Raw genomic sequence first — 72,089 nt, 5'->3', positions numbered from 1 at the left:
AAACACTGATGTAGCAGCTACCTTCGCCCAGCATCAGGCAGCCCTACACCACTTTTAGAGGCGGAACTAAGCCCACCACGGGTCCTCACACTACGACGGGGTGGGGAAGTGGGGGAGACACTTATTGGGGTGCTGGAGACACTGCTGAGGGTTGAGGTAGTGCCACCTCCCACATTGCCTTCCTGCTGCTGCTGTATTTGTGCCTGCATAGCTAGGAGGGCATTGGTCTGCGCTGTGCATGTGTGGGTTAGGGCTGTAAGACTTTGTGCCAGGCTCCCAATATGGCTATTCTGCTCACGTATTGCAGAAGTTAGTTCTGCAAAACGGCTGTCAAGACTGTTGGCAATGCGCACTTGAGTGCCTACAGCTACCCTTACACTACGGGCCATTTTGCGCAACTGCAGGAAGGTGTCACGCATGTACCCCTGTATATTTCCCATTTGGAGGCTTTGGGAGGCCATGAATTCAAGCTGCTTGTCCTTGAAATTCACCAAGGAGTTAGCTACTTGGGAAGCAGTAGCTGGTGTATGGGGTTGCTGGGTGGTTGGGGGTGGGTTGGGAGGCACCCCACTTGGGGGAAGATCACTCTGGGACGAGCCCGGCATTTCTTCCTCTGCCGCAAAGGTGTCGACCGGATCAAGAATGATGTCCATTTCGTCTAGCACCAGTATTGAAGAATCTGTTTGGTTTGACCCTAGTTGTATAGCACCTGTGGAAACAGAGAAGAGGTAAGTACTCATGCATATATAGGCCACACTGTCCTCTATACTGTTTTACATAGGCCTATAGATGGCTGACGCCCATACCTAGGGGTGTTATGCACTTACACATGTACCCCGATACTGCATGCAACAATGACATTATTAATATGTCACATGCCTAGCTCAGATTACACTCATTTCCGTTGCAATGTAGCAGCAGGAGCAGAATGTAGTGTGAGATATTGTTGATGTGACATGGGTGTGTGTACTGTATGTGTAATGGGGTGTTGTTTAGTCATTTACCTGCTTCCACAGATTCTGCAGCAACGGGCCTTCTTCTCTTAGATGCTGCAGCACTTCAATACGGACAATCTGTACAAGGAAAGATGGCCAGGCATTATGGACCTTGCAATGGATATGCATTTTCAGAAAACATGCAGTGAATTCACAATAATGGACAATACCCAATAGAAAAGGGCAGCATTATATCTGGACCACCCTTTGTTTAGTTTTCGGGCAAATCTTTCATTTCAGACTTAGTAGTAAACTAGTGTACACATGACAACTATAGGATATAGTAAGGCATGCAAGCTATAACCAACTACAAGATCTCTCAAACCCCCTCCACCATGCACCAGAAACTAGTGAACGAGCTGAACGATTTCTACTGCAGGTTCGAGAAGGAAGCTACCTGCATCAGTCCTACCCCTGACCGGGGCAAAATGGCTTGCCCACCCTCCTTCCAAAACTGCCACCCCCAGACTCTCCAGGTGGACCAAACAGAGGTAGAAGGAATGTTCAAGAGGGTCAACCCTAGGAAAGCTGGAGGCCCAGACGGAGTGTCTCCATCTGCCCTCAAGACCTGTGCAACACAGCTCGCCCCTATCTTTACCAGGATTTTCAACACTTCACTAGAAATGTGCAAGGTCCCCACCTGCTTCAAAGCCTCAATTATCGTCCCGGTTCCCAAGAGCTCAACTGCGAAAGACCTTAATGACTACAGGCCGATTGCACTAACATCAGTGGTCATGAAAGTGCTTGAACGTATGGTGCTGAACCACCTGAGAGTTGTCACAAATGCTCACCTCGACCCCCTGCAGTTTGCCTACCGAGCAAACAGAAGTGTCGAGGATGCAGTCAACCTAGGGCTGCACCACATTCTACAGCACCTGGACAGTCCAGGCACCTATGCAAGGATACTATTTGTTGATTTCAGCTCGGCATTCAACACTATCATCCCTCACATCCTGGAGCCAAAACTCCGTTCACTAGGAGTCCCAGAACCTACATGCTCCTGGATCACTGACTTCCTGACTGAAAGGAAACAGGCGGTGAAAGCAAGCGCATTCATTTCAAACACATGCACAATTAGCACCGGTGCCCCTCAAGGATGTGTCCTCTCCCCCCTGCTCTTCTCCCTCTACACAAACGACTGCACCTCAGCAGAACAGCCAGTAAAAATTATAAAATTTGCAGACGACACAACGGTTATCGGCCTAATCATGGATGGAAACGAGTCGGCATACAGACGGGAGGTGGATCGGCTAACTAAATGGTGTAGCGGAAACAACCTTGACCTCAACCCCCTCAAAACGGTGGAGATGGTGGTGGACTTCAGAAGGAAACCAAATGCCATGCACCCACTCATAATATCTGACAGAGTAGTGTCGAGGGTCGACTCCTTCAAATTCCTAGGAACAAAGATTTCCTGCGACCTCAAATGGGGTCCCAACATCATTACAACTGTCAAGAAGGCTCAGCAGCGGTTGTTCTTCCTGAGGCAACTCAAGAAATTCAACATCCCGCAGGAGCTGCTGCTCATCTTCTACACTGCCATAGTAGAGTCTGTCCTTTGCTCCTCGATCACAATCTGGTTCGGAGGAGCAAACGAGAATGACAGACGAAAGTTGCAAAGAGTGGTGAGGATGGCAGAAAAGATCATTGGGGCGGAGCTCCCCACTGTCCAAGAACTATACCTAGCCAGGGTCAATAAGCGTGCAGGAAAGATCTTGGCGGACAAGCTACACCCTGGCCACAACCTGTTTGAACCCCTTCCATCAGGCAGACGTTTTAGGTCCATCCCAGCAAAGACGACAAGAACTACAAAAGGCTTCTTCCCAGTAGCTGTCCACCAACTAAACCGTATTGAACATACCAAATACTAACTCGAACTTTTCTAGATACATGTGAAATGTATGTGATGTATGTTTATGCCTTTCTTCCCACCCCCTTTGTGTTCCCTGATTGATGCTGCACTGTTACCACAAAAAATTCCAAGCATACGCAAGTATACCTGGCCAATAAAGATGATTCTGATTCTGATTCTGATTCTGATATTCGGTGGTATGTAGGCATGCCAGCTAAACCTCCATTACACCACAGGGTTTTTGTACACATACATGTTAGTCTGCTGCAAAGAATGGTACACTGTTAATCAATCAGATTAGTTGTGGAACAACAAGGGCCAGCATTATCACCAATTTCAAAGCAGGAGCAGCCATTTTCTTGTGCATGACCTTGCTGGGCTATGTAGTTCCACAGCAGCACTTTACAAAGCATAACAATACAAGTGCACATTACAGGTATAATACATTGGCATGTATGTTACAGTTTGCATGGGGTCACACTTACCAGCTCGCGGTGGCGTTTGGGCCCTGTCGGTATCCGCCACATGCATCCCAGGCAGGACCTCAGGGGGGATGATACGCTTCAGCTTCACCTCATATGCATTGTAGCTGACAGTGGTGGTGCTTCCTCCTCCAGTCCTGGTGGCCTCCTCCATCTCCAGGGCCATTTTATGCTTCAACTGGGGTTTGATATCGTTGAAGCGCTTCTTCACATTGCGCACCAGGCGCTTGTGATTACTCACAGCGTTCACCGCCTGGGTGATGTCCTTCCATATAGCGCGCTTGCACTGGGCAGTGGTCTTGTAGTTGGTTTTGCCAAGCAGCCTCTCGTACACTGGCATGATAGCCCTCACAAGTGCCACATTTTCCTCATAGGAAAACCTGACCATGCGGCCACTTTTGGTGCGACCAGCTACCACCTCCTCCTCCTCCTCCTCATTTTCTGCACCAGCCATGTCACCCTCCTCCTCCTCCATGGCAGTGTCTTCCTCCTCCTCACCAGCATCTTCCTCCACCTCTGACATGTGGCCCTCCTGCAGCTGGTGTGGGGTATGGTCTAGGGCTTGGCTGTAGGATGGGGATGCCAGCGGATCCTCCACCTCCTCCTGCTGGGGCTGGACGGCCAGGGTCTGAGCTGAGGCTGGCCTTGCTGTGGCCATGCTGCCTGCCACACTGCTGCCTCTCCCACTTGTCTGGCTGCTGCCACTGCTCCCTCTGCCAGTGCTCCCTCTGCCAGTGCTCCCTCTGCCAGTGCTCCCTCTGCCACTGGTTCCTCTGCCAGTGCTCCCTCTGCCACTGGTTCCTCTGCCACCAACTCCTCTTCCTGCACAAACGCTTCCACTGCTCCTCTCCATGCTCCTTACTTCCTATCAAAGAGTGAAATGGCGCCAATGCCCCTTTATATAGGGGGTGTGATGCATAATGGAGGGGACATAGGTGGGCCAATAGGTTTGGGGGTTCTTAGTCATGCGGAGACAGGTTTGTAAATCGCACTCCGGTTGGTCCAAAACTCGCACATGACCAGCGGAAGAAATGGCGCGTTTTTCTGACTAAAAATCGCACTTTTTTCATACTAAAAATCGCACTTTTTTATGACTAAAATTCAACGCAAATCGCAACTCTTCGCACTTTTCAGCCTCAAATGCGCATCACATTAAATAATCGAATTTGGACTGAACAGTGCGAGTTAGAAAAATGCGATTTGCGGCGATATAGTGTGCGAATTAAACATGCGCATTTAGCGCATAGCATAGAATGTCACCCTCTATCTATTATAAATAATAACGGTGATAACGGGTAGTGGGGTCCCGCTAGGTGAGGATTCTTATCCTTTTTAAAAATCACTATTTGTTGTCTTATGTGTTGTCCAGTCCTTTTTATATCTTCGCAACTATTTTAAATGAACTCAATAAAAGTGATGTTTTACTAAGTATTATTTCTCTAGGTGCACCAAGAAAAGGCACTCTTTTCTGTTCTCCTTAAAACACTCCGTCCGAATGCGGTCAGCCGCTGACCGCATGGAGCACGAGTGGATTTCTCATGTATACACCTCCTCCATCTCTGGGAACCTCCCCCATCATTCGATGGTCGCAGACCATCGAATGCAGGACCAAGTGGTCAGGCAGCTCCCGCCAGCTCAGACCACTCGGGCATTTCTCCGTGCAAAAGCAGGGATCTGGGCGGGTAGCTGACATCCGGCAATGTCATATGTCCGCCCCCTACACGTGCGTCACGGCCGCATTACCATACGTACGCCCAGCGTTTTCATGGGAACGCCCATGAAACGCGGGGCGTATGCATATGTTAATGAGGCCAAACAGCCCTTCACGCCCCTCTCCTCCCCCTGTTCGTAGTGTAAACAATTCATGCGGAATTTGGACGTATTTCCCTTTCGCACATGCGCAGACATGCCTCTGCACATGCGCAAACACAAAACATCGGCGGAACGAACGCACGCGGACATATCTGCACCAACCAGAATAAGGGCCCGTGTTCCAAATACTGGGTCGGATCCAGAATTTTGGTGTAAAAGAGGTATTAGTGAATTTGATATGATAACAATTATTTAGTACATGAATAAGTGTAAACTAACTAATTATAATGAGTTCTATAATGAGACAAAAGTAAAATCAACTTTAGATTTTTGGGTACTCTTTACCTAGAACGGCGCCCGCGATTGGCATCGCGGGCGTCGGGGGTAAAAAATCGCGGGCATGGCGGGTACATAAAAAACGGGTGCGACGCGATGCCCGCGATTTTCCCATAGGGATCAATGTTAAAACTGTGATTGGACGCGATTTTACTGTTAAATGCCTCAATGCCCGCGATTTGGCCATAGGAAACAATGTTAAATGGGCCACAGAGCCCTAATAGTGCCCTTGAACTGTGAAATGGCCCCCACAATTGTTAACGCCACCCCACGATCAACGTCAACCCGAAGCGTGGCGAGCGCAGCGAGCCAGCGAGGGGCGGCGGTACGCGTCCTCCGACCTTTTCATACCCCCACTATCCACGTCGGCGTGGAGTTGAGAATAGAATAGTGTGGCGAGCGCAGCGAGCCACCGAGCCCGAAGCGTGGCGAGCACAGCGAGCCCCGCGAGGGCACGCGGATACCTTCACAGGTAAACGCGTCCCTTCGCGGGCTTCACAGGTGTCCGCGTCGCCATGGACACCTGGGAAGCCCGCGAGGGGACGCGTATAACTGTGAAGGTATCCGCGTCCGCTCGCCACGCTTCGGGCTCGGTGGCTCGCTGCGCTCGCCACACTATTCTATTCTCAACTCCACGCCGACGTGGATAGTGGGGGTATGAAAAGGTCGGAGGACGCGTACCGCCGCCCCTCGCGGGCTCGCTGCGCTCGCCACGCTTCGGGTTGACGTTGATCGTGGGGTGGCGTTAACAATTGTGGGGGCCATTTCAGACTTCACAGTGACTATTTGGGCTCTGTGGCCCATTTAACATTGTTTCCTATGTAAAAATCGCGGGCATTGAGTCATTGAACACTAAAATCGCGTCCAATCTCACTTTTAACATTGGTCCCTATGGGAAATCGCGGCCATCGCGGGCATCGCATCGCACCCGTTTTTTAGTGCATTCGATGGTCGCGATGGGCGCCGTTCTAGGTAAAGAGTACCGATTTTTTTTAACATGCTTAATAAGTTTAGTTTAATATGTATTATAAATGCTAGGAAGATATATGTGTATACCCATTATTCTATTTTGTGTAAATGATTTTTTTTTTAAAATCTATATTTGGTACTGCTTTCCTAGCACGGCGCCCACGATAAGCATCACATTAATCGCAAGCATCGCATGCATCGTATGTGTTTCTGCACCATAAGATGCATGCGATGCTTGCGATTAATGCGACTACAGTGATTTTTTCATTGTATCCATTTTTATCACATGCATCGCATCGGTCGTACTGTTTTAATGTCATAAGATGCATGCGATGCTTGCGATTGATGCGATGAAAGAATTTTTTTATCTTGGGCATTGTAAATCGCATGCATTGTATACTCTTAAACATACATACATTGTATGCGATGGACGCGATTTACGCAATTTCATACATTTGGCGCTCACTGGCCCGTGATTACAATGTTAAATACACCCCCACGCCACACCCCCCCCCACCACCACTATAAACGTCAACCCGAAGCGTGGCGAGCGCAGCGAGCCCACGAGGGGCGGCGGTACGCGTCCTACGACCTTTTCATACCCCCACTATCCACGTCGGCGTGGAGTTGAGAATAGAAAGTGTGGCGAGCGCAGCGAGCCATCGAGCCCGAAGCGTGGCGAGCGCAGCGAGCGCCGCGGCGAGCGCAGCGAGCCCCGTGCGCTCGCCACGCTTCGGGTTCACGTTTATAGTGGGGGGTTGGCGTGGGGCTGCATTTAACATCGTAAGCACCCATTTGGGCGCATAAAAGCACCCTTTAGGGTGATTATACAATTTTTAATCGTATAGGGCAGGCATTCCCAACCACGGTCTTCAAGGCACACCAACAGTGCAGGTTTTGTAGATATCCATCCTTGAGCACAGGTGACTTAATTAGTATCTGAGGGATTCTGATTAAACCATCTGTGCTGAAGCCTGGATATCACTAAAACCTGCACTGTCGGTGTGCCTTGAGGACCGTAGATGGGAATGCCTGGTATAGGGGGCATACATACACCATAGTATATGCACTTTAGTATTTTGCATCGCACCCATTGCATTCATTGTACATATAAAACTACATACAATCCATACAATTGACTCGACATACAATCATCGCACGCATCGCGTACATCGTACATCGCACATGAATAAACGATGAGTGTGATGCATGCAATTTAAATGCATACATTGCAGTCATCGCAGTCATCGCAGCGCACGCATAGTAGCTTAATATACTACTGTTTTTCATACGATACATGCGATTTAAAAAACGAAATCGCACGTATCGCACAGATTGTATGCCATATAAAAATGTACACGATTAATGCGATGGGCGCCGTGCTAGGAAAGCAGTACCCTATTTTTTAATTTTTCCATTGTTTGCCAGGTAAAAGAAAAAGGGAGTCACCTAAAGTATGTGGGTCTTTATGTAAGACTCATGTAATGCAGTTGATGGAACAGGGATATGCAAAATAGGACTAATCCATCCCCCCATCCCTGCTCCATTATAAATTGCCTGGTACTCTGTACCTGTGTCCCTTTCCTGCATTCAGAGCAGTAGCTTATTTGTGAGTATCTGTCTCCCCTCCTTACAGAAGATGGATAAGAGTGAAGATGACACTAATGTCCGAAAGCCTTTACCATGTTATCTGTGTGTACTTACTGTAGTCAGTGTGCCAAAGAAGTGGTTTTAGATTCTGCTGCATTAACCATAATGGTACACTTGTATTTACATGTTCGCATTACAAAAAATGATCATAAGTAGTTCATTAGGATATATTTGTATAAGTTGTATATGACTAGATAAATAGAGTGTTAGCATAAGGATGAGAGATCTATTATTACGGGACATGGTTGCAATTGTATGTATCACGAGGGACGTTTTCATTTTTAATGACAGAATCCCACTATGTGTTAAACGTGACTCCTGTGCATATCTGAGGGGTCTTTCACAGGTTTGAAAGAAACTGCATTTGCACACTAGCAGTTTCAAGAGCCAAATGTACAGAGGCTGTAGTCCCTTTCTCTAAAGGTGCCCATACACAGTGTGATGTACGGGTGCGATGAGATGCGCGCTCCCACGCACATCCCATTGCGCAGCACATAAAGTATATGCTGCCCATACTTTTTTAACTAGATTGCATCGCATATAGAAGGTTATTCTGGATCTTTTACTACTGCTATGTGCTTACGCATTTCTGCACATGTGCATACGCTTGGTGCGAGTGGGCACTGCGAACTGCAAGTTCACCATCCTTTTTGCAACTAACAGTGTGGGCAGTGGGCATGGGGCGGCGGCAAGTGTTCCCAAGAAGCTGCAGGCAACGTTAAAACCACATGCAGCGCTGTGAAATTCACAGCACTGTTTGTGGACTGGAATAAGGTTCATAGTTCAAAACGCATGGTGCTTTAGCACATCACATGCGATTTAAACCAGATGCAATGTGATGCACATTGCGGTTTGACCCATTGAAGTCAACGGGGGACAGCTGATCGGCTGAGATTCGTGAAAGATGGCTCTCTCAGCCAATCAATGACAGCCCATTGATGTCAATGACACCACTCTCTGTCCCCTGCCTGCCACTGCCTGTTTCTCGCCACTCCACTGCACCAATTTTGGGTGGGGTGGGATACCCCATTCCATCTTTTCATCGCTGAACATACGCAGGGACAGTGCAGAGCGCACCCTGCCGTTTGCAGGGAGTGTCAAGAAAAAGCACATGCATGTCCAGCCATTATCAGGGAGGACCTCTGATGTCAGCTCCAGCCCCGTTTAGCCAGTTTCTTTACAGGCGCAGAGTAAGTCCTGAAATACTCAGCCACTTTACACACGGTATCAATCATTCGATGGTGAGTGATTGCGAATGGATTAGCAGATTTCCGCAAGATTGCTATGCCATTCGCAGCCTTGGACTTTGGCAGGATTTCACACTGGTGGAGCAATGGCTAAGTGATCGCAGGGCTCTGCTTTATAGCAGCCCTGTTATCGGATCTGAAATCGGGCCCATTGTGGGAAACATACAATTATGAATAAAATATTGATAAATAGGCCCCTAATTCTGTTTCACTTAAATAGTTATTATCTAAACAAGCTCTTCTTTACTAAATGTATCCTAGTACTCTACTCGTGATCATTTTGTGTTGTTTTACTAACTAATGCAACACGTACAGTATAGTCTGAAAAAAAATGTTTAATTCTCTAGTGCCCTTTGTACTCTCGCAATTACTACACAGTAGAGTGGTGAAAGGACCTAAGAAGATTTAAATGACAGGCAATGCCAACACTGATTACTGTCTCAACTGCAAAGCACCTACACTTCGCTCTGTGACAGCAACTGACAAATCAAGGGTGCTCTGCATTCCATTGATTTGCTGACATCAACTAACATTATCATCTGGGATACTAAGGACAGCTAAGACTCAATATGAAAAGCATTGCAAGACTGTAAGCGATTGTCCTTTGAAACACATAAATCTTCAGAAAGCAATACAATAATATCTTTAAACCTTACCTACAGTACTTTTTTATGTTTCAATCGGTTGAAATGGAAACTCTGATAAACTACCCTTATACAATGAATGCATGATTGTACTGTCTTGCCACTTTTTTTTTTTGCTGCATTTTGTATTTCTGTGACTAGTAGAACATTGCTATTAACCTTTATTAGACTTTTACAATAATGCATATACAATTATATAACATAACATTTAGATACATAAACAGAAATGTATTTATTAATTATTTATTTACTTACAGTTTCTTATATAGCGCAGCATATTCTGTTGCACTTTACAATTGAAAACAACAGTGATTAAACAAGCTGCATTCAAAATAGATTGTAGTGTTCAGAGTCTGTTCTTGGGAAGACCGGTAAGGAGGCTATTGCAATAATCAATGCGTGATATAATGAGTGCATGGATTAGAGTTTTTGCAGTGTCTTGTGTAAGGTACAGGTGAATTTTGGATATGTTTTTTAGATGCATGTAACATGATTTAGAGACAGATTGAATGTGAGGAATAAAGGACAGTTCAGAGTCGAGGATGACCCCTAGGTAGCGAGCTTGTGGAGTAGGATTGATTGTTGTACTCTCAACAGTGATAGAGATATCAGGTTGGTAATTACTCTTGGCTGGTGGATATATAATTAATTCTGTTTTGGATATGTTGAGTTTGAGGTGGCGAGATGACATCCATGATTGATAATTTGCCTACGGCATGATATTATCATTGACTGAGAGTAATACAGATGAATAGAAGGAACTGCTCAAGGTGTCTGTGGTCTCTTCCCTACCCCAGGTGTGGATGGGATAGATTAGTGGTTCTTAAACTGTGGCCTGTGACTCCATGTTGCTAACCATCTGGTTGATTACTACTCTGATCTCTCAGTCAGGGATCTAAGGAGTCTGAAAAAATGATTTTTTTTGTAACTTCAGACTCCTTGAATGGGAGTGCCTTTACCACACTGCTCTGCTTCTCATGTCCAACCCAGAAGCCATTGCTGCAGTGGTGGGATTCATTTAAAGTAACAACAGGTTCTATGATCTAATGAACATTTTTAGTATGCCAAAATATATACCAAAAGGAAGTGCTTCCCGCCGCGCAAACCAACTGCAGAGGAGTAGTGTGTAGTTGTTATGCCTGGAGCAGGCGCATGCTATGTGCCCTCCACCTTAAGTGTGCATATGGGGTTAAATTAAAGGGGAACAATGACAAATAACAGGGGCAGTATGCCCGTATCAAACTGGTGCTAGATATTCTAGGGGTAGAGGCCCACATGGGGAGGCGAGGTGGCAGAGGCACATATGGGGAGGGGGAGGTGGCAAAGTCACACATGGGGTGGGGAAGGTGGCAGAGGCACACATGGGGTGGGGAAGGTGGCAGAGGCACACATGGGGTGGGGAAGGTGGCAGAGGCACACATGGGGTGGGGAAGGTGGCAGAGGCACACAAATGGGGTGGGGAAGGTGACAGAGGCACATATGGGGTGGGGAAGGTGGCAGATGGCACACATGGGGTGGGGAAGGTGGCAGAGGCACAGATGGGGTGGGAAAGGTGGCAGAGGCACACAAATGGGGTGGGGAAGGTGGCAGAGGCACACATGGGGTGGGGAAGGTGTCAGAGGCACATATGGGGAGGGGAAGGTGGCGGAGGCACACATGGGGTGGGGAAGGTGGCAGAGGCATACTTGGGTTGGGGAAGGTAGCAGGGGCACACATGGGGTGGGGAAAGTGGAAGGGGCACACATGAGGTGGCAGAGGCGCACATGGGGTGAGACATAGAAGGGTGTGAGATGGCTCTGAGTAGCCCAGCCAGGGTGAGCAAGGGATAATGAAGAAGTTGTGGCAGACATGGGGATGGTGCAACACATGGAGTCAACAGGAAGCTGAACTACTACAAGTCCGTTCCCTGGGAGGGGGCACACATCCACTATGCCACCTTCTTAAACCTGAAAGACTGACAGAGGAATCCACTGATGCTGATGATCCCAGCCCAAAGCTGTTTTTTCTACTCACACTTGTACAGGCAGACATCTGCCTGTGAGTGAGAATCAGTGAGTCCCCTCTCGTCCGTTTCTTTATCAGTGCAGCGGCCACCTGTCAGTGACAGAGCAGCACAGCACACCAAAGCTAGTGTACGACATGCCAGACTTACCGCCGCAGGGACAGCATGAGACAAACGGGGGGGGGGGGGGGGGGAGCGGAGCGGTCGAGGAGAGGAGCTGTCAGATGAACTAGTGACCGTCACCTAAAGCTGGCCATACATCAGAAAGATCGATCTTAAGATCGATTGCGCTCATGATTGTGTACAATTTCCCTTGAAATCCCCGGCAGTCCTTGGTGGTTTTTGGACACACAATATACACACAATCCATCATACAATCAGTCATACAATCCATCTGCTGCATGATTGTGTATGCAAGATGTGCACACAATCTGCATACACAATCATACAATCAGTCATACAATCCATCTGCTGCATGATTGTGTACACAAGATGTGCACACAATCTGCATACAATCCATCATACAATCAGTCATACAATCCATCTGCTGATGGATTGTATGATTGTGTACACAAGATGTGCACACAATCTGCATACAATCCATCTTACAATCAATTGAGATTGTATGATTGGGTACAATATCTTTCTGATGTATGGCCACCTTAAGTAGTGCAAACTGCCATTACAAGCTGTACTCATGGATCCCTCATCTACATGGAGATATCTCACTCTGGGCCAGATGCACTAAGCTTCAAAAGTGATAACATGGAGAGTGATAAACAGCCAGCCAATCAGTTCCTCCCTGACATTTTTCAAACACAGTATGTAACATGGCAGGTAGAAGCTTAGTACATCTGGCCCATTGGCATTCCCATGTCTCCCCCTGGTATCACCCATTGCCTCTTCCTAGTCACGTCTGCATCTTCCTGCTAGCCACTGCTGCAACCTTTCTCCTACTGCCACCTTCTGTCTCTGCTTAGCACCCTCACCTTTCCCTGACATCCACTGCCTACCAAGTCCCTGCCACCCTGTGCCTCCCCATCACCCTCTGCCAATCACTGACTCTTCTGTCAACTACTGCCTCCTCCCTGTCACTCGCTTCCTCACTGTTACCCACTGCCTTTCTCTATCACTTGCTGCCTTGCTCAAAGCCTTCAAAGCAGGTATAAACTTAACATGCATGAATATATAATTAAACATATGTGGGGAAGGGATTTTGAAAGAAGCTTGTCCCTGCAATTGTGTAAGAAATTAAATAATTGCATTAGCAGTCACTTCAGTTGTGTGCCTCCACTATGCTACTGTGCATGTGGGGGCTGCTAACCACATTGTGTGGTAACTAGCTGAGGTTGTGTATTAATTGTCAGATGGGTCCCAGAGCAAACTAGTTTGAGAATAGAGAATATATTGAGATAGTGGAAAGCAAAAATATTCAGTTTTGTGGTGGATGTCTTCCCGGAACAGTTATGACCTACAGGAGCATCTAACTCAAAACTCCATCTCCTGTATTGAAATTGAAACAGCTGAGAGAAGCTCTTATATTTATGACTGTCTGTTAACTCTAGCTGATCAGTTTAGCACAGGAGTGATGATGTAATGCTAGCTGCTATTTATATTACCCTCTTATGAGATTTGGGGGTAGATATCAATGAATCATTGATATAGAGGAGAAGCAGCATCATCGCCATTATCTGCATTAATACCACATCTCCATGTATGAAGGAAAAGCATGCTCAGTGACTGGGGAGCTAGGCTTCACTGTCATTATCGGCACTACTACTATCTACAAGATAGCATGCCTAAAGCAGGGGGAGATGTATGAACTGACAGTTCTGACACCTATCTCTATCATTGCCCATAAACCTCAGCAGGGACAGAGGTGTCCCCGGCTGCAGCATCAGCTGGTTTTGGAAAGGAACAGCAGATCTTGCGTAAGTAGTGAGATCTTGCACATGCCCAGTGACCTGGCCGGTGGAGTCACATAGGGCATCAGCACTAGGGGGATGACATGTTGTGGGCCTGGTAATATTAATACATCTCAGCGCTGCAGCTTCCTGAAATTCCTCAGAAAATAGGCAAAACAGGAAACATTCTATCTGGATGATACATGTGGATATAATTTGTTTACCCCTCAGTTGTGTATCATGCAACTGGTCATTGGATCTTTGTAGTATAGAGATTCAGAGGATGCATTAAAAAACATCAGGCACCAGCGGCTATGTACAGTTCTGTCAGACTATTTTGTCGCTTTCCGGGGGAGGGAGGCAGGGATGGCCGTATAAACGCGAGCTCCCATCCATCGAAGCTTCCATCTCGGGCCCCGGCCGTGAGAAGGGAAGCATCGCGGACGGGAGGACTCAAGGAAGAGGGGAGAGATGGAGGGCACAGGAGCAGTAACGGAGGGCGCAGGAGCGCCAGGACCGTCCCCTGGCATGACCCCTGGGCGCGGCGATGAAGAGCCACAGAGGGTGCAGGAGAGCAAAGGTAGTGCCGCGTGTCTCAGGCTACGCCTCAGCCGCTGCCCCCCGGTATGCCCCCCCGGCACATCCCTTCAGGTGAACCCCCCCTTAAGCCCCAAGGTGGAGGTATGGCTTCAGTATCGGGGGGGGGGGGGCAGGGGACCTTGACCAATTGAGGGCCCAACTCCGGCCCTAGTCCTCACTGACTCTCCAACATCCCCACTCGGTCTCACTGACTCTCTTCCCCTCCACACATGCTGACTCTCTGCTCCCTCCAGCCGTGGCTCTGAACGTGAGCAGCATAGTCAAGATGGTGCCACAATATGACTGCCTAGGAATTGTGCCACTCAGCCATATGTACCCCATGTCTCCCCTGTCTTGTACACTGTGCAGCAACCTAAAACTGTACTGTCCATGCTTAACTGTTACCTACCTGGCTGTTGCAATGACCAGTGGCGCCGCTGATGGCTGCCTAGGTTCTGTTCAGCTCAGCGCATATGAGTTCCCTGTGTGATAACTGTACTGTCTCTGCTTATATTGTTACCTGCCTGGCTGCTGCAACAACCAGTGGCGCCGGTGATGGCTGCCTACAGTAGGTGTTGTGCAGCTCGGCAGGTATATGATATGATCCCGGTGTGAACTGTACTGTATCTGTATTGTTGCCTGCCAGGCTGCTGCGGTGACCAGTGCCTCAGCTGATGGCTGCCTAGGCGCTGTGCAGCTCAGTGAATACATGTTCCCTGTGTGATAACTGTACTGTCTCTGCTTATATTGTTACCTACCTGGCTGCTGCGGCAACCAGAGGTGCCACTTATGACTGCCTAGGCGCTGTGCAGCTCGGCGGGTATGTGTTCCCTGCGTCTTTAATCCCCAGGGTACATGTACCCTATACCTGTATGTTATGAATATCTGTAATGTCACTGTTTTACGGTTACCCAACCGGCTGTTGCACAGCCATCCAAATCAAATTCCTAGTATACGTACTGTAGGTATACCTGTCCAATAAAGCTGATTCTGATTAGAAAGTTGATGTATGTAGAGTACACTTATGAGCAGGGATTGGGCTCTGTAATATGATGTAATCACCAGGGAACAGTAGTATCAGGATCAGTACACCACCCAATCATTACATACTAGACACAGAAATGGACTAGGGGCTGAATTCAGTCCTGATCACTGGGCTGCTAATTCTTGGATCCTGTCACATAAATACCACCCCCCTGGGCAAGCCTGCAAATTGCTTAGCAGAAAATATCATGGCCAGAGCTGATGCCACGCAACTTCCCTTCAAACACCGGGACACGCCTGCATTTTCACTGTTACTCACAGAAAATGGCCAGGTACTACCCCCAAATGTGTCAATAAACTTGCCAATGGCCAACAATAAAAAAAAAGTAGTATTTTATCGCAGGATGGCATTATGCATGTGCAGTCTATTTATATTTGCAGCCATGCAATCAGGCCTGAATTAGGGCCAAGGTCTCTACACTCTTACTAAGGGTGTGCATCAAGAAATGCTGAATTTTCTTACTTTTTGTATTGACAAATGATACAATTAAGTGTTTCTGCGTGTAAGAGAAAGTGGGCATGTCATGCTGATAGAGCAATTACTATAAAACCTTTTAAAAGTGATGTACTTTCATGAGTAGTGTTTTTGATCTCACATGCGATGCGACCGACGCGATTACCGATTTTACATAGGGAACAATGTTAAATGGCCCAATTGACCCGATTTTACATAGGGAACAATGTTAAATGGCCCACAGACCCCAAATAGCCACCCTGAAGTGTGAAATGGCCCCCCCAATTGTTAACGCCACCCCACGATCAACGTCAACCCGAAGCGTGGCGAGCGCAGCGAGCCCGCGAGGGGCGGCGGTACGTGTCCTTCGACCTTTTCATACCCCCACTATCCACGTCGGCGTGGAGTTGAGAATAGAAAGTGTGGCGAGCGCAGCGAGCCACCGAGCCCGAAGCGTGGCGAGCGGATGCGGAATACGAGCCCGAAGCGTGGCGAGGGGACGCGGAATACATGTTAAGTAATTCGTGTGCGCTCGCCACGCTTCGGGAGCGTGTTCCGCGTCCGCTCGCTACGCTTCGGGCTCGGTGGCTCGCTGTGCTCGCCACACTTTCTATTCTCAACTCCACACCGACATGGATAGTGGGGGTATGAAAAGGTTGGAGGACGCGTATCGCCGCCCCTCGCAGGCTCGCCACGCTTCGGGTTGACGTTGATCGTGGGGTGGCATTAACAATTGGGGGGGGGGGCATTTCACACTTCAGGGTGGGTATTTGGGGTCTGTGGGCCATTTAACATTGTTCCCTATGTGAAATTGGGTCAATTGGGCCATTTAACATTGTTCCCTATGTAAAATCGCGGTAATCGCATCGGTCACATCGCATGCGATTTCTTGGCCGCATGCGATTCGGCCGATGTGATTTTTTTCCCTTGCGATGCCTAGGATCAAAATCGTGGGTGCCGTTCTAGGAAACAAGTACCCACATTTTATTATCATTTATGTATAATATCATATTTCTATAGACATAGGGTGAGATTTAATAGGATGAGAGATTCAGAAAGTGAGAGATTTGGTGAGAAATCTCCATTTTTTTTTAAAGCGGCAATCATTTACACTGCAAAATCAAACTGGTTTTGCAGTGTAAATGATTGCCGCTTTAAAAAAACTGGAGATTTCTCACCAAATCTCTTACTTTCTGAATCTCTCATCCTATTAAATCTCAACCATAGTGTTTAATAGAAAGATAATATATACAGGTTGAGTATCCCGTATCCAAAATGCTCGGGACCAGGAGAATTTTGGATAACGGATTATTCCGTATTTCGGAATATTTTAATATTTCAATGATGTATCTTGCATTTATGCTGTATAAACACATATTATACACACAAATATATTTTATTACCACATAAAATACACACAAACATATTTTAATTGTTCAAAAAACAAGGTTTCAAAACGTGAAACAAAATGTGTGTACTATCTCAGCACTGAATTTGAATGCCAAGCAATCATTGTCTTGCACATATATAGTGCCAGTTACATATCATGTCCCCAGTGATGCTGTTACAAATGTCCCCAGTGAGTTTTTAGCAAAAAAAAAATTTTTTTTCACTTTCTGGAATGTCCGTATTTCGGAATAATTCGGATAACGGATATTCGGATACGGGATACTCAACCTGTATAGTATAAAAATAGGATCTTTTGCTTTTAATGATTCCATATTACTATTAACATTTGCACTTGTAGTCTAGAGAAACTTGCTCTATTTCCCTTTATTTTCACATGTGTATACATTGGGGTCTATATTGTGTCCCCCCACTGACCTCACATGCAAGCTTTTGGAATGCTCAATCTAGTCATGCATGTAATCACCCTTGACGAAGTATAACTGAGTTCTCACGCTCACAAAGACGCAATTTATTTCTGGTAGATGTAAAAAAAAAAAAAGAAAGAAAGAAAACAATGAAAATGTGTAAATTATATTTGGAATATGCATTTTAAATGAAAATAGAAAACTAAAAATATTATTATGGTTTATAGCGTACAAGAGATGTACATAATAAAACTGATGTTCTCACATTCAATATGAGGTTTGTATAGTATGGCGTTGTACAACCTGATGCATGAAAAGTATATAAATTGTATTATAGAACATTTAAGGATTTAAGGGTATATGTGTGTGTTTCGGGGGGGCATCAATATATATCTTCAGTGTTCATTTTAGCACCCGCTATCTTTGAAAATCCATGCAGTTCATCTTCCCTGCCTGAGGTGTCGCTGTCTGCTGTGGCAGTAGAGGACTCTATTGCCTCCCAGCGTTCTGCCTCTGGATGTTAAACACCAAGGGTCACGCACACATACACATTCTCCTTGGACCTTATTCTGGTCCACACGCCCGCTTGCGAATTCGCATGCGAGCGCAATGTTTTTTAAATGCGCATGTGCATGTGGTCACGGTGGAGAGAGTGTTCGTCGGACGCATGCACCCAAGATTGCGCAGGGGCGCATGGTGCAGCAGGCCAGGGTATTCACCCATGAAAACGCCCAGCGTTTCATGGGTGTTCCAATGAAAACACTGAGCGTTCCCATTGAAATCACCTTGTGAAGCTGATGTGGGGTGGTGACAGCTGTCATCATCGGATGTCAGCTGCCCGCCCAGTTCCTGTCAAGAGTGCACTTAAATCTAAGGGACCTGTGAGTCACTTAGATATGCGTGCACCTTCACATAATTTGATGGTCATCATTCCTGGTGATTTCGGTACTTCCTCATCTTTGCGGCCACAGCTTAAGCCAGTTACGTTAGCAGCTTTCAGAATACCACCATTGTCCCCACGCTTCCAGCTTGGTGTCTCGATTCGCTCCACTGCTCTCACTACAACTTTACTAAAGGTATAGATTGTGGCATGGACACAGGAGGTTGGTGTGAACCAAGGGAGGTGCGGATTAAGCTACGTAAATTCCATAGTATAAGCTTTGTCCGCAAAGATGAGGAAGTACCAAGATTTCTCCTAAAATTTGCAAATTAAGAAAAATCAGACTCAATTTCTGTCCCTTAATTAAATAGCGAAACCTAGCAGCTGCAGTACAAATTCCACAACTGACACAAGAACCCATAAAAATCATTGGGACCATCTAGTCTGCCCCTTTTAGATATGTTTTTGTCACGGATAATATAAAAAAAATAAAAAACTATGCTTTCCTCCCAACATGACCCTTTCCAGGAGGGACACAATGCTCTGCTTCTGGACTTTCTTCTTAATGTATGATTGCCTTCAGCTCTGTGTTGAACAGGTTCATTGATAATGCCGCCCATAAACGCGTCGATACGGGCATGCGTTCCGTGCTTAACAAGCACGCATCACATTGCATTGCATTGCCTGTGCATGCGTTGTGCATGCAATGCGATGCAATGCGATGAAAACTAAGTACAAAAAGTATGTGCAAGCACATACTTTTTGTACTGTGCGATGAGGTGCCGCAGGAGCGCGCACCTCAAAGCACACAACGGACAGCCCGCATCGCAGCGCGTATGGGCTGCTTAAGAAAGGTGCTTCAACACAGGTGATGGCAATCATACATTAAGAGGGACGTACAGGAACAGAGAAAAGTGTCCCTCCTGGAGAGGGTCACGTTGGGAGGTATGATGATATGCTGATGCCCAGGGCCGCCGAGAGGCAGGGGGAGAGGGTACAGTTCACCTGGGCCCGGCCGGCCAGGGGGGCCCGGACACACACATACCCTGTTTTATTTTGCGGTGGGGCCACAGGCGGGGTAGCCGAGTCTGACGGAGAGCGGTGTCAGCTTACCATAGAGGCGACGGCACTGCGTGACAGTTATCAGGACGGGAGTTCGGGACACAGCCAGCAGTCCTCCACCGCTGCGGAGCTGTGCTGACCCTCTTGCGAGTCTGTGATTGCAGCTGCAGCAGCATGTGTCCCGACTCCTGTCCAGACAACTGTGTCACGCAATGCCGCTGCTAAGCGGCCGGGAGACTGACTGAATGCACACAAGGAGGAAGAGGACAGATACAAGGGGTGGCAAAGGGAGCGATGGGGGGGGGGGGAGGAGGCAGCAGGCGCGGGGGTGCGGGACGGGTGCGCAGGCTGCAGCAGCGCTGGCAGCAGGATCCCCTCACCTGCTCGTCCCCTCTCTCATGCACTTGGCTGCCCCTGTCACTGTCAGGCAGCTAGCTACAGTCAGGCAGCGTCCCGACCCTAACTCCCCGTGTGTTCCTGGCTTCCTGAGCTAAACAGGAAGTCACATGATGCACACGATGTGCACTGGAGGAGCCCTGCTGCTCAGCCAGCATCAGCCCAGCAGTAAGAAGAAGAGCTGCAGCAGCCACCCATAAGAGCAGAGACCAGGCAAGTTCTGCTCAATATAATCGGGGGTGGGGGGTGCCACATTAAGGATTGGGGAGGGGGGAGAGTGACATTAAGGTTTGGGGGGGAGGGGGAGAGTGTCACACTAAGGTTTAGAGTGTGGGGGGGGGGGGCACATTAAGGTTTAGGGGGAGGGAGGGGGGAGAGTGCACATTAAGGTTTGGGGGGAGTGGGGCACATTAAGGTTTGTGAGGAAAGAGTCACAGTAATATATGGGGGGGGGAGTGTCAAAGTAATGTGCCCCATATATATACTATAGCCCTGTCCTCAGCACCACTGGTAACCCTGCTCTAGCACCATATATATATATACTATAGCCCGGGGCTCGACAAATTTCTTTAAAATCTAGGAGCCAGGATGAAAATGTAGGAGCCAGATATACTAATAACAGGGAAAGTGCACGCACCAAAAATTTGCAGACACCATAATGTCCATTACATTACATGTACACATGCCATAATGGCCATTACATATACCACATGTTGTAATGTCCATTACACAATATGTATGTATATATGAGAGTGGCAGGGTGTATGTATGTATGAGAGCGGCAGGGTGTATGTATGTGTGAGAGCGGCAGGGTGTATGTATGTATGTATGTATGAGAGCTGCAGGGTGTATGTATGTATGTATGTATGAGAGCGGCAGGGTGTATGTATGTATGGAGCTGCAGGGTGTATGTATGTATGTATGTATGAGAGCTGCAGGGTGTATGTATGTTTGTATGAGAGCGGCAGTGTATAAGTATGAATGAGAGTGGCAGGGTATATGTATGTATAAGAGCGACAGGGTGTATGTATGTATGTCGGCAGGGACCATAAATGTATGAGAGTGGCACGGACCGGGTGTATGTATGTATGAGAGCGGCAGGGTGTATGTACTGTATGAGAGCGGCAGGGACCATGAATGTATGAGAGTGGCACGGACCGGGTGTATGTATGTATGTATGAGAGCGGCAGGGTGTATGTACTGTATGAGAGCGGCAGGGACCATGAATGTATGAGAGTGGCACGGACCGGGTGTATGTATGTATGAGAGCGGCAGGGTGTATGTACTGTATGAGAGCGGCAGGGACCATGAATGTATGAGAGTGGCATGGACCGGGTGTATGTATGTATGTATGAGAGCGGCAGGGTGTGTGTATGTATGTATGTATGAGAGCAGCAGGGTTTATGTATGTATGTATGCATGTATGTATGAGAGCGGCAGGGTGTATGTATGAGCGGCAGGGACCATGTACATATGTATGAGAGCGGCAGGGACCATGTATGTATGAATGTATGTATGTATGAGAGCGTCAGGGACTGGGTGTATGTAAGTATGTATGTATGAGAGCGGCAGGGTGTATGTATGTATGAGAGTTGCAGGGACGGGTGTATGTATGAGAGCGGCCATAATTGATTTGTTGCCGCCCACATGAGGCCACTGCCAGAAATTTTCCAGGGCCACTTTTAGTCTCTAATCCTCCCCTGAGGTCAGCTGTATAGCAGCGGTGCTTGGCTGCGTGCAGAACACTTTTAACACACTTTTTAACAGGGGGACTAGCCGTTCCCCTGCTGTCCCTTGCAGCCAGTATGACCTGCACGGTGCTAACACATCCACAACCCCCACTGGCATGCTCCCCGACCCAGACTCCCCACAGCTACCATCCCCCATGCCCCCGGATTCCCAGACTCTGCTGCCACGACAACAAGCAGTGCTCAGGGGCCCACTCCAGCGCGACTCCGCACAGCTCCCCCCCCCCCATCCCCCGAGTGTCCTGGTGGAAACACTTGTGGCTAAGCTATGCCACCCGGCCTCCTCACATCTCCCTCACCGACAGTCCGGCCTCCACAATCAAGCCAAGCTTCTGTACTCCCTTTGGACTCGGGAGTAAACATACATATCAGCGCTACAGTGAGTAGGTGAGAGCCTGGACTGGCCCAATTGTTTTTTTGTGGGGAGTTTTTGATAATTCTATTTCTTGCCCAGTCCCCTAGGTTTGCCTTGGTATAATTATAAGGAACCATGTGGGACTACATATCCTAGCATGGACCAACCCCCCCCTGTGATTTATAGCTCCACGACAGCTGGGGCGGGGCACAGGTTACCTCATTTTTTGTGGTATGATGGTCAGTATACAGACCAGTACTCCGACAGGGGTGGAGTGGAAAAAAGCCCCCTTGCCCTGTTGGTCGGGATCCTGACTGTTGGAGCTGTTGAACAGTTGGGATTTCGGCGTCAGTAAATTGAGTCACCCAGCTCCGACTTTTCAAAAAAGGTTGATGCAAATACACTTGCGGTCCTGCCCACCTCCTTCTATTGAGGTGGTACTATCCAATCCATGGTCTCAGGCCTGTTAAGGCAAATGTCTGAGACCGTTTAGGCTCAATTTAACTCTCCTCCATGAGGGGGACTAATGAATTAAGGGTACTTGTGAGTTATCTGGGCTGCCGATTTTTTGATTGTATGCCTTAAGTTAAGGCATACAATCAGATGCGATGCGATGCGATATCGCATCGCATCGCATGCGATCATCGGATGCGATGACCCGATTTTTCCATAGGAATCAATGTTAAAATGGACTGAGTCCATTTTAACATGGAATTCAATGGGAAAAAGGGGTCCTTTTCATACCCCTACTATCCAAGTGGGCATGGAGTTGGATATAAACCTGTGGCGAGCGTAGCGAGCCACCGAGCCCGAAGCATGGCGAGCGAAGCGGGCCCCGCGAGGGGACGGTATTCTGTGTCCCATCGCGGGGCTCGCTACGCTCGCCACGCTTCGGGCTCGGTGGCTCGCTACGCTCGCCACAGGTTTATATCCAACTCCATGCCCACTTGGATAGTAGGGGTATGAAAAGGACCCCTTTTTCCCATTGAATTCCATGTTAAAATGGACTCAGTCCATTTTAACATTGATTCCTATGGAAAAATCGGGTCATCGCATCGCATCGCATCCGATGGTCGCATGCGATGCGATGCGATGTGCCCGATCCGACCCGATTTAGAAATCGGCAGCCCGGATAACTCACAAGTACCGAATTAAGTGAATTTTCTCTCTGTGAGGTTCAGATTACTTCCCTCTGTGAGGGGTAACAGCCAACACATACATTATTGCATTTTAAGCATATTTATTATTACAACAGCATGTTGTAAATCAATTATAACTCTTTGATGGTATCACATAATCCCTGGCAATGAGCATATAGGGACGTGGCACTTGTGTGGTATAATATGTAATTTGCATTACGGTGTGTGGTATAATGGGCCTCATTTTGGTTCACTCTTAGAGGCAAAATCCTTCTTAGATGGGTAAAACCATGTGCACTGCAGGTGGGGCAGATATAACATGTGCAGATAGAATTAGATTTGGGTGGGGTTTTTCTTCAAAGTGAGATATATATTGCAGTGTAGAAATAGAGCAGCCAGTATTTTCCCTGCACAGAAACAAAATACTCACCCAAATCTAATTCTCTCTGCACATGTTACATTTGCCCCCCTGCAGCGCACATGGTTTTACCCATCTAAGAAGGAATTTGCCTCTAAGAGTGAACCAAAATAAGGCCCAATGTGTAATAGGCATTACGGCATGTGGAAGTATGTAATCGGTATTGTTATGGCATGTGGCATAATTATGAAAGGGGCATTACGGTCTCTGGTATGTGTAACAGGCATAATGGTGTGTGGTACAATGTGTAATGTGTCGTAAAATGTGTAATAGGCCTTATGGTGTAATAGTAATTGACATTATGGTGTGTGGTATAATGTGTAATAGGCATTACGGTGTGTGGCATAATTTGAAATGGCCATTGCGGTGTAAATTTTTGCTATGTGACTTTGGAAGACAGAGACTGGACTATGGAACCTAATCTGGTTGATTCGCAACCAGAATACGTTTGCTACCCGGGTGAGGTTTGGTGGACTCACAACGCTGTGAATTTGCAGCCTTACGAGTCAACCAGAATAACCCCCTATGTATGTGGTGTGCATGTGCTGAAAGCATACACCATCCATACTCTCAGGAATTAGGTGGCACTCTCCGGATTTTTTACAAATTGTATTATTGCTATACAAACATAGGTGGGCCGATGTTTCAGCACCACGTAGGGCATTTGACTCTTTGTGAACATAGAGCATTGAGAAAAACGCCCTAGAGTCTTGAGAAAAACGCCCTCCAGGGGGGCCCCGGGAAATGGTTGTACCGGGGCCCAGGTTTTCTCTTGGCAGCCCTGCTGATGCCAAGAACAGTTTGCTTGTAGTATCTGCATGGTGTGACACGAGACACATTACTCGTTGCAAGATTACTGCTGACAGAGCAGTTCTGCGCACACTGCAGCCTCTAGCGCCATCTAGCGGCGATGTCTGTCCTTACATGTATATATCTATATACAGCACATGCATGTGTATTTGCAATCATTAATGTTTTTAATGTATATTTGCATTGCAAGTAAATGCTGAACGATGATGTTAGCGCAGATAAGTAAATGTAACCTAGTGTACAGCACTATATATGTGGGAAGTATCATGCATATTTAATAATAAGAACAAATTGTACTGCTACATTTGATTTGCATTATACAACCTAATGTGGAATGTTGTTAGCATTCCAATAAGATCGATGTGAAGATGTGAAGTGCGTGCCCGGCATATATTCTCTTTTTATGATCGGCTCAGTTATTCCAGTAACAAAGATGGCTGCCCCGCCATCGCTGATCTCCAATCATTAGAGCTTAGTGATGATGTCATTAAATGCGCGAGTCACTGCCTAGTGTGAGACTGCTGCCTGGGCTCCTCCATGCCCATCCCTCCATCATATGCTGTGTGTGAGCCGGCAGAGTCCTTTTGCAGGATCCGGTTGTGAGTATACTGCACGCTGAGTATTGTTGCATGCTGATTTTCCCAGGTTTTCCCAGCACACTATAGAGGTCTAGGTGCTAGAGGATTTCTAGTGTGTTGATAATAGTCTGACTTGAAGTTCTGCCTATCACCCCCTTTCTGGTATCATGTATCATCCACTGCCTTTAACTAGGAATGGCCATTGGTTGCAGCCAGGGCTATTTTTGTGCAGGCTGCAGCAGGAACTGTGGCCCTTATTCTAGTTCACTCTTTCTGACAAAATATTTCTTAGATGGACAAAACCATTTGCACTGCAGGTGAGGCAGGTGTAAAACCCCACCCAAATCTAATTATCTTTGCACAAGTAACACCTGCCTCACCTGCAGTGCACATGGTTTTGTCCATCTAAGAAATATTTTGTTAGAAAGAGTGAACTATAATAAGGGCCACAGTTCCTGCTAGAGCCTGCACAAAAATAGCCCTGGTTGCAGCTGAGCATACTATAAAATGGGTGACCATAGCTGGTTTTACCGGATATAGGTAAAAACTGGACCAGGACAAGACCCCCGGAACGGACATCAAAATCTGCAGTCCGGAGCTTGTAGAGTCCGGTCCGGGGGGGCTGCACGTGACACCTGTCACCAGGGAGTGGAGAAGGGGGAAAATAAAGCCTCCCTGTATGGTCCGGGAATGTAGCAAAAACTGGATGGTCCGAACCACATGGGGAGTCTGTAATCTCCCCTTCCCCATGTTCCTGGTGATAGCTATATCAGGACCCCAAAGTAGGTCCCGACCTTCTCAGTATGGGGTTGCGACTCCATGTTGCTGACCATCAGGCTGATGACTTCTCTAAGCACAGTCAGTGATTCAAGGAGTCTGAAAAATCTGTTGAATTGTCTGTTATTTTAGACTCCTCCACACTGCTGCCATGTATGTGCTGTCTGCTGACTACACTTGATGTGGTGACCTTCTGCAGTAACTTGCTGGGGTCCTGTCATTATTGTTATTGTCTAATGGAGTCCCAGAGCAAAATAGTTTGAGGACCCCTGCCCTAGACAGTTTAGCCAGACCTGGTGAAATGAGCGGGCGGACAATAAAGGAGGCTTGGCCAGGCCTCCTCCTTTTTCAAAGTGTGATCTGGCGGCACGCACGCTTCTCGGCACCAGTGTTTTATCACTCCCTTTTATTACTTTTCAAGCTTAGTACATCTAATCAGGATCCTGAAGACTAATTAATCCCAGAACACCATAGATACAATTAAAACCCTTCATATTCATTAGAACAAGCCCTGTTAGTCAATGTATTTTTTGCTTCTATATTGAATGGCGGCGCGGCCCCCCGAAAAGATGGGCACCCGGGCAAGTACCCCCAGCTAAGCCCAGAGGGATAGTGATATATATGTGTGTGTGTGTGTGTGTGTGTGTGTGTGTGTGTGTGTGTGTGTATGTATATATATATCTATGTATATATATCTCTCTATATATATATATATATATATATATATATATATATATATATATATATATATATATATATATATATATATATATATATATATATATATATATATATATATATATATATATATATATATATATATCTCGTCACAGTATTGGCCAGCACACCTCAGGAATATTCAGCTTGAGTGGTGCCTTCCCTGGTTTCCCTGCCGGGATTCCAAATCCATGTATCTTCTATGGGCGGCACTCACTTCATCAAGAAAACTCGAACACAAGGAGTAATTGAAGAATCTACGTTTCGGAGCTTTATTAACCCTCCGTCATCGTGATGACGGAGGGTTAATAAAGCTCCGAAACGTAGATTCTTCAACTACTCCTTGTGTTCGAGTTTTCTTGATGAAGTGAGTGCCGCCCATAGAAGATACATATATATATTAGTCAGATGCAGGTACTGGCACTCACAATAGATGGGTAACTGTGCTTGTTGCCGTCCAAATAGTCGACATCACTTGCATGTGTCAACATACAAGCAAACAGGAAACGGAGGCACTCAAGACAAACGAAATAAACACTCAGAACTCAGCCTGTTTTGTCTACGTTTCAATGGTCTGCTGCCATTTTCATCAGGACATAAATACATGTAAAAGCACTCACCCTTTATGTGCTCAGCCATCACCACAAGTCCATGTGCGCCGTGCGGGCGTCCTCCCGCCGCGGCTCTCACTGATGACGTCACCACGTGCACCCGTCGCCATAGAAACAAACAATAAACTGTCGGAAATAACAATGATGTAAGCAGGCATGTATGCACACATATGGAACATGAAACCAGCAACATAAATACATATTTCAATAACGATATGAGGCAATACTACAAGAAGCAGTTTAGACCTAAAGTTTCATTAAGTCCATTAGGACTGAGTGTATCGAGGGTAAAGATCCACTTCGCTTCCCTCTGCAGGAGCAACCTGGATCTATTACCTCCCCTTTGCAGAGGTGGAATGTGATCGATTATCTTGTGTCTGATGGCAGTAGGTGAATGACCCATGGTCGCGTAGTGTCGCGCCACGGGTTGTTCACTGGTGCCTTTCAGGATAGCTGCCCGGATGGCCTGTCGATGCTGGGCCATTCTAACCTTAAATTGACAATCGGTTTTACCGATATAATACTTATCGCAGGGGCAAACTAAAACATATATCACAAATTGTGACGAACAGGTTAAACGATGTTTAATTTTGAACTCCTGGTTAGTGCGTGGATGTTTGATAGATTCACCTATCCACATGTAACTGCATGTAAGGCAGCCTGTGCATTTAACGCATCCCTTCTTGGGTACACCCAAGAAGGTGCTGGATGGACTGCTATCAAAATTGGTGACATCGCTGTGAACCAACCAATCACGCAAATTGCGCCCCCTGGAATAACTGGTGACCAATTTTAACTTCCGTATTAACAACATCCCCACCATCGGAAGACATAGCGTTTCCTTTTGTAAAAAGTGGTGCGCAATTTTAAATAAGTGCTCAATCGACCTGCTTCTGCTCGTCATAGAGGAATCTACTAAGGAGCTTAATTTGACTAAAGAGAAAATAGCAGCGTTTGATTTACAGCACAAGAAGACCCTTGAGTCTGACAATACAGACAAATGGCTGGAAAAGATCCAAATCCAGGTTGATACTTACAAGCGTGATGTACTCAAATATAAAAAAGAAAAATATCTTAAAGTAAAAGCCGATTACGAATCTCACAATGTGTACGGTTGGCTGACGGGAAACAAACAGCATAGCAACCGGTTCAAAAATAGAAGGAGATTCCAGCGTGATTTTCAATCGGATTCATCCAATGACACCGCTAATTCCGCAAGTGACCGCGAACAACGCGGGAAGAGAACACAAAGAGGTAAATTTATCCCTTTAGCCGTGCGGACCCGGGCCCAACGGGCAGGAGAAGGGGACCCTGCCGCAGAGGAGGCCAGTGGAAGCGGCTCCAAGGGAGGCAAACCTCCGAGAGGCAAGAGTTAGTGTTTAACCTCTCTTCTACCCCGCTGTCTCAAGTGGAATGTGAAGTGTTACACAAAGGGTTAAATTATGTACCCACTACTTATCATGACTCCTTCCTCTGGAAAACTGAGACCTATAAACTTCATCGGCAACTGAAATTACAAGAATTTTTTGGATCTCGTACCCCTGCTCAATCTGCTGACATTTTACCTATGGAACTACAGAAACTGGCTCCTAGATCGTTGTTTGACCCTCCATCGAACAGTCCATCGATCAAATCATTCGTGAGACTGATTGATAATTCTACCATTGATCTGGACTCTGCATCTAACTGCATTCGTCCTAATCTCAATAAAGCTCAAATGGCTGCTTTAAAAGCCCTAGGTGCCAGGCGTGACATCGTTATTCGTGCCGCCGACAAAGGCGGTGCGATCGTGGTGCAAGATCTGTCCGCTTACAAATCTGAAATCAGACGGCAGTTAGCAGACAGTTCTACTTATCAGCCTCTTAGATCAGATCCCACCATTCCTTTTAAGAAGGAATTAGATAGGTACATCGTTTAAGCGGTTGAGATGGGCATTATTGGCAATAAGGTTAAAAATATTCTTTCTTGTGAGTTTCCCAAGAAGCCTTTATTGTATACCCTGCCGAAGATTCACAAGAGGCTGGAGAATCCCCCTGGCAGACCCATCATCTCTGCCAGGGGTTCGATTTTCCAGCCTGTCTCCGCATATCTCGATGTGTATCTTCAGCCGGTGGTCCAGAGGTCACAATATTCCTTACAAGATACCACGGCCTTATTGCTTGCATTGAAAAATCTTTCTGTGGTTCCATCTGGTTGCTTACTGTGTAGCATTGATGTTAATGCATTGTATACCAGCATCCCGCATTCAGAAGGGATTGCAGCTACTCGTCATTTAATTTGCAGTGATCCTGCATATTGTGGCCCTGATGTTAATTTTTTTTGTGACCTATTAGAGATGGTGTTGACTAAAAATTATTTTTATTTTGATGGCGAATATTTCCTACAGGTATCTGGCTGTGCGATGGGGTCTTCCGTGGCCCCATCGTACGCCAATGCCTATATGATGGAAATCGAAAGGGAGATATTTTTTTCAGATCCCACCATCAGCAAAAATGTTTTTTACTATGCTCGTTACATCGACGACATGATATTACTATGGAGTGGCACAGCAGCGTCACTCACTGAAATAATTGATCGTCAGAATAACAGCTTTAGTCCAATTAAGCTTACAGCTACCATCTCTGATAGTGTCATAGACTTTTTGGATGTTAGAATTTCCCTGGTTGATGGCTCATTGAACACTACTCTTTGTGTAAAGCCCACCGATAGGAATATGCTGCTTTATGCTGCTTACTCCTACTAGTTTTCATCCTCCTGCGGTGGTCAAGGGTCTACCTTTCTCACAAATGTTGCGTGTACGCAGGATTTGTAGTGATGAGGTTGACCTGAATAACCAACTTGATCTTATGATCAATAAGTTCCTGGATCGTGGATACGATCGCAGGATGCTAATGGAGACCAAAGAACGTGTCCTGGCCATCCCCAGAGCTACCACATTAAAAAGAAAATCCAAAAAAAGTCATGATAATCGATTATTCTGGCCCACACAGTACAACACTGCTAGCACTGCTTCCAGAAAAGCCATAAAAGATTTTTGGCCAATCATTACGACCGATAAAGATTTAAAATCTTTGTCTAATAAAAAATTGGTCACCAGTTATTCCAGGGGGCGCAATTTGCGTGATTGGTTGGTTCACAGCGATGTCACCAATTTTGATAGCAGTCCATCCAGCACCTTCTTGGGTGTACCCAAGAAGGGATGCGTTAAATGCACAGGCTGCGTTACATGCAGTTACATGTGGATAGGTGAATCTATCAAACATCCACGCACTAACCAGGAGTTCAAAATTAAACATCGTTTAACCTGTTCGTCAAAATTTGTGATATATGTTTTAGTTTGCCCCTGCGATAAGTATTATATCGGTAAAACCGATTGTTAATTTAAGGTTAGAATGGCCCAGCATCGACAGGCCATCCGGGCAGCTATCCTGAAAGGCACCAGTGAACAACCCATGGCGCGACACTACGCGACCATGGGTCATTCACCTACTGCCATCAGACACAAGATAATCGATCACATTCCACCTCTGCAAAGGGGAGGTAATAGATCCAGGTTGCTCCTGCAGAGGGAAGCGAAGTGGATCTTTACCCTCGATACACTCAGTCCTAATGGACTTAATGAAACTTTAGGTCTAAACTGCTTCTTGTAGTATTGCCTCATATCGTTATTGAAATATGTATTTATGTTGCTGGTTTCATATGTGTGCATACATGCCTGCTTACATCATTGTTATTTCCGACAGTTTATTGTTTGTTTCTATGCTGACGGGTGCACGTGGTGACGTCATCAGTGAGAGCCGCGGCGGGAGGACGCCCGCACGGCGCACATGGACTTGTGGTGATGGCTGAGCACATAAAGGGTGAGTGCTTTTACATGTATTTATGTCCTGATGAAAATGGCAGCAGACCATTGAAACGTAGACAAAACAGGCTGAGTTCTGAGTGTTTATTTCGTTTGTCTTGAGTGCCTCCGTTTCCTGTTTGCTTATATATATGTGTGTGTGTATATGTGTGTGTATATGTATGTATATGTATATATATATATATATATATATACTGTATATGTTTATTAAATAATGTATGCATATACTGCTAATAATATATGTTGAATGTAATAATAAGGCATATAACAACTTGTTTGTATTTATTTTTGTACAAAAGGAGTACTTGCTACAGACATGATGAAATGTGCTGAAGATAACATTTGCAATCCTACAAATAAAACAGAATTTGTAGATGAAGCTGAAAATGAGTGTATTGAAGAGGAGTACCCTTTACTAAAACTCCTCCCATTAATTCATATTGATGTTGATAATGACAAATCCGGGTCAACATCCCATGAGAACAAGGCGTGGTGTTCGGTAAGCATGTTTTGGAAAAGGGATAAAGAATTTTTGTCAAATGTTATTGCCAGTCTGTTCCCTTCAACAATTATTCTCTGCAAGCTAACTTACATTGTTACTGACCAATCACAGTGAAGCATCTCTCTTAAGGACCCTACATACGCAGAGATGTGTGCCAGAGATACATAACGGGAGATTCAGCACAAGAGATTTCACTCTTGTGGCTCATTTCAGACAATGAGCCACATACAGAGAGATTTGTGTCAGAGATTCAAATTGGGAGATTCAGCACGGGAGATTTCAAATCTGTCACAGAAAGTGAAGTACAACACTGCACTTCATCACAAAAATGTTATTATTACTGAACATTACTTATTACTCTTTAATAAGTATTCTTTCACCTCCCCCTAATATTGCCCCCCCCCCCCCAAAAGTTAATCATTGGTGGCTAGTGGTTCCCCCAGAACCGACCGACCCCCCCCCCCCCCCCCCCCATATGCAAACTTTTAAACATTGGTGGTACAGTGGGAACGGACATAAAAAAAAATACTTACCAAGTCCGGGGTCCAGCGTCTCGTCCTGTCATACAGACAATCATTTTGTATAATAAAAAAATGTCATGGGGTCCCCCCCCCCCACGCATGACCAGCCCCAGGCTTTTTAAGTGGTCCTGGTTCCCAAAATCCAGAGGACAAAGTGCGTGGGGTCCCCCGGATTTTGGGGACCAGCACCAGGCTCTTGAGCTGGCCCTGGTTTCCAAAATACGGGGGGACAAAATGAATAGGGGTCCCCCGTATTTTGGAGACCAGCACCAGGCTCCACTAGCAGGGGGTGTAATGCCATAGCCAGGGGACACGCTTGATGGTGTCCCGTGGCCAAAGCATTACCCACCCTAACTAGTCAGCCCAGGCCGGGAGTTTTTGGGGAGGTGGGGACCCCCCAAATAAGGGGGTCCCCCCTCTCCAGGGCACCCCAGGCCTGGGCTGCAGCCCGGGGCTATCCCCTGCACCCCTGGGCGGTGGGTGCAGGGTTGATAGCTTGTTTAACAGTAATATTGTCTTTTACAGTAGGACTACAGGTCCCAGCAAGCCTGCCCCACATGCTGGTACTTGGGAGAACCACAGGTACCAGCATGTGGGGCATTAAAGGCCCGCCGGTACCTATAGCCCCCCTGTAAAGGAAATATTAAAATAAAACACACAAACACTGGTTTTAAAATATTTTATTAATCTGATTCTTCTTTTTTCACCCAGGGGAGCTCAGCCCCCCAGGGCTTCTGCGGCATCTTCACCTGGGGGCGGCAGCCGCCTAAGCTCTTTTGCATGGCTGCCGCCTCCCAGGGCTTCTGCCTCTTTATCTGTGTTCTTCACCTGGGGGCGGCGGCCTTTTAAGCTCTTTTGCATTGGCCGCGCCTCCCAGGACTTCAGGAGCTCTTCTCTCCTTCTCCGCCGTCGGACTGACTGCCCCTACCCCGTCTCGAGCTGGCTAATATAGCCAGCTAGGGGGCGAGGCAATGACGCGGCGAGCCGTGATTGGCTGGCCCCGGCCATTTTGAAATTGAAATTTTTTTTTTTTTTTTACATGTCCGCCGCGCTGCCGCCCCGCTGCCGCCGAGAGGAGAGGTGAGGTGGGGGTGGCGATGGGTGCTACAGCTGGTGGGGGAGGGGGGTCAGGGGTGGCGGCGGCGGGTTGTGCGGCGGGTCTGCGGCGTCCGCAGTCGCTCGGCCCTGCTCATCTACCTGCAGCCACACATGCGGGAGATGAGCAGGAGCTTTCTGAGCGACTGCTCTGAATTGTACAGCCCGTCCGTTCTGAATCTTGGACAGATTCAGAACGGCGGGTGCGCGCATGTAAATCGCTGTGTGGGCTATATACACAGCGATTTACATGCATCTTCAGGCATTTTCTGAGCGATTTGTTAGAATCGCTCAGAAAATGCCTGAATGACGTGCTGTATGTGGGGGCCTTTACCATAAGAGAAACAAAATAGGTTTTGTTACTTGTCAAGCTTAGTACATCTAATCAGGATCCTGAAGACGTATTAATCCCAGAACGTCGTAGATACGATTAAAGCCAATCAAAACGTTTTAGAAAGTTTGGAACTTTAAAAAAAACAGGCAGTCTCTGTGGAATTCCTACACATCCTGCAGCTCACCAGTTATTACATAAGCCCCTGTAGGTCTGGTCTACAGAATGTACATAGTAATATGCCAATACAGATCTATAAAAAAACATTTACTATTAGTAGTTCTAATGATAGCCTATGGTATCTTTAGTATGTCATCCTTGCTTTCAGACTGTCCTTTGGCTTAATGGATATTCTTGAAGGTAATGGCAGAGGTGGAAGTCATTAGAAGGAACAGGGTCCTTTTTTAGGGAACTTATTAGCATCAAAGGTATTTTGCGAACAGGGAGTTTGATTTTAGGATGGTGCATGAACCAAATCTACCCCCTTTGTGTGCATCAGTCATCAGTTACCCTCAGGATTGCTAAACTGTTCATGCTTCCTGGGCTAGTAAATCTGTGTTGGAATATGCAGACAGTAGACTCCGCCCTTCTTGAAGGCGGGGACAACACATACTGGTTTCTAGGAACGCTGCCCAGGGCAGCCTCCTCCCACCCCCAAACTAGGATGCAAATTACTCCTACCAATGGTTTGTGTACTATGAATCAGTCATTATTCGTGATTTACTAAGGTGACAAGCTAATGCTGGCCACATATCAGACCAACTTTCTTCCAACCATCCAACTAGTTGGTTGGAATGAAAATCTGGTACTGTATGGGGGGCAAATGCCAATAAGCAATTTGCTCACAAACTTAGGAGAATGGACAAAAACATTCAGTGAAATTGTTTAAATCAAATAGGTCCAACTAGAGCACATTGTCTGAGTGACAGTTGTTGTCCATACTCCAATTTGGGAAACAAATTACTTAATTACAAATTACATTTGCTCCTATCCAGTACCAGGTCTTTATTCCATCCAACCAACTAGTTGGATGGTTGGAGGAAAGTTGGACTGATGTGTGACCAGCATTAGGTAGTGGTTCCCAAACTTTTTTCAGTCACGGTACCCTTGAGTATCAGAATTGTATTCACAGCACCTCTTTGCCAAAACATTCTTATTTAAAAAATTCAGTAGTAAAATATTAAATTAAGTAAATTGTGTTTATTTCTCATGCTTAGGTTCATATTTATGATTAGTAGCCAGCATGGGTTTTGCCTATTTATCGTAAATATAAAAATTATAATTGTTCCTGGGACACCAATCCAAGGCACCCCTGCAAGTGTCCCAATTTTTTTTTATTATTATTTTTTTTTTCCTTAGCGAAATGTTCTGAGGAAACAAAGACATTGGGAAAAAATTCTGGCAGCCAAAAAAAGTAAAAGAAAGCAAGAAAAAGAGAGACGGAAAGAAAAACTGACAGGTAATGTGATCTTTCATCAACAGATAATTTACTTTGTGTAATCTATTTAATTTTACATTATTAAAATCTTAATAATTTTACGACCACATGCTTGGAGACAGTTATTATTTACAAACTGATCGTGCAAATAAAGTATGTTGTTTCACTGTAACAAAAAGGAAAATAAACACTGAAAGTGCCATAACCTAATTGCTAGCAGCAACATACATAGTTAGTTCTGATGGAGTAAAAGAACTGTAATCTTCAAGGAGGGTTTAAAGATTGTTGAGATAGATAGGGCCTGAAGGTGAGTTGGTTGAATAGAAGAAATCTTGCAGCCATGAGTTGGACCAGGTTTTTAGAGATGATGGAAGGTTATAAAGAATTAGAAGGTTATAATAAAAACACTAAGTAATTGGAGCAAGTGGATGAATGTGTACCTAAGCCATTCTAAATGTTATATTCAGTTTTTTGCATTCTTTATGTACAATAAAGACCTGCTTTTTCAATCAAAAAATGTCTACCTAAGCCAGGAATTAGCAATCCTGATTCATTACAGGGGGACAAATCTGCCAATGGTAGACTGGGGAGCAATGGGACTATGTAATCAGTGAAGAAAGAAAAGTAGTCACTTTAGTGCAGGGGTGTCCAACCTTTCACCTTCCCTGGGCCACATTAGAAGATGAAAATTTGGTTTGGGCCGCACATAAAATAAAATAACAGTAACAATACCTGATCATCCAAAAAAAAACATAGACAACATAGTTAACATATTAAACTTAATTGGAAATGAAGTTAGTGAGATGTTTGACATTGTTTCTCACATTCTGACACAGAGAATAGGCCGAAATTCACATTCTGACACAGAGAATAAGCCGAAATTCACATTCTGACACAGAGAATAAGCCGAAATTCACATTCTGACACAGAGAATAAGCCGAAATTCACATTCTGACACAGAGAATAAGCCAAAATTCACAATGTGACACAGGGAATGAGTACAAATTCACATTCTGACACAGAATAAGCCGAAATTCACTTTCTGACACAGAGAATAAGCCGAAATTCACAATGTGACACAGGGAATGAGTAAAAATTCACATTGTGACCCACAGAATAAGCCAAAATTCACATTGTGACACAGAAAATAAGCTGAAATACACATTCTGACACAGGGAATGAGTAAAAATTCACATTCTGACACAGGGTGCCAGGTGACACATATGCCCCCACAGTGCCATATGACACATATGCCCCCACAGTGCCAGGTGACACACATGCCCCCACAATGCCAGGTGACACACATGCCCCCACAATGCCAGGTGACACACATGCCCCCACAGTGCCAGGTGACACACATGCCCCCACAGTGCCAGGTGACACACATGCCCCCACAGTGCCAGGTGACACACATGCCCCCACAGTGCCAGGTGACACACATGCCCCCACAGTGCCAGGTGACACACATGCCCCCACAGTGCCAGGTGACACACATGCCCCCACAGTGCCAGGTGACACACATGCCCCCACAGTGCCAGGTGACACACATGCCCCCACAGTGCCAGGTGACACACATGCCCCCACAGTGCCAGGTGACACACATGCCCCCACAGTGCCAGGTGACACACATGCCCCCCTATACATATGCCCCACATTAAGCTTCATTATACATATACCACACACACTGTCAATCACCATTATCTATATGTCCCACACCGTGATGCACCATTATACATATGCCACACCGTGATGCTCCATTATACATATGCCACACTGTGATGCTCCATTATACAAATGCCCCACAGCGTGAAGCTCCTTTATACATATGCCCCACACATTGATGCTCATTAAACATATGCCCCACACCTTGATGCTCATTAATTAATAATCATCAAGGTGTGTGGGGCATATTCACACTTATGTTCATAATGCCCCCTGGTAATGCCACTTCTATTCATAATGCCCCCTGGTAATGCCACTTCTATTCATAATGCCCCCTGGTAATGCCACTTCTATTCACAATGCCCCCTGGTAATGCCACTTCTATTCACAATGCCCCCTGGTAATGCCACTTCTATTCACAATGCCCCCTGGTAATGCCACTTCTATTCACAATGCCCCCTGGTAATGCCACTTCTATTCACAATGCCCCCTGGTAATGCCATTTCTATTCACAATGCCCCCTGGTAATGCCACTTCTATTCACAATGCCCCCTGGCATTAACAGGGGGCATTATGAATATAAGTGTCATTACCAGGGGGCATTATGAATATAAGTGGCATTACCAGGGGGCATTATGAATATAATGCCCCCTGGTAATGCCACTTATATTCATAATGCCCCCTGTAGTGATTACTCACCACAGCTGATGGTAGTGGGGGTATGAGAAGTCACCGCTGGCCTGGCTGCCTGCTCCTGCCGCCGCCACCCATCAGATCATCATCCAGCCCTGCTGGGATGAATTACGTGGGGGAAGCGCCAGCACAGACGTCCTTCGGACTGCGGGAGCAGCTGAGTGCGCCTGCGCATGCACACCAGCGCTCCCGCGGCCATTTTAGGTTTGGGAGAACTCGATGCTGGCTGCGGCCATCTTTACTTTGGGCACAGTGCCGCGGCCAGCACGGAGACGCTGCTGCGGGCGGAGTTGCCCTATAATTTATATTTAGAATTTCTATAAAATGCACTGGGCCGCATTACTACCCGACCTGGGCCGCATGCGGCCCGCAGGCCGCGGGTTGGACAAGCCTGCTTTAGTGTAAGAAACATAGTAATGTGAATGTGCTTATGTTGAATTAGCCCAATGCAGGCAATTTATGACATGTTCAGGGACATCGTTTCGGGAGGTTGCTAATGGGGAAAAAAAAACCCAGTATGCAGAGCACACTAGCAGGAAATACTAAGGCTATTATGAACATTTACATTTTCTGTAGTCCAAATTTACATGCATAAATAAGTATACACAGATAGCCAGTTACTGGGAATGCATTGACCCATAGGGACGAAATGAATATCTGTAGGTTTCCAAGTAGTGAGAACGATATATCCACGTGCTGAGATGGAAATGTGAAGAAATCAGTCTCAGATCTCATTACTAGTATATTTAACACATGCTTACACTCACAGCTTCTAGGAACCCCCAGGTACATTCCAGTCATTTGATGTTTGGTTTTAGTTAAGAGGATTGCACGAATACTTCATATTGGGCAAGAAAAGTGTGAAGTATTCAGTACATTAAGCTTTCAGCCATAGGCAGTGAGTTTAATGTAGAGGGGCAACACTTACTATATATTGGTGGTGGTATAGGAACTATACACTCCTCTAATAATGGTACAGATGTATTAAGCCTTAACAAGAGATAAATTCAAGGGTGATAAGGAGAGATAAACGTCCAGCCAATCAGCTCCTTACTGACTTTTTTTTCCAAACACAGCCTGTAACATGGCAGTTGGCAGGTGATTGGCTGGACGTTTATCTCTCCTTATCACACTTGCATTAATCTCTTGTTAAGGCTTAATACATCTGCCCCATTGAACCATACTGAATGGTGAGATTTTTTTTGTTTTAATTGTGTTCGGATTACACAATTGGTCTTTGTATTTTTTCTTTGTGTGCTATTGGAGCTTTTGGTGTAGCCCCATATTAGTAAAAAGGCTGCATTGTTATTAGCACTCTTTGGGACCCCAATATATTTGAGTGTTAAAATCTCAGAGCTCACAATATCAGTTCCCTATTGTAAAGTCTACCACTAGTATTATTTTTTTGTTTTTGCGTTTATTATTTAGTCATTTATTTTGAGTAATCCATTCTTGTTTGCTTGTGACAGGGGAGGTCCAATGCTCTTTGCCATTTTCACCGTAATAGGGGAACTGAAACCTTCACTATTATTTTGAGGAATGAACCATCACTGGTAGCTAATAGGGGCTATAAAAGAAAAACAGTTTGTATCCCTATTGCACACTGAATGAGAAATATACATATAATAATCAGACAATACAGAGATCTTGGTTGCATATATCTGCAGATATAGGGTTAAGCCCCCAGGCCGTACGTCAAGGCGTCTCTGTCACTGGGGGTCCCTAACACTGGGTATGGGTCTGGGGTGTGGGCCCCCAACATGCCGACACAGGCTGACTACTCCAGGGCAGCACACAAATGAAAATTAGTAAGTGTTAAATAAGAAGCACATAAGTGCTATGTAGGGAGGTGAAGGTGTGATTAAAATAATACATACAATAGGGAAAAAAAAAAAACAATAAAAATGTAATAGGGGCTATATCCTATACTTTTTGTAGGTACCAGCCAACAGCAACACAGTAAAAAGTTTTTAAAAGCTTTGACCAAGGAGCGCCTTTTAAACGCAAAGGATTCTGGTCCTAGACTTTGCATTGATTTGAGTATGACTGATCACATGAGCAAGAAGGTAATGTCCTTTTAAAGATCGGTCATGTTGCGTCTTTTTTTATTTTTCGTGCATATGATCATTTGTAATATTTTCGGTACTTATGTAGTATCTGGGCTGCCGATTTCTAAATCGGGTACATCGCATCGCATGCGACCATCGGATGCGATGCGATGACCCGATTTTTCCATAGGAATCAATGTTAAAATGGACTGAGTCCATTTTAACATGGAATTCAATGGTAAAAAGGGGTCCTTTTCATACCCCTACTATCCAAGTGGGCATGGAGTTGGATATAAACCTGTGGCGAGCGTAGCGAGCCACCGAGCCCGAAGCGTAGCGAGCCCCGCGAGGGGACACAGAATACCGTCCCCTCGCGGGGCTCGCTTCGCTCGCCACGCTTCGGGCTCGGTGGCTCGCTACGCTCGCCACAGGTTTATATCCAACTCCATGCCCACTTGGATAGTAGGGGTATGAAAAGGACCCCTTTTTCCCATTGAATTCCATGTTAAAATGGACTCAGTCCATTTTAACATTGATTCCTATGGAAAAATCGGGTCATCGCATCCGATGGTCGCATGCGATGCGATATCGCATCGCATCTGATTGTATGCCTTAACTTAAGGCATACAATCAAAAAATCGGCAGCCCAGATACTACATAAGTACCATATTTTCTTTTGAAAAAAGTATTTTTATTGATCAGATATTTAACACAGCAGCAGGAGATTTGATAACCAGGTTACACAAATGATTATAAAGAAATATAAATAACCATCCCTTGAATCATATCTAACCTATAAATACAAAATATAGCATTGAATTGTCACCAGTGTGTGTGGGCCATTTACTTTGCAAGAACATTGCGAGTATCAGGATATAAGAGCCAGAAACCATCTCTCCGCTTGTCACTCTGAGGCTTAGTACATAGTGGGATAGAGAATCACCACTGCTAATTGGATACCTCCATTTGTCTATTCCTGGGATTAAGGTCATTGGCAAATATCTTTATTGGAAATGGCAGCTCATTTTAAATTATTTTTGCAATTTTTATCCTGTAACATTTATTTATGTATTGTTCTTAATTTATTTATTTTGAGATTTAAGGGGGGTATTCAATCTCCCGCAGCCATCTCCCAACGGGGAAGATGGCTGCGGGGCCCTATACAAGGCTATCTTTCCCGACAGCATTGAACAAGCAGTCGGGCTCGTTCTGCCGAGAACGACCAGGAAGTGACAAGCTCCCAGCCAAAGCTCGCGGCCACGCCCCCTTCTCATCCTGCTGCAGGCAGGACATTGAATCCCGCCTGCAAATTCTTGGTCGAGCAGACCGAGAACGGGACAGGGTCACGGCTGTCGGGACAGCTCGACAGCCGTGACCCAAAATTGAATACCCCCTTAAATGTAATTTGTTATATTTGTATTCATATTCTGTTTAATCTCTTGCACAATATCTTTCTATAATTTTTAAATTTTCTTCAAATATGGCCTGTATGGCTATATTTTTTTTATTTGTCTTTTAGGAAACAAGTCGTCTAGCTGCTCAAATCAGAAGGCTTTATGGATCAAACAAGAAAACTGCAAAACCGTTCTGGCTTTACCTGACAGGTTTTGTAGAAAACAGTCAATTATATGAGGAATGTGTGCGAATGAATGACGGATTTGTCCATTATCTTGTAAGTTTATTTCCTTGATTCCTAATAATGTATTAGTTAGACACTAAGAGAAATGCTGTAACCTTCAATGCCCTGGAAAGTTCCACTTGTATGTCAACATTGAAAAAAAAATTACTATTACAATACTATCATAAACTGTTTGTATCTAGGAGGATTTGCGTGACTTCTCAAAGATTTTTTTCATTTTCATTTGAAATTTTTCATAATTCTTAAAAAAAAAAATTAAATGTTGTAAATTTTGGATTAGGTGGGTATTCAATCACCGGCGAGCATCTCCCGTCGGGGGAGATGGCTGTCGGGCCCTATTCAATGCTGTCGTCCTTGACAGCATTGAGCAGGGGATCTAGCAGAACGAGCCAGACTTCACAAGCATTTGGGCTCGTTCCGCAGCTCGACTATTCCCAGCCACTTCTCATGGCCACGCCCCCTTCTTGCCCCGCGGCAGGTGTGACATTGAATCCCACCTGCTTGTTCTCGGTCGAGCTGACCGAGAACGGGACTGGGCCATTGCTGTCGAGCCAGCTCAACAGCCGTGACCCGCAGATTTAATACTCCCTTTATCTATGTCTTTTTATTTTTTTTTAAAGATTGAATCAACAGAAAACAGCTTTATAAACCTGTTTCCATTTGAGGCCATAATTTATCTCACTCCAGACTCTGACAATGGTAGGCCTCTAAACTTTATTACTGGTATTCAAAGCTGTATTATGTACTACTGTACTTTTCCAAATATTAACTTTAAATTATGTCTTACTATTGGTACATCTGTGATTTTGGTTGAATCTGATATTTTTTATGTTTCTTAACTTTGTATTGCAGTAGATGTACATTTTTGTTTGTAATTAAGCAAAGTTTAGCTACCGCAGATTTGTATCTTTTTTTTATGTGAATGAGATATAGTTTCACTCGCTGCCAGCAGATGGCAGTGTTTCGGTTACAATATCTAGTGGGTTATTTATCAAAGCTTGGGGGGAGATAAAATTGTGATAACAGTTATGAGCTTATTGGTTTATACTTTATTTTTCATACACCACCTGTAAAATGTAAACAGAAGCTGATTGGGTAATATTTTATCATTCACTATTTTATCTCTCCCCAGACTTTGATAAATACCCTCATTAGTGAGTCCTTGTATTGAAAAAAAAAAAAAACAATCAGTCTTATTTGCATTATATTTTTTTTTATTAGTTCTTGAAGACATTGATCCATATAAAGTATATGTTCTTGGAGGACTGGTGGATGAAAGTGTTCAAAAGGTTTGTATATATATCTTACAATAAAGTACGGTTGCTTTTCAAATCCTTGCTCTTGGTGGGATATTTGACATGATTTGTCATATATATATTTTAAATGTAAATGAAAAAACATACCACTGAGCATTGTTCCTGAAGCTGGACATACATCAGAACAATTTCAGGCAAGATGCAGGATTTCGATTGCTTGTGCAATGCATTGTGTTTTTGTGAGGTCGATCTTATGTGCTGCACCTAAGATCTGAAGATGCTGCTAACAACCAGCATGCTGGGAGTTGCGAATCTTATATGAAATTACACACATAAGATCTATCGTGTGTCTGGGATGCTGCTGGGGAAATGCCCATGAGAGAGCTTGCGTTCTTAAGGCCCCCATACACTATCCCGATTTCACCCCATTCAGATGGATCGGGCTGTGAAATCGGGCCAAATCGCATGTTTAGACACCCGGTCCGGCCCGATGCACATCGGATCGGAGTCAGGAGGTCGGACGGGCTGCACATAAGATTTGCTTATGTGCTGCCGGGCAGGGGACTCTGTGAGGTGGCTAGCGAGCCAGAGCAGGGAGCTGTGCTCCGGGCAGGTGGAGGGAGCAGGGTGGCGGGGACGCTGGTAGTAGGGCAGAGGCGGCAGTAATGTAGAGCCAGGCAGGGGGAGCCGGGAGCTGACAGTGCTGGGGACAAAAAAGCCCATACAATGAATGGGCAGCCTGTGAATGGCTGAGTGCTCTCTCAGCCAGTCAGCAATTGGCTGAGAGAGCGCTCAGCCAATCACAGGCTGCCCATTCATTGTATGGGCTTTTTTTTTCTCAGTACAGACAGCTCCCGACTCCCCCTGCCCGGCTCTACGTTACTGCCACCTCTGTGTCACTGCCCGCTGTCTCTGCCCTGCTAGCACCATCCCCCGCCATCCACCTTGCAGCTTCCCCTGCCCGCCACCTCGATGTCTGCCGCCGTCCACCTTGCAGCTCCCTGGGAGTTTCATGTGATACATTGCATGCAAAACTTGGCACATCAGGTGCCTATTCGTGTGTCCCCCTCCCGGGGAGCTGCAGGGAAAATCAGGACTAATGTATAGGGGTAATACTATATCCAATAGTGGGGACACATGATGGCTAAATGGTAGAATCAAAGTCCTAGTGTGGGGACCTAGATATACAAAGTGGCTAGTATGGAGCAAAGGCCAAGATTGACCAGTATGCTCAGAATTTGAGTAAGGAAATGAAGGCCCTGGCCAGTCAAAGATGTCAATATGGTGTCAGAAAGGAAGAGAAGAGGCAGATAATTAGGATGGCTACCAGTAGGTATCAGATTGGAAAATTTAGCAGAATGGTCGCTTGTTGTCCTATGGAGATCTCTTGGGCAATCAAGTTCGGTTACTAGGAGGGATGGAGTCACTTAAGAATGCCACATGGCAGTATTGTGAAGTATCTCATCTTGGCAAGTCTGCTGATGGATGTCCCACCACCTTCCGACTGGGCCATGAACCAAGCATACCAAATATTAACAACAGGATATGTCATGCCAGAATAGTGTGGGCCGATGCAGACATCCACCATCTAAGTCTACCTGTAAGGTCTCTTTGCACTTTAGGCCTTATTCTGATTTGATCGCTCCCCTGCATGTTCGCACAGGGGAGCAATGTTTTGTGCAGATGCATGGTGCAAGCGGGCATGGTGAACTACTAGTTCACCTTCCCGTTCGCACCTAGCAGTGCGGGTGGGGGCAGCAGGCTGCGCCCATGGGAATGCCCAGCTTTTCATGGGTGTTCTCATGAAAATGCTGGGCATCTGATACTAATCCGGGTGGGACACGGGTGCAGGGGGCGGGCAGCTGACATCAGTGGATGCCAGCTGCGCGCCCTCTTCCTGTACAGGCAGAACGCATATCTAAGACACCAGAGAGTGTCTTAGATTTGAGTGCACCTTCCAAATCATTTGATGGCTGCCAACCATTGAATGATTTGACCCCCGCACCCAAGGCTGCAAATGGATGTTTATGCTAAACATTCATTTGCAGCCAAGCGGGGAAACTCCGCGAGTGAGGGGGGGTAGGTGGCCATGCGAGCAACATTTCATCCAAACGCACTCTGTGAATTTCGCAGCATTGCATGTGGACCAGAGTAAGGTCCTTTGCCTCAGCTGCCCAGTCAGCATATGGACTGCATAGCGCGTGGGTCCTCAAACTGCGGCCCTCCAGATGTTGTGAAACTACAAATCCCAGCATGCCTTGCCACAGTTTTGCTATAAGGGAGTGTTAAAACTGTGGCAAGGCATGCTGGGATTTGTAGTTTCACAACATCTGGAGGGCCGCAGTTTGAGGACCCATGGCATAGCACATGTACGGTCCTGGAAATCAGTGTGTCTGATCACTGCCAACACCAGGCCCAGATGGAGCCGTGGACAGGAGCTCATAAAACATTCAACCATCCTCATTCCTTCCAGAATGATAGTTTGTTGAAGTTAGTGTGAGACAAATTAATTTATAGGGAGCCAATGTATTAATAACGTGCAAATATATAATTGGTTATTAACCAATGAAAAAAATGTAAATTACCTTGAAAAAATATAACCATGTTCAAAAGACAATGTGGTATAAAATAAAAATACCTTTACCATTTGTGGCAGGGACAGTGTAAGTTCACATGAAGTGAATGTGAACTATCCGGAGCAGGTTTTAGAGCAGCTACAGAATGATTAGATCCAGTCCAGCTTTTCCCAAAGAGGTGATTGAGGTTTTGCGGATTAGCAGCACCTGTGGCTTTCTGTGTCCAGAGCAAAGAGAAAGGGCTCCCGATGGTGGAATAGCAACCCAAGTGATAGGCTGGGGGTGTGGCCTACGGTAGGGTCAATAGAAGCTGTGAGGAGTATGGTGAACTGTACTTCTTACATCTGTATGCTGTTGTACTGTAATGCTGTGAAAATACTGGAATGTTGTTGCCTGCTGCAACTAAAGACTAATACCCCTTTCACATCGCACTTTTAAAACGGTAAATTGCCGTTTTTTTCCCTTTTTAAAACGTTTAAGCCTGCACTGTGAATGCACCACAGCCGATTTACCGTTTAAAGTTAACTGGCATTTCGAACCGTGTAAAAAGCAGAGTCCTACACGGTTCCTTGCCGTTTTTTGTGCAATGTGAATGTGTACATCACAGTGCAGGCTTAAACGTTTTAAAAAGGGAAAAAAAAAAAAAACCCCGTCCCCCATGTACCTGGAAGTGTCGCTGCCCGTGGCTGCCCGCAGAGACCCGTAGCTAGTGACCTGTGAGGGCGAGGCTCCTGCTTATACAGGTGCCGGCGGTACTATATGCTGCGGGCGCTGCTAGTGCTCCCTCCATGGGCGCTCCCTGTGCCGGCATGCACTCTCCCTCCCGGACACTTCAGCCGCATGTACGCTGGTGCTGAGATGTCGATGTGGCCCGCCACTAGCTGCAGGAGCCTCCGCCAGGAGGATTACAGGCGGAGATGGAGGAGTTCCGTCATTGATGTGCAAGGTGAGGACTGGCGGCTGCGGGAACAGGTGGACAAGCTGAACAGCCAGGTGGACACACTGTGCGACTTGACTGAATGCCGTGGATAAACTGGCCAGGTACTCCGGGGAATGGGGGGGGGGGAGTGTGGTGCCTAGGGGCAGGCTGACCCCAAAATCCGGCCCTGCAGAGTGAGTGACACATTGCGGTCTCTCATCACACGACGCGTTCCCAGATGGTTTCCCCTTCCCTCTCTCAACACAGAGACTCCAGACACCGAACATAAGATTTTGCTCAAGCAAAATTCGTGAGGTTGCTAGGGATCACGGGGTTTCCGTGCGCTGCAGCAGGCTGCTGGGGATCTGGGTGCGCTGCCGCAGTTTGCTGGGGATCTGGGTGCGCTGCCGCAGTTTGCTGGGGATCTGGGTGCCCTGCCGCAGTTTGCTGGGGATCTGGGTGCCCTGCCGCAGTTTGCTGGGTATCTGGGTGCACTGCCGCAGTTTGCTGGGTATCTGGGTGCACTGCCGCAGTTTGTTGGGAATCAGCACATACAACCCCCAATTGTATTTAGCTTAAAAAAAAAAAAAAAAAGGGAAAAAAAAACGGCAATTTACCGTTTTAAAAGTGCGGTGTGAAAGGGGTATAAACCGGTATTTAAAACGGTAATCTGCAGCAATGTTAAGGCTCTGACCCGTTTTAATTACCGTTTTAAATACCGGTTTTTAAAACGTGTCGGCGATGTGAAAGTGGTATAAGACTGCATCTATGTATGGGATAACTTGTCACACATGTTCATAAAGCTTTTATTTAACAGATAAATATACTATGCATTGGACACACATTTTTACTGTTTTTTATTATATATTTTAAATGTTATATACTGGGTTAAAGATGTTTTACACTTGAAATAAATCCTGGAAGTAATTCAAGCTCTCGCCATTGATTTCATATTCCTGGCACAGAAATATAGCAGGGACCACTGCTATGATTCTGTGCCACGTGGCACTCTGTATCAGGGGAGGTTGGATACAGCTTTCTACTTTAAAGTCTTCTAACGACTGTGTTGAAAGGTGCCAATTAGTCATCAGAGAAGCCAACTCTATGTAGTGAAACCTTTTAAATCAAGAGACTGGCAGATTTAGTACTGGGATTTTTAAAATGTCCATAAAAATATGTTCTTGTCTATGTTATAACAGAATATTTACTCTGTAATTGTCTAGAAAGTAACATATCATAAAGCTAAAGAGAATGGTCTACAAACTGCGCGGCTACCAATAAAAGAATACATGGTTAAGAATGTAAATATAAAAAACTTTCACTCGGAGATACTGGCCATCAACCAAGGTGAGTTTAGTTTATTTATTTACAGTTTCTTATATAGAGCAGCAGATTCCGTTGCGCTTTACAATAGTAGACAGTGATAAAACAAACTGGGTAACAACAGACAGACTTGGAGGTAGGAGGGCCCTGCTGCAAGGTTAAAATCTGTAGGGACATAGGAGGGAAACACAAGGACAGGCACCAGTAATAGCATAGCAGTCCCACAAAGTTACAAGTCCAGAAGGGAAGCTAAATAATACATAAGTGCCTCAGAGGGTTATGCTTGTAGAACTTAAATATGAAAGGCTTGCCTGAAGAGGTGAGTTTTCAGGGAACACTTGAAAGTTTGGAGGCTAGCAGAGAGTCTTATTGTACATGGAAGGGCATTCTATAGGATGGGAGCAGCCCTATGAAAGTCCTGTAATAGTGAATGGGAGCTAGTGATCCGTGCAGAAGAGACGCAGATCTTGTGCGGAGTGGTCGAGATGGAGATATTTTGTGATAAGTAGATACAGGATTACATGCATTTGCATATTTTGCCCATTCTCACTGGTTATCGCATATTTTACCTAAAATCTAGTATTGGTGCATATTTTAGCCCCCGTCCTCTTACCAACCGCAAGTTACAGCACTGCTCTGCCCTGCTGCTGCTGTCCAGGTAGTGGTAGAGTGTGCAGGCTAGGGCAATACGTGCACAGTGTGGGGAACCTTGGTCTGACACTGCTCTAGACTGCCACTCCATGTTGATAAAAGTCAGTCGGGGCAGATGCCATTACAAAGCTCCTGAACCTTTGCCTGCCCCTGAACTGGGACTTTACACCAAGAGAAAGACTTCTGCAGCAGAGGAGGTGGGCGGAAGAGTTGTGACAGCACGTGGCGCGGAGGAAATGCCGTGTCACAGTGAGTATGCGGCGCAGGGAGGAATCCTTTTACTGCGCGCCCTCACACGCTATGCTGACATTTGATCCATGGGCGCTGGAGATGAGGGTCTGTGTAGTTGATGCAAGAAGAGCTTTGGACGCTGCAGTCTGCTGTAGCAGCCAGGAAGAAAACAAATCCTGTGTACAGCACTAGACATCTGCAGATGCTTTGGGCCTATTTTTGAGGGTTATTTGCAACTAATTGTAAGCCGAATTTTAAATAAATAAGTGAAAAATTACTTTTTTTATTATTTAATGTAGCATAGTTTTAACACTTTTTATGCATATTTTAAGTATTTTTCATGCATATTTCAAGCTTTTGATGTTGCATATAATCCTGTCTCTAGTGATAAGTAAGGAGATATATGCTGGTGCAGTATGGTTAATAACTTTATATGCGAGTAGAAGTGTTTTATATTGAATACGGTAAAATACAGGCAACCAATGGAGGGACTGGCAGAGCGGATCAGCAGACGATGAGTGTCTTGCAAGAAAGATCAGCCTAGCAGCAGCATTTAAAATGGATTGCAGTGGTGAGAGTCTGTTCTTGGAAAGACCAGTTAGGAGGCTATTGCAATAATCAATGCGGGATATAATACGTGCATGGATAAAAGATTTAGTAGTGTTTTGTGTGAGATACGGTCGTATTTTGGATATTTTTTTTTAGATGCATGTAACATGATTTGGAGACAGATTGAATGTGTGGAAGAAAGGACAGTTTAGAGTCGAGGATGACCCCTAAGCAACGAGCTTGTGGGGAAGGGTAGATTGTTGAGTTGTCAACAGCGATGGAGATATCAGGATGGTAACTGTTCTTAGTTGGCGAGAATATAAGTAATTCCATTTTGGAAATATTGAGTTGGCGAGAAGACATCCAAGATGAGATGGGAGAGAGACTCAGCCCAAAACCACTGGTAACAACTCTGGGGTTGATAGATTTGAGTATCATCCGCATACAAGTGATACTGAAATCTGAAAGAGCTGATTAGTTTGCCAAGAGAGGAAGTATAGATTGAGAAAAGCAGAGGACTTAAGACTGAGCCTTGCGGAACTCCGACTGACAGAGGAAGTAGAGTCAGAGAAGCGAACACTGAAAGAGCGATCAGATAGGTAAGATTTGAACCAGGAAAGGGCTGTATCATTAAGACCTAGGGTGTGTAGTGTTTGTAGGAGAAGAGTGTGATCCACAGTGTCAAACGCAGCAAAAAGATCTAGAAGAATAAGTAGTGAGTAATAGCCTTTAGACTTAGCAGTTACCAGATCATTCACTACTTTAGTCAGTGCTGTCTTAGTGGAGTGTTGGGAGCGAAAGCCTGACTGAAGTGGGTCTAAAAGGGTGTGAGAGTTAAGAAAGTTTGTAAGGCGAGAGTAGGCAAGTCTCTCGAGTAGCTTGGAGAGGCATGGGAGCTGAAAGATAGTTAGAGAGAGAGTTAGGGTCAGCATTGTGTTTTTTCAGAATGGGAGTAATCACTGCATGTTTGAGCAGGGAAGGAAAAGTACCAGTAGCAAGAGAGAGATTGCAGATTTTAGTTAAGGTTGGAATAAGCACAGGAGATAGATTTTTTTTTTTTAATGACTTGTGCAGGTATTGGATCAAGAGGAGAGGTAGTAGAGTAGGAGGATAAGAGTGTGGATACTTCCTTTTCATTTGTGGGCTCAAATGAAGAGAAAGTGTCAGAGGGTTCAGATGGGGAAGAAAAAGGGTTAGAGGTTGTGGAAGTGCATACCATTTCATCTCGGATGTTATCTATCTTGTCCTTTTAAAGTAGGAGGCAAGTTCTTGTGTTCCTTCTATTATTTGTTTAGTATGCATCAATAATCTTTTTACACCACAACGGTACATAATCTTGCATTGGTCATCTGTTGGGTAGTGAACATTATTGTGTCACACTTATTCATATTCAATATACAATATAGATTGGTGCATAATGATATATTGGGGGGCAATAAAATGGGATACAGATGTAGCAGCCCTCTTCCTTGCAGGCTCTCACCAGGGGTGTGCGTGCACGAGACACTCGCCCATGCCCTGTAGCTATGGAGCTGGCTCTGCCACCTCCCCCGGTGCCCCCTGCCCGTCTCCCTGAAGTGGGAGCGGGCAGCTACCCGCAGCTGCGCCGTCCTGAAACTGGGACGTGTGAGACATACGCACGTCCCAGTCAGATGGAGCGCCTCTGCGCCGGCGATCGCAAGCGGAGACATGCTGGCGATTCCCGGCCAAAGAAGAGACTGACTTTCATCCCATAGGAGGGAATCTCAAAAGTGGTCAGGTAACCATACTTCCATCACACCTCCTTTCTGGCAACATAACCCTCCCTGCTAGGGCCTATCCCTAAACCCCTCCCCATATAGGTTCCTAAACCCAACCCTCTCTCCCGGCATTCTAACCTTCCCCTGCCCACAGCCTAAACCGAAGTCCCTCCACTAGTGCCTAAACCTAACCCACTCTGCATACGCACCGATAAGGATGCTGTCTGTCAGAATTTCGGCATCCTGATCCTTTAGGACAGTGGTAGCCAACCCTAGCCCTCGAGAGCTACCAACAGTTCACATTTTCCAGGCAACCTAACTGCTGCACAGCTGCACTCATTAATCACTGACACATTTTAAAAGATACACAGATGGAGCTAATTAGCTCACTTGTGATTCTGTGAGGAGACCTGCAAAACATGCACTGTTGGTAGCTCTCGAGGACTAGGGTTGGCTACCCCAGCTTTAGGATATCCAGTCTTCTGAAGGCAGTTGGGATGATGACTGCATCCCAATAAAATATAGTTTACCTAGAAACCTTGAATCAAACATGTCAGAAGGAACCTTACAGGACATACACAAGTGTTAAGATGTAAATTTAATGGCCACATTTTGCATGATTTCTATTTATGGCAAGACATGTAGCATTATAAAGAACATTGTCAATTATGGGGTTGATTCTGAGTTGAATTGAAAGTGACTACAGGGGTGTCCTCCTGTTTATCCTCAATACATCACACAACCAATCGTGTTACTAATATATCTGTGTGTACTACATCTATTTACAGAGCAAACTAGAACTTGTATGTGTATGTAGATTCAGTGACCGTTGCAGAGAAATATACAAGCGTCCTATATGAAATAAGACAGCACAGTATCCTGGTGTGTCCTAGTTGAATTGGTAGCAACAAATACACACTTTCTGGCACAAAATAGGCCCCTACGCTAGAAGACCTGGTGAGCATGTGACCTTGTGTGCCGAGAGGGGTCCTTTTGTGTGACTGCACCAGTGGTGTATGAGAACAACTCTTTTTAAGCAGGATGCCATTAGGGAATTCAATCCTGCCCATGTTTGTAAATTTTAGGATTTGAGATTGGAAAAATATCAATCCCAGGATTTTTAGGATTGAATTATACTGGATGCCTCCTTTTTATCCTTCCTCTAGCAGGTGCAACACTGGTTCAGGCTGAGATTGTAGTAGATGCTCTTCAGTAGTATGAGAAACATCAGGTAATGGCCTCGTAGATGCTAGTTAGCGAAAGCTTGCTCCCCTGTATCTCCTCCAGCACCATTGGGAACACATATATAAGGCAGGTCTCCTCACTGACTGGTGAGTTAGGCACTAAGGGTAAAGTTAATGATACTCGCGGCAGGAACAGCTAGAAAGCTCAGACCGTTGACCAGAAGACACAGCTGGAGTCCCAGGACCAGATTAGTCACCGCTAGTCCACCATTAATGTTCTATCTACATGAATTTCAACATGCTCTGCATGTGTACTTTATGATATTGACAAAATGTATCCAACCTGTCTTCTTTCTCGGTGTCTCTTTTTGTACAAAAATGCTCAACTTTGTATTGCAGCATTTCGGAAGGACAATGTATAACTATTATTTATTTTTTTCCTCCAGTGTTTGATGTGTTATGCACTTACCATGAAACGCTTAGCTGGCCAGAAGCACTGAAAGCCGGAGTTTCACCAGGAAAAGGCTTTGTTCTCCGTGATGAAGTTACACTGTGAAAAACAAATCTGCACTTCAAACAGTTATACGTTTTACAAATATCTATTTTAAATTATTTTTTGAATTTATTTTAAGAAAAATATTTTCCACAATGTTGTGATTTTATAAAAATCTTGTTGGAAGTTGTAATATAGAATGATTCTTGTAGTAGAGTATTTAAAAGAAGAATATATACTGTATATATACATACACTCTTTTCATTTTTTCTGAAATTTTTTATTAATTTAGCGTTTTTCTCTAAAGTGTAGCATGGATTTTACCTTCAATTATATTTATTACTTTAAAAGTGAAAACAATTTGACACATCCTTTTAGGGTAGAAATAATAGTCCAATTATTATAAAATGTATTGCTGGGTACACACCGGAGCGATTCCAGCAGCCGCCAATATAGTTATGGATATTGTCAGATTGAGCAGCATGTACAGACGACAAGGGGGTGATTAAGGACCCGCGTCCGTCAGCATCTTTAACGATGGTGACCTATATAAAGGATGATATGCAGGTGATGTCATTACTATATCACCCAGTGTGTCCCAGCGAGATGTGTTCACAAGCAATCCTGAATGGATGACTAATCAAAACTGATGTTAAAATGTCATCCAGCCCCACCTATGGTATATCTGGTCTCCTTATACTTCTAAATTGGCTCAAATCAATGCATAAACAGAGAATAAAAGGATTCGTAAAAGTTAAATGTTTTTATTTCCCTTTTTGTTTGCTTTTCTGCCACAGCACACTGTATTTGCATATGTCTGCCAACAAGGAGGAGTCAGGCTAAATTGTAGGAAATATGGATAGCTTATCGAGGATGCCCACACAGTGGGGACTACACTCTATATTTCCTAGAACATGCAAACACTAAGGCCAATCTGTGTTGGGAACCAATTGACCTAGCAGTAAATTTTGTATGGGTAAAATATACAAACTCAACAGTTAGGGCCATGGTTGGAATCAAGCCCATGAGCTCAGTGCTGTGAGGCAGTAATGCTAACCATTACACCATCCATGCTGATTGATTACGTAATCAAAACCATGCATTTCTGTACATTTTATCTGCGTTTGCACAAAACAGTCATGATGACACACACCATAAAATCTTAGCTGAACACCTGGCGAATCCTCCCAATAATTGCGTAGTGTGTACCGGACTTAAGCACTATATTTTGCAAACATTGTTGATGGTCAGAAATAGCTATTGCTGTATTATCTAAAGCCCCATGCACATGGGGAGAGTTATGCGTAGAGATGTGTGTGAAGCTATTTAGGCTAGGCAGATCGTTCAGTATACATTGCTTGCTAGATCACCCATACACCTAGCGATGGTGTGTTAACTCAGTGTTCTTGAAGCACATGCAGGTGATCTACCTAGTGATTGCATGTGCTCAAGCAATGCGGGACTCTGCATCACTGGGCTGTACACTGAAAGACAGATCACTTAGGAAACAGCCCAAAATTGAAAATTGCCCTGTGTGTATACCCCCTTTATATCCTCATATGATGCTAGCCATAGCATGCACGTTGCAATTCCTCTTTCCTCACCACACCCTCTGTCCTTGTTCTTTTTAATCCACTTTTGGGGGTAATTGAATCCTCCTGCCAACTCCTATCTGCTTTCCTGATCATTGGTTGGTTATGATGCCACTATTTATTTACAGTTTTTTATATAGCGCAGCAGATTCCGTTGCGCTTTACAATAGTAGACAGTGATAAAACAAACTGGGTAACAACAGGGAGACTTGGGGGTTAGAGGGCCCTGCTGCAAGCTTACAATTCTACCATAATCTGTTATGTCCAGTTAAATACTCCTCTACCAGCACTCTGTATAATAGAAGAAACAGTAAAGGATCTGTGCAGGACATGGACATTACCAACTAGTCTACAAGCCCATACACACTGGGCAACTTTCAGCTGAATGCATCTCAGTTTACTCATTTGAGCTGCTTTCAGCTCAAAAGCCACCCAGTGTTCACGGAGCAGTGATGAGCGCGGATATTCGCTCCCACATCATCTGCTGGAATTTAAAGAAGATGACCAATGGGGTGGATGGCTTTCCATAGCGTCCTGCTATAGAAAATTGTCCATTCGGGGGAAAATCACTAAAACGGGCAAAAAGCGTATTTTGTTCAGCCCAGCGATTTTCCCCATCATCGTTATCCATGCACGCTGGGCAAGAACACCCATTGTGTATGGACCTTTACATATCACCTGGGACAAATGGAATCATATGCTCAGATGTGGGTTTTTTTTTCTGAACTTTAAAACTGTTTACCCTGCTGATCAAACGTAACTGTCCTTTATCTGGAAGGTGTTAACTATGTGTCACCCTAATTACACATTACGTTTAGGTTGGGATTACCCTTTTAGAGATTTTATTTTTTTAAGAAAACATCTAAAAAAAAAAACATAGCAGTGAGTGGCTTTACAGTCCCATCTGTTTACAATGTTGTGGCGTTCAGTGTTCCAAGCTACTAAAAACAGGTTCTGAGGGATGCCTTTGGGGAGTTTATTTTTGTCAGGTGATCCAGCTTTGTGCAGTGTTGGCTAGCTCTGACAAGCTAAGCATTCTGAAACAGTTTCTAATACTTTGTGACCAATGTAAGACATCATACAGCATCTATGATAAGAGTAGGGACAAATTGGAACACAGGCCAGAGCAATAGTGAGCCATCTGCTGATAGATGATCAGCATATATGGAACTGCTATTTGCTGATCTAGAATGATGAATCTGAACAGAACTGTAGTCATAGATACTGCACACAAGTATAGAATGGGGCATAAAGCATACAAATAGGATGACCCCCATCAACAAAACAAAGGCTAGAGAAAAAAAAGTGCATGTTGGAAATTTATTTGTAGAACAAAAGCAATGATGGCAAGGTGTACCCCACCTCAAAGTTCCCAATATTAACATATTGCAAATATCCCGAACAGGTTTGCATTGACTACCTGCCATGTCCCTTTTATGTTGTTATCCCAACCTAATATTTACAAATAATCCCAGATTGTTGTGTAGGTTGAATGGGATACTCTTTGGTCAGAGATTGGGACCTTCGGCCCTCCAGCTGTTGTTGGACTAAACATCCAAGCATGCCCTGCAACAGTTTTAACATGGCCAAATGGCAAAACTGTAGAAATACATGCTGGGATGTGTAGTTCAGCTGGAAGTCCGAAGGTTCCCCATCCCTTAAGGTGCCCATACACTAGTAAGATTTATCTTCAGATCTGGCTGGTTGGAACAAAAACATGGTTATGGATGAGTGACAGTTTCAGTTTTCCAGCATTTCCAAGCAAATGGTCAACTGTCATTTGCTCTTATCCATAGCCATGTTTTTGTTCCAACCAGCCAGATCTGAAGATAAATCTGCGTGTGTATGGCCACCTTTACTTAGGTGAATAAATTATTGGTATGAACATCACTAAACTACTGCAATCCCTAACTGCTACATCTACAACAGCATTTCTCAACTGCTGAGTGGTAACTGCAGAAAAAGGTTTTCCTGACATCTCAGTGATGACAGTGGTTTGCAATTAGTGCAGCGCTCTGCCCCTTTTATTTGAGAGGGTGTCTGTGAAGACAGGGTTTTTTGTTGTTGAGTATGCAAAGTAAAGAATAGGCAGGTATTAATGAATAAGCTTTACTTGGCAATGTAAATAAACATAAAAGTGCAACATTGATCAACAAACGTTACCTATCACAACATGGCATGCACACATCATAACAGGCATATATACTGATTGCTGAATCAAGCAAGTTTAAGTGCTGTATGGTAGCACTAGAAAAGGGGGTAGTTGCGGCTTCTATAAGCCTGGTGTCCAGTGGGGGTATGGGGAAGTGTGGGTGGTAAACCGTCCGTAGGGAAGTGTTCAGGGGGGCGCATATAAGGCTGCCTGATGTCGGTAACTCAGCTGCGGCGTCCCGCTGCGCCGAGTCTCAGGTGCTGCGCTGATGTTCGGCCGGTGCCGGTGGTTCCTGCAGACGGCCGGTGGTGTGTGAACCGTCCTCAGTTGCGGTGGGGAGTGGTGCACCGCCGGGACCTTGTAGAGTGAGAGCAGGTCCGGGCTCTCCTTGTGTCCTTTGCCCGTACAGCCGACAGTGCAGGTGTCCGGTTGGACCGTATCCCTTTACTGTCCGACGCTGCGGGTGTGGGGACGTGGAGTGTCTGACGGGGGCCGTGGGCAGGTGGAGCTTTTGATCAAAAGCTCCACCTGCCCACGGCCCCCCGTCAGACACTCCACGTCCCCACACCCGCAGCGTCAGAAAAGTAAAGGGATACGGTCCAACCGGACACCTGCACTGTCGGCTGTACGGGCAAAGGACACAAGGAGAGCCCGGACCTGCTCTCACTCTACAAGGTCCCCCCCGTCCCGGCGGCGCACCACTCCCCACCGCAACTGAGGACGGTTCCCACACCACCGGCCATCTGCAGGAACCACCGGCACCGGCCGAACATCAGCGCAGCACCTGAGACTCGGCGCAGCGGGACGCCGCAGCTGAGTTACCGACATCAGGCAGCCTTATATGCGCCCCCCTGAACACTTCCCTACGGACGGTTTACCACCCACACTTCCCCATACCCCCACTGGACACCAGGCTTATAGAAGCCGCAACTACCCCCTTTTCTAGTGCTACCATACAGCACTTAAACTTGCTTGATTCAGCAATCAGTATATATGCCTGTTATGATATGTGTGCATGCCATGTTGTGATAGGTAACGCTTGTTGATCAATGTTGCACTTTTATGTTTATTTACATTGCCAAGTAAAGCTTATTCATTAATACCTGCCTATTCTTTATTTTGCATACTCAACAACAAAAAACCCCGTCTTCACAGACACCCTCTCAAATAAAAGGGGCAGAGCGCTGCACTAAACCCCATTATTACTGTCCAACCTCGAACCGGGTCGGTCACCCGGTTAGTGAAGCAGCTAACCCCGAACAAAAGGGACCAGTGCGCAGGGACTACAACAAAACAGAACAGTGGTTTGCAATTGCTTCTCAAAATGTTTGGGAGCAGGTTAAAGGTGTCCATACACGGTACAATATTCCCATGTTTTGAACTAGATCTCATCAAATGCAATTTGCGTGCTATGGAGACCTAGTTCAAAAAGTACAGGCTGCAGAGACTATGGGCCTTATTCTAGTTTACTCTTTCTGACAAAATCCTTCTTAGATGGACAAAATCATGTGCACTGCAGGGGGGCAGATGTTACTTGTGCAGAGAGAGTTAGATTTGGGTGGGGTTTTACTTCAAAGTGAGATCTATATTGCAGTGCAAAAATTAAGCAGTCAGTATTTACCCTACACAGAAACAAAATAACTCACCCAAATCTAATTCCCTCTGCACATTTTACATCTGCCCCCCCTGCAGTGCACATGGTTTTGTCCATCTAAGAAGGATTTTGTCAGAAAGAGTGAACTAGATTCAGGCCCTATGTGCTGTGCGATGGGATGCCTGCGGGAGAGCGCATCACACAGTCACAGTGTATGGGCACCTTTAGACTATTACTAAGGAAAACATGATCATGGCAACTGCTACTACTGTTTGTAAGAAAGATGATTGGGCAGTGAGTAACCTCAGCGAGTTAAGTTGTCTGATATATAATATGTTCCTAAGGTGTCAAACTATGTCAAATATGTAGAAAACAATCTCTTTTTTTCGTGGAGAGTGTTATATGAATTTGCCCCCTGAAAAACAATCAGGTTCACATGTGCACTTTAAAGAAAAATATATACAAATGAAATATGTTTGTTGTAATTGCTGTATAAATACACTAAGAAGCTTTTGATAACAAAATAATATTTTATTAAACATAGAAAAGTTTTTACATAACACAACAGCATATTAACTTTTAGATGTACCAATGTGGTTCTAGGGATACGGTCACTAGGTCGACAAGCATTGGGTCGACATGGGGGATTTCACTTTTTTTGAGCAGACATGTGCCAACAGGCGGTATTTCATGCCCTACCATCCACTAGGGGGTGGTGGGAGAGTAAAATGGTGTGCCGAGCACAGGGAGGCACCATGCTTAAAGCATGGCGCGCCATGCCAGGGGAGTGGTGCTACGTTTCAGTGTCCATGTCGACTGTGTCAAAATTCGGGCCAAAAGAAAAAGTGAAATACCCCACGTTGACCTTTTGCTTGTCGACCTAATGATCCTGTCGACCATCATGCTGTCTACCCAATGATCCATACCTGTGGTTTTGCCGGACCCAGAATATCAGCCATACTATATGTGTAATGCTAAGCAATACAATTTGCTCAGTTACATGTTATTGGAGAACTTCGCAAAGATCTGCTTTCTCTGTGCAGCTGTTAGATATTCACAAGCTTCCAGTAGATTTGCTACAATTATAGTCTGTTGGATAGTTTTAGCTTTCGCCCATATCCGTCCATTCATGCCAATAACCATCTCCATTGGGAAAACATTCATCAGTTCCTGAATAATCTCATTCTGAGGTGTTAAAAGTCTGAAATGAGAGGTATAAAAATGTAAAATTACATACTGACATTTTTACCTAAATCATTGTAAAAGCGCAAATAAAGACAGTAAGATATTAATGTATATAAAGCTATGTGTAAGCTGAAAAATATATGCTAAATAGCTAAAAGGGTATATATGTAACTAAACCGGTCCACCATACTTCATGTCGTAACCCTACAGTAGGTTGGCAAGTTTAAAGCATGTGTTATCTCTAACAATCTGAGGGGCTGACAGGCTTCCAGGCTTCCGTTTCAGGAGGTCTAACATTTTGTTGTTTATGGTGTAATAATACTACTCCAAATCTGTAATGAGTACTTAATCCACTGAGTAGTTAGCATTATCAATACTTTTACTCAATGGTAAATAGCAATATGATGCTGGAAACTCCCCAAAATGGACAGCCCATTTAACAGAACCACTTACCTTACAGGCTTTTTTTTCATATACCAGCTCTAGCCACCGATTGGCCACCCATCCTCTGGCTGCTCCTAGCTAGACACTTATATGTGCATTTTAAGAGCTAGATTAATGGAGCCAGTAAGTGACTGCATTAACAAAAGATAACCTTTACAGCCCACATCAATCCACCATCTTCTCCATGTAAGCTTCATGTACCTACCTGCCCATCAGCAAGACATAATCATCAAGAGTTCAACACTCTACCCCTTTCCCTGCACCAGAGTCTCCCAGATAACACATCTATAGGCAGACAGGAAAAGTGCTAGCTGGGCTGGAAGGTGTCACTCCAGACATGCCCTTCACCAATTACAGCACTAGGACTCAGGAGAAACTCATTTTATTTGTCATGACAACTTTGTGTCATGCGCAAAACCCAGGCTGTGATTTTATAGAGGTCTATGATTCCTATATAGGCCTTGTTTTCTCAGACACCATCCTACTAAATTCAATTGTGGCATCTATTAGCCAAAATGTTTGGGACTTTGTGTTTTCTACAGAGCAATGGGTACTCTTTACTTAGCACGGCGCCCATCGCGGGCATTGAATGCACTAAAAAAATCGGGTGCGACGCGATGCCCGCGATTTCCCATAGGGAACAATGTTAAATGTCTCAATTGACACGATTTTCCTGTTCAATGCCTCAATTGACCCGATTTTTCCATAGGAAACAATGTTAAATGGCCCACAGAGGCCAAATAGGCACCCTGAAGTGTGAAATGGCCCCCACAATTGTTAACGCCACCCCACGATCAACGTCAACCCGAAGCGTGGCGAGCGCAGCGAGCCCACGAGGGGCGGCGGTACGCGTCCTACGACCTTTTCATACCCCCACTATCCACGTCGGCGTGGAGTTGAGAATAGAATAGTGTGGCGAGCCACCGAGCCCGAAGCGTGGCGAGCGCAGCGGATACCTGTGAAGCCCGCGAAGGGACGCGTTTACCTGTGAAGGTATCCGCGTCCGCTCGCCACGCTTCGGGCTCGGTAGCTCGCTGCGCTCGCCACACTATTCTATTCTCAACTCCACGCCGACGTGGATAGTGGGGGTATGAAAAGGTCGTAGGACGCGTACCGCCGCCGCTCGCCACGCTTCGGGTTGACGTTGATCGTGGGGTGGCGTTAACAATTGTGGGGGCCATTTCACACTTCAGGGTGGCTATTTGGCCTCTGTGGGCCATTTAACATTGTTTCCTATGGAAAAATCGGGTCAATTGAGGCATTGAACAGGAAAATCGGGTCAATTGAGACATTTAACATTGTTCCCTATGGGAAATCACGGGCATCGCGTCGCACCCGATTTTTAGTGCATTCAATGCCCGCGATTCTTTTACCTGCGATGCCCACGATCAAAATCGTGGGCGCCGTGCTAGGTAAAGAGTACCGAGCAATGTTTTAAATGTATATTTAAAGCTACATTACACTTAAGATTTTACCAATGTTTCTCTTTAAAGTCAAAAGCCAGGAAAGATGAACAGCAGGAACCGCCATTCAAGGGAAAACTGCGCCATGTAGCAGCCACAATGGATCTTGCTAGGGGAAGGGGACATTGGTGAAAAACTTTATGCAGAGGGCTGTACAAGTACTGTTAATTGCCTCATTTTTCCCAACACTGCCTGTGCTCTTTCTCTGCTTATTGAATGAATTGTTATTGGAAGAGGAGAAGCTAGTTTTAAGTCTGTATCCATGAAATATTCAAAGTAGCTCCAAGTATTCACTTTTCAAACAGGTGTCGGACTAATAGATATCAAATATTCTTACCTTCTTACTAATCCCAAGGAGACTTTAAACATGAGGCCATCTTGTCCAATAACACCCTTTCCATTGGCTTTCCCAGAACTGTCTATACATGCCAATTCCGGTTCCATGTCTTTATTGGCAACAATGAACTGACCATAAATTAGATCTCCGACCTTCAATAAAACAATACATATTATATAACATTGCAAATACTGTTTGCAAATAAGTCACAACCACATTAGCCTCAGTGCGCATTGGAGGTCGGATGGGGTGCACATAAGATAAATCGCATGTGCAGCACAGAGCCGGGCAGAGGACGCCATAAACAGACGGAGAGGAGCGACTGGCAAATAAAAAAAAATATATACAAATGAATGGGCAGTCACTGATTGGCTGAGAGCTCTCAGTCAATCAGTGACTTACCATTTATTTGCATGGGTATTCGTTTGCGGCTCGGCTGCCGGCTTTCCCTGCCTCACTCTCCGTGAGCCCCTCCGCCTTTAGCTCCCCAGGAGTTGCATGTGATAAATCGCGTTGCGATATATCACATGCAAAACTTGGCATATCACATGCAAAACTTGGCACATCAACTGCCTAATCGTGTGTGAGCCCTCTCGGGGAGCTGCCAGAGAAATCAGGACAAGTCAGCCTAATATATGGGGGCCTTTAACACACAAAAGTAAAATCTCTTAAAAAACACAGTTGTGGTGGATTTTAAATGTTGAAAAAGGGATTTTTGTAAGAACTTACCGTTCGAATCCCTTTCTCTGATATGGTCCTGGTGACACAGCTTCACATTGGGATGTAGGAGGGTCCGCAGGAGCCAGGCACCTATCCTAAAGCTTTTGGAGGGTAGGCTCCTCCCCTACTGCATCCCAGATTCCTCAGTTCAATCTTTCAAAGCCACTGGAATACATTAACTCAGTACAAACACCTGCACATATTATATGCACAATTTTAAATTTAACTTTTCAACCAATTATAACATGAAACATCATGAACACTGGCATACTTACTGAGCGTAAGGGAGGGATCGCTGTGTCACCAGGACCATATCAGAGAAAGGGATTCGAACGGTAAGTTCTTACAAAAATCCCTTTTTCTCTTTCAATGGTCCTGGTGACACAGCTTCACATTGGGACGTTCCAGAGCCGGTCCTTTTGGGTGGGTACGCTCAGGTCTGCAGTTTTCATCACTGCTTGCCCGAATGATGCGTCCACCGACGCGAACTCACGGAACCTATCGAATTTGGCAAAAGTATGAACAGAAGACCAAGTGGCAGCCCTGCAAACCTGCTCAGCTGTTGCCCCATGTCGAACCGCCCAAGAGGTGGCAACCGACCTGGTGGTATGCGCATTAATCCTGGCCGGTACAGGCCTACCAACTTTAGTATATGTAAACGCAATAACAGAGCGCAACCACCTAGCAATGGTCTGCTTAGAAGCAGGCCAACTAAGTTTGTGTATGTCATACAAACCAGTAAAGTATCAGTCTTTCTGACACTCTTAACTCTGTCCACATAAACGCGCAAGACGCGCACAACATCCAAATTCCTTAATTTGTCCCTTTTCCTAACAACCCTCTGAGGGTTGAAACACAGGCAGAACAATCTCCTGATTTAGATGAAAAGCAGAGACTACTTTTGGTAAAAATCTAGGGGTACTGTCCGAAAGGCAGCCCTATCATCGTGACATATAAGGGAGGAAGACTTGAAGAACAAAGCAATCAACTCCGATATATTTTTTTTTTTTTTTTTTTTTTTTCCTTGACGCCACCGCCAACAAAAATACCAGCTTCCCTGAAAGGAAACTAAGGTCAACCGACCTTAACGGCTCAAAAGACGCCTCTTTAAGGTACTCCAGAACCAGAGATAATTCCCCTGGCGCTACTGGTTGGTTGTAGGGAGGTTTCAATAGATAAACCCCCTGCAGGAAGGTCTGTACTTCTGGTTCTAACGCAATCCTTCTTTGAAAAGAAAAATTGACACGGTCGAGATATGTACTCTGAGTGACTGAAGGCCTAACCCAGAGGAAAGGCCCTCCTGTAAAAAACTCCAACAATTTAGCCATTTTAAATCTCGATGTGCGTGACCTCTGTCTTACACACCACCAAATATAGGTCTTCCAGGCCCCAAAATAATTTACAGAAGACACTGACTTTTTGGCTTTCCTCATTGCGTTAACCACCGCCTTTGAGAATCCTATATTCCTCAAAATGGCGTTTTCAACAGCCAGACCGTCAAAATTAATCGAGCTGAATCCAGCTGGTTGAACGGTCCTTGTTTTAGAAGGTCTGACCTCAGATGTAGACGCCACGAGTCCACAGAGAATCTCTGAAGCCTCGAGTACCAGGATCTCCCTGGCCAATCTGGGGCCACTAAAATTACTGGAATTGTCTGGGCCTGTATTGTTTTCAACTCTCTTGCCAGCATTGGAACTGGCGTTAAATCATAAAGAAGATTCCCCTCCCAGGGGATAGTCATGGCATCCACTGCTTCTGCCAGTGGATCCCACGTCCTGTCATACAACCTGGGTACCTGATGGATGAACCTGTATGCCTTCAGGTCCCTATCCGGGGTTTCCCCCTTATTGTAATCTAGTGGAATACTTGTGGATTCAGCCTCCATTTTCCTTCCATCAGTTTCTCCCTGCTCAGGAAGTCGGCCTCTATATTCTCCACTCCTGGTATGAAGATTGCTGATAATGCTAGAACATTCTGTTCCGCCCACAAGAAGATTCGGGACACTTCCCACATGGCCAGATTGCTGTGTGTGCCTCCCTGGTGATTCAGATACGCCACAGCTGTGACGTTGTCGGTCTGAATGCCTAAAAGGGAGCTCTTGTAATCTTTTCTCCCGCCAGAGAAAACCTCTTCCACACAGCCCTCAGTTCCAAGATGTTGATCAGTAAGGCAGACTGTAAAGTATCAGTCTTTCTGCTCTAAAGTCCACAAGCCCTGCAGACGCAGGTCCACGACAACTGCCCCTCAGCCTCTGAGACTGGCGTCGGTAGTGACTACCACCCAGCTCCAGGACTGCAGGGACCGACTCCCCCGAAGGGAATCCACCTCCATCCACCATTTTAGGAAGGATCGAGTTTCTGAAAACAACACCATTTGTTCTGACCTCATGGTCTGAGAGTTCCCTGTCCGCTGGGACACTCTAGAGTGGAACCTGGTGAACTGTAACGTCTCGAAAGACGCCATCATCTTCCCCAGCAGTTTGAGTCACCCCCATACTGCTGTGCTCTGAGACCCTAGGATCTCCTGTACCAAGGCAGCCAGATCCCTGGCCTATGCCTCTGGTAGAAACACCCAATGCAACTGGGTATCCAGACCAATCCCCAAGAATTGGAGTCTGTGACGGCACCGATTGAGATTTTTGTAAATTTAAAAGCCAGCCGTGAATCTGCAAAACCTGATGGTTTCTGCCAAGTGACTCTTCACTTGTCTGCTGACTCCGCTTTAAACCGCAGGTCGTCCAAAAATGGAATAACCATGATTTTCGTCAGTCGAAGCACATCCGCCATTTCTGACATTATTTGGTGAATACCCTTGACGCTGTGGCCAGACCAAAAGGCAACGCCTGTAATTACAGGAGAAGGTCTCCTATTGCACACCCCAATAGTTCCGGGTGGATAGGAACCTGCAAGTATGCGTCCTGGACCTTCATGGACGCTAAAAATTCTCCCTGGTCCCGGCTTAGCAGCACAGACCGTAGAGACTCTATTTTGAAATGGTCTACCCACAAAAAGCTATTAATGCCTTTAAGTTTAGGATCAGCTGAAAGACCCGTCTGGTTTGGGCACCAAAAACAGAGTGAAATAAAAGCCTTTTTTCCCTCCGCTCTGGGGACCGGGACTACCACACCCTTCTCTAAAAGAGAATGAGCCGCTCCCAAGAGAGCTGTACGGAGCCGAGCCTCCTTTGGCAGTGGTGTAGGAATGAACCTTCTCGGTGGAAGAACTTTGAAGGGAATCTTTTAACCCTGGGTTATATTTCTAACCCAAGCGTTCCGGTCTTAACAGTGCCCCTGCGTCTCTGAACAGTGACAGACGTCCCCCCTCCTTAAACACCGCCGGGCAAAACCCCTGGCAGTATGCGGAGGATTTTTCCTCTCCTATGGTTTCTTATAAAAAGAACCAAATTTTGACTTTGGGGCCTTGCCCCTGGAGGACTGAGACTATCCCTTAAAAGACTGTCCTCAAAAGGACGCACCTCCTCTAGGGGAGGGCCGAAAGGATGGCCTGAAAGCAGAAAACCTTGATGTCTGCTTTGGCTGCAGGGGTAGGCAGGAAAGTGCTTTTTTCCACCTGTGGCCTGCTTATTAATCTCTTCCAGTTGTAAACCAATAACAGCTTTCCTTTAAAAGCAAATGCCTCTAAGCCTTTTTAGACTTGTTATCTGCCTTCCAAGCTATAAGCCAGAGCACTCTCCTGGCATTCCAAACACTGAGGAAACTCTGGCAGCCATTTTGAGAGCTTCCTGCTCAGCCTGCATCACATTTCTGCAGCAGCATTATACTTCTCTGCCTAGTAACAACACACAAAAGACAGTATGTCAACTAGAGCACAGGTCACTGACCCACCAATCCTGGCCTTAGAGACCCAGACTGAAGCCAATCAGAGGACTTGCTTGCTTGAAGGCTTGCACTGGTAGCACAGTTGGTTTTTGACAAGTATACCACAGAAGCCTCTACCACTGGAACTTTCTCCCAGAGGTCTGCATGATCCTCAGGCATGGGATACAGGCTTAACCATCTATTTTGGCATCTAAAGCCTTTTGTCAGGGGTTTTCCAATAAATCTTGTAAACCCTTGTCTGCAGAGAGATATCAGGGGTTTTCCAATAAATCTTGTAAACCCTTGTCTGCAGAGAGATATCATTTCCCTCACGCTGTCTCTTAAAAACAACCTTAGCAGGAGTTTTTTACTTCACAGACAAATTCAATGCCTGTTTACAGCAGTAATCAAATCCTCCACCCCTGAGGGTGAGGACTCTTCAGAAACATCACCCTGAACCCAGGGTATGTCTGTGTACTCTCCCTCCTCATCAGCAGCTAATAATGGCACTGAATCAGACCTTTTAGGGGTCCCCCCAGAGTAACCATAAAGCTTGTCAAACAAGTAATTTAAACCTGCTGATTCCCATAGCAGTATCCTGCATGACTTGTATAAGTCAGGATCTGTCTGGGTCCGAGGCAAAGAGCTGGCCGGACTGCTGAGAGAATGGCCCTGGTCTAGGGAAATTACCAGCCATCACTCTGCCTGTCCAGTAATGCACCAAAGCATTTTCCGACCTGTCTCAGGGACTTAACCCTCGCAAGGTCCGATGCACTACCCTCTGGGGTTCACTCCCCATGGGTTTCACAGCAGCGCATAAAATACAAAAGCCCCCCTTAGGGACAAATTTCAGTGTACAACCACTGCAAGCGCTCATTGCATTAAAGGCTCCCTCCCCCAAAACCACAGACTGTTGCTCAGACATGATGTTCTCAATAACACAGTCACAGCATTAAATGTACATACATTATATACAGTGTACTCAGCCACTTAGCTTTCTGTAGTCTTCAGAATGGGGAAAGCGAAGCCCAGGAAATCCAATCACTCTGTCAGGATCAGTAAGCCAGCTCAGCTCCGCTGCAAGCGTTCTGAATGGCGCCAAAAACAGAGTGAGGGAAGGGACCAAGTCCCTGCTGCTGCGGGGTCTGTGACTTTTGGCGCCAACTACCCCCAGACAGCCGCTCCCATTGTAGGATCTCCTCGTTCCAGTATCTCCCCCTCAGCTGGGGACCACTCGGAACATGCCTGTAACAACACTGCTGTCCTCTCAGTATAGGAGCTCAGTGTGTAAGCTCCGCAGAAAATGGCCGCCGCCATCACGGAGCGCCTGTCCCCCATGATCCCCACCTAGCGTGAAGCCGGTTTCAGAGCGCTCCGGAGCCCAGGCAGCTTCTTAAAAGAAGCTGTAAGCGCTGCACAGGGAGGCCAGACAGCGTCTCCCTCGTGCACAGTGAGCTGACAGGACTCGTTTCTGTCAGCTCCTGCTGCGCTAGCAGTGTGAGGATTCACTAATGAGAATCCTCACACTGTGCCTACCTAGCTAGTGTAGAAGTTAATAAAATAATAAAAACCCTAACTAACTCTACTCCTTCGGCTGCTCCAGCAGCCCTTTAGAATAGCACCCACTCCAGTGGGCACCTAACACGAACTGAGGAATCTGGGATGCAGTAGGGGAGGAGCCTACCCTCCAAAAGCTTTAGGATAGGTGCCTGGCTCCTGCGGACCCTCCTACATCCCAATGTGAAGCTGTGTCACCAGGACCATTGAAAGAGAAATATAAATATTCAAAGATTTTTGCTTTCACATAACAGGTAAGCTCAGGAAAGAGCTTACCACAATACCAATTATCTTTCATACACACTAAGCAATTTTTCAAGCGGTTATTCAGAGTTAATTTGTGATGTTCAAATTCACAAGCCACTCGATTATCAAATAACTGCGGGTACTTATGTATTAGTAGGGCACCCAATTAGCATACGTACGGCACCATAGGGAAATCACATCGCATTTTCCTGTGTAATTTATTCACTGCTCTCTGTCCTTGGGCGGTGTGATGCCATTTAATGTACTATACACTTGCATGACATACAATGGGATTTAAGCACCCCCCCACTATCTACGCCACCCCAAAGCATAGCAAGCCCCGCGAGGGGCAGCGGAACGCATCCTCCCGACCTTTTCATACCTCCACTATCCGCATCGGCTTAAAGTTGAATTTATATAGTGGCGAGCCCCGCGAGGGGACGCAGAATACACGTAACGTAATCCGCCGCCGCTCGCCACGCAATGATAGTGGAGGGGTGCCTAAATCCCATTGTATGTCATACAAGTGTATACTAAATTAAATGGCATCGCACCCTATAAAATCGAATGCGATTTTATGCGCAGTGCGATCGCATGCAATGCAATGCAATTTTTGTACGCAAATCAAATAGCTTAGCAAATACATAAGTACCTAACAGCGCATTCAGTACAGATCGTAATATGAACAAGCCAGAATAGCGACAGAAAAAGCAAAAGGATCGAATCGCAATTTGAGTGACAGGAAGTCAGCATTTTTGGGGGTGGTAACCATCAGTTTTCTGGAAGTGACTGGAAAAAATGCAAGCATGCCCATGCGTTTTAAGGGAGGGTCTGTGATGTCAGCGCTAGCTTCGATCAGCCTGTAGTGGAAGTGTCACTTACATTTGTGTAGACTAGGAAAACCATTAGATGGTTCTTGAATTGTGCATGGATGTGTGACAGGATAGCAAATACTGGAGCAATATTTTTACAATTCACTCGCAGTCATCAGCAACTTTGCAGATGAGCAATCATATCTGAATCAGGCTCTCAGCTCAGATTCTTATTGTATATAGCAGACATATACTGCAAGTGTTTCTTCAACATTTACACAGTGATAATAAAGATTACAGAATTTACTGAGGGATACTTCATATATTTTGCAGGGAAATAGTTGTAGTACTACTGGTAATAGTTGAAGCATGCAGTATAAGTCATGCTGCAGTCTAAGGGGGGTGTTCAATCTGTGCCGATATTTCCTGACAGGGGAAATATCGGCACTTATCTATTCAATGCTGCCAATAATGACAGCATTGAAGGGTGTTAGATCTGACTTTTTAAAGTCGGACCTGTTTTGTTGGAATGGGCTGCAAATTATCGAATTCACATACCTTTTTATGACACTGCACATGTGCACGCACGGTGTTAGTTTCCAAGATCAGGTCGAGAACAGGGTGAAAGCATCGGAAGAGGGAATGAGAGAGATTCCTCCCACTACTATTCCTCTATAGTTTAAAATGAGTTTACACCATCTTTAGAAGGTTTAAACTTACACGGGCCAACTCTAAAAAGCTTTTCTTTATAGGGTTTAGTAACATAGGAGTCATAAATCTGTAGTTCTAATTAGCATACTGCACAATGTTTAAGACATGTCCTGCATTACTGTATGTTATCAGTACATAGCCGCAAACCATATAATTATGGCCAAACTTCAGTTTCTACTTATTTTTATTGAAAAAAAAAAAGTTTTATACATCGGCACTTGAGGATTTCCTTCATAGAGGTCTTCTTTCAAAAATGTAATCGAAAGGGAGCACAATTGTAAGGAAAAAAGGTACAAGGAAACTTACCTTTACGTTTGGTCTGTTCTTTTTAGTGGCACCTTCAAAGGCTAAAAATGATAAAGATGCTTGATCACTGCCCCCAACATCAACTTTGAAAATATCTCCCGACTTAGTGGTGACAATTCCAATAACATGGTCCCCTTTCACAGGGACATACTACAAATAAAAGACAGGTGGATGTTAGAACAATAGGACAGGAGAACAAGTGTCCTGCAAAACAACTGAAAATGTTCACTAAAGGCCCATACACACTGGGCAATTTTGAGCTGAGTTCAGTTTCACCGTTTGAGCTGCTTTCAGCTCAAAAGCCACCCAGTATGTATGGACAGGCGTTGAGTGCTGATGCGCACTCCCGCACCATCGCCGCTGTTCAGTCTGCATCCTGCTATGAAAAAGCACTGAGCTATTTCCAGCCCAGCTATTTTAGCGATCATTGCTGGGCAAATACTCTCAGTGTGTATGCACCTTTACTCTATTGGGGATCTGTAAGTCTGTGAGACCCAGGCATTGGCATAATTCCAGTGAGTGCCCAATGTTTTAAAGCAGCATTTTTTTTTTAAATGTAAAACCTCTTTTAAGTATTATTGTTGTAAAACAACTGGTAGACTCTATGCCATGGAATCACACCAATGCCTGCTTCTCAAAGACTATTACGTTTATCTCAATGTTCCAATATTTCTGCCATCCCAAATATATCCTTAACCGTTTATACTGTACAACCTGAGGTCTTCGCCACCACCACCACCAAATACCATCACTGTCAATAACTGACAGTTTAGTGCCGCCCTGTGTCTGCCATCCCAAACTTGAACTACACACACACAGTATGGGTCCAGCACATGTGCAAAATACTGAATGTCAATACTTTGTGCTATGCATCGTAGATATGTCGGGACTGAAATAATATTGTTTATATCACTCAGTGATTATGCAATGAACAACAAACAATGAGCAGGGGGCCCGATGATGTCGCTGAATTATATCATTCCGTATGTACGCACATATCGTTTGGCAAAGAGTTCAAAGCTGATGATATTGCTCATGAAGCGAGTCATCCAGTGTGTATCGGTCTTTAGTCCCAGGTTGTTTCCTTTCACGTATGCAGAAATCCTGGGTTGCTGTGAGTATATGTGCGATAGATACGTGTGAAAGGGGTATATGTATAGTTGTAGCTATAAAAGAACCGTTGAGTTTATTTAAAGTTTATCATTATTGTAGGGAATTTGGGCTGAAAGCAGCATTTAATAGGATCCGACCACTTGATCCGGTATAGTGTATACATTTCTCACATGTAAACACAACGGGTGTGGTATAGGGATCCCGAATGGCTGGACTCAGACAGCATGGCGAGCGCAACAAAGCTCCTTGTGGACTCGCTGCAGGCACGGTGGCTCGCTACGCTTGCCACCTATTCTATTCTCCCTCTATGGGGGTCTTGGACCCCCACGAGGGAGAATAGCCGGTGGCTGTCGGGAACACATTTGTCGGTGTTTTAACGTTGGGTAAATGCCTGTTGGGATCCCGACTGTCGGTCGTGTGGTATAAATACCAGACGGTCGGGATTCCGACAGTCATTACTCAGCCGTTGGAATCCCGACTGCACAGCAGGGGGAGCGCAATGAAGCCCCTTGCGGGCTCGCTGCGCTCACCACGCTGCGGGCACGGTGGCGAGCTGCGCTCGCCACCTATTTTATTCTCCCTCTATGGGCCACCTATTTTATTCTCCCTCTATGGGGGTCGTGGACCCCCACAAGGGAGCAGTCGGGATTCCGACATCGGAGTAATGACTGTCGGAATCCCGACTGTCGGAGAGCCGTCCGGCACCCACAATCGGAACCCCGTCCGGCACCCAACACAACAGCACCATTACCAATCAGCATAGCATAGCAGCCAGCAAGTACAAGTGATGGAGCATTGCAGCCAGTCTTACTGCAAGTTATATACATATACTATGTGAGGTCTCCTGGTGCTATTACCCTCTTCTGCTGCGAGTCCACCCAGTACACGGAGGGCTCCCGGTGCCGGAGCAGTCCGCATTTGGTGACCTGTAGATCCTCTCCCAGCCGCCTCAGCCCGGGACCAGACACCACCCGCAGCCGGCCGGAGGACGCGGACGGAGTGAGGGAGAGCGGGGCATCTGCGGCCTCGGCCGGGAGTAGGAGCACATCGCCCGGTAACACGATCTGCCCCACCGCATCCATCACTGCAACCGCCGCAGAATTAGACGACATGCTGCCGGCCGGCGTGGCCTGTACAGCGGCAACAGCAGCGGGAGGGGGCTGTCCAGGAAGTGGTGACTGTGACAACTAGGGAGGGCGGGGGACTGGGGGGAAGACTTGCTCTGTGCGGGGAGGAGGCGGCAGTGCTGGCAACCAGCTCAGCTGCCAGTCTCAAAAATGCTGGTTCACCTCTCTGTGTCTGCGGTAGAGATGGGCAAAACGGCTCACTGAGCGGACCCGGGTCGGTCAGTGAAAAGATCTAGATCCTTTGGGCGGCTCTGCGGCTCAGTTTGTGTAAAAAAGCCAGTTATTTATGGTTTGAGTTAGTGTACCATACCTCCCAACATGACCCTTTCCAGGAGGGACACAATGCTCTGTTTCTGGACTTCCCTCTTAATGTTTGATTGTTATTACCTGTGTGGAAACACCTTTCTTACCCATTTACCTGTTTAGAACAGGTAATACATACCTCCCAACTGTCACGATTCCGTCGGGACAGTCCCGATTTTCGGGTCCTGTCCCGACGTCCCACCCGCGGCAGGCATTGTCCCGCTGCGGGGGGGTGGCAGTTGGGAGACCCCCCAATGTAGTAGAATAGACGCTGTGCACATGCGCACAGCGTCTATTCTCGTATGAAAATGAGGTCGCGGCTAATTAGCATAAGCCGCGCCCTCATTTGCATACGCCACGCCCCCTTTTCGGACGCTCGCGCGGCTTCGCCGCGCGAGTGTCCCTATTTCTTCCAATGAAAAGTTGGGAGGTATGGGTAATAGCAATCATTCGTTAAGAGGGAATCCAGAAACAGAGCAAAGTCGTAGGTCAGAGATGGGGAACCTTTGGCCCTCCAGCTGTTGTTGGACTACACATCCCAGCATGCCCTGCTACAATTTGCTATTTGGCCATGATAAAACTGTTGCAGGGAATGCTGGGATGTGTAGTCCAACAACAGCTGG

The 72,089-nt window shown here is 45.7% G+C and overlaps 2 protein-coding genes across 3 annotated transcripts; one reads left to right on the top strand and one right to left on the bottom strand.

The window, feature by feature from the left end:
• Positions 1-25,042: 25,042 nt before the first annotated feature.
• TRMT10B (tRNA methyltransferase 10B) lies at positions 25,043-52,746 on the top strand. Of its 2 annotated transcripts, XM_083183862.1 has the most exons (10): positions 25,092-25,191; positions 31,019-31,135; positions 31,437-31,636; positions 34,946-35,045; positions 39,318-39,445; positions 40,947-41,099; positions 41,687-41,765; positions 42,288-42,355; positions 47,041-47,164; positions 51,941-52,746. In XM_083183862.1, the coding sequence occupies exons 2-10, from the start codon at positions 31,117-31,119 to the stop codon at positions 52,048-52,050; spliced, it is 981 nt and encodes a 326-aa protein (XP_083039988.1). In that variant the 5' UTR covers positions 25,092-25,191; positions 31,019-31,116; the 3' UTR covers positions 52,051-52,746. The 2 variants fall into 2 exon arrangements, with proteins under 2 accessions (XP_083039997.1, XP_083039988.1); XM_083183871.1 differs by lacking the exon at positions 31,019-31,135 and having other exon boundaries at positions 25,043-25,191.
• Positions 52,747-57,835: 5,089 nt separating this feature from the next.
• On the bottom strand, positions 57,836-71,281 carry EXOSC3 (exosome component 3). The gene is made up of 4 exons (XM_083183848.1): positions 70,894-71,281; positions 68,924-69,073; positions 60,755-60,906; positions 57,836-58,526 (listed from the first exon to the last, which is right to left on the bottom strand). Exons 1-4 carry the CDS (start codon positions 71,146-71,148, stop codon positions 58,322-58,324), a joined length of 762 nt encoding a protein of 253 aa, XP_083039974.1. The 5' UTR covers positions 71,149-71,281; the 3' UTR covers positions 57,836-58,321.
• Positions 71,282-72,089: the final 808 nt, after the last annotated feature.

The sequence above is a fragment of the Crinia signifera genome, chromosome 1 (assembly GCF_055691185.1).
Source record: "Crinia signifera chromosome 1, ASM5569118v1, whole genome shotgun sequence".
Taxonomy (NCBI): domain Eukaryota; kingdom Metazoa; phylum Chordata; class Amphibia; order Anura; family Myobatrachidae; genus Crinia; species Crinia signifera.
This window is presented reverse-complemented; position numbering and strand designations above follow the sequence as displayed.

What these genes read in the sequence shown, in the direction of transcription:
- TRMT10B (XM_083183862.1), top strand. An exon ending in ACGGAAAGAAAAACTGACAG is followed by an intron (nt 35,046 to 39,317) that starts GTAATGTGATCT and finishes TACTTTTTGTAG; the next exon opens with GTACCAGCCAACAGCAACAC. An exon ending in TGGATGAAAGTGTTCAAAAG is followed by an intron (nt 42,356 to 47,040) that starts GTTTGTATATAT and finishes GTAATTGTCTAG; the next exon opens with AAAGTAACATATCATAAAGC.
- EXOSC3 (XM_083183848.1), bottom strand. Translation starts at nt 71,148, where the DNA reads ATGTCGTCTAATTCTGCGGCGGTTGCAGTGATGGATGCGGTGGGGCAG. An exon ending in TGGACTCGCAGCAGAAGAGG is followed by an intron (nt 69,074 to 70,893) that starts GTAATAGCACCA and finishes TTTTATTTGTAG; the next exon opens with TATGTCCCTGTGAAAGGGGA. An exon ending in AGAACAGACCAAACGTAAAG is followed by an intron (nt 60,907 to 68,923) that starts GTAAGTTTCCTT and finishes GTTTTATTGAAG; the next exon opens with GTCGGAGATCTAATTTATGG.